The sequence below is a fragment of the Furipterus horrens genome, unplaced genomic scaffold (assembly GCF_987537825.1).
Source record: "Furipterus horrens unplaced genomic scaffold, mFurHor1.1.pri manual_scaffold_13, whole genome shotgun sequence".
NCBI classification, from domain to species: Eukaryota; Metazoa; Chordata; class Mammalia; order Chiroptera; family Furipteridae; genus Furipterus; species Furipterus horrens.
In genome coordinates, this window is record NW_028327183.1 from 3,577,225 (window position 1) to 3,630,000 (window position 52,776).

Genomic DNA, 52,776 nt, shown 5'->3' on the forward strand with positions numbered 1-52,776 from the left:
CCTGTCCACAGGAGGGATGGGAAATGGCTGGACCATGGGAGGCTGGGTGCACAGCTGGAAGTTGCCTTTTACTGAGACGGGTGGCAGAGGGCTGCAGTGGGCCGGGGAACGTCGGTAGTGCACTTGAGGCTGTGTGGCGTGGAGATGCTGAGTGGGCAGTGGGACACACACTGAATTTGGTGAGGCTGGAAGTGGGGGGTAGCCTGTGATACCCATTTGGGAAGCACGGGACAGGGTGTAATGAGTAGCCATGCTGCTGAGCTTGCTGAGTCCCCACTAGATGTTCCTCTGAGTCCTGTGTCCCTAGCAGGCTCTCAGGAGGCTTTGCACCCTCCCCTCTGTTCCCTGCCTCTCTCAGTTCCTTGAATGTGTCACCCGTATTCCCGCTCCCTGTGCCTAGTGGCTCCCTTCACCCTCAACTGCCAGTCACCTTTCCTACCTCATCTCAAAGGCGACTTCCTCAAACAGGCTTTCCCCGAGTGCTCAAGCCCTTTTCTGTGTGCTCAGAGCAGTTTGCCTTATGAGGCTCGCCCTAACCTCGGTGACTAAGTAAGTGGCGATGGAATGACCTACAGTACACCTCCCTGGCCAGAGGGCAGGGTGGCCTCTCCCTGGCGGGTGGCCTGTTTCCTGGTCACCATCGGTTGTGTGAACCCTGGATAGACAGAGCTGATCAGCAGGGCCTGGGGCCATCGGCAAAGACCCCTCGAAGATGGTGGACTTAGCTGGGCCTTAAACAAAGGGAGGACTTGGAAGGCAGAGAGGATGGCTATTTCAGCTGCAGAATTCATTTAAACAGAAGTGGGAAGAGCCCTGGCTTGAAATCAGGAGAAGCAGGGTCTCAGCTCATCTTCTAGGTGACTGGGAACAAGTTGTTTTCCCTCTTTGGACCTTAATCTTTCATCTGTAAAAGGACAGGCAGCTTGTCAAGGACTGCAAATAATAGCACCATAATAGTCCTCTCTGTCTCATCCCCGTGAGCCGGAATGCGGCTTCAGAATTGCTTTCAACTCCATGTTCCAGGCGGCATTACCAATTCCTAGGAGACGGTAACTGAGACGAGCCTGGCTGGGAAGAGGATCTCTCAGAGGAAGCCAGACCCTGACCCTGTGTGAGTCCGGGAGGACGGAGCCAGGGATCTGACCACTGCTGGTGGGGAAGAAAGCAGGACTGAAGCAGAGGGCCCAGCAGCACCAAGCCCCTCATCACAGAGGACGTCAGGAGGTCCCAGTCCAGGGGTGGCAAACTCAAAGCTTCAGGGCCCGCAGTCGATGTAAAGGAGAGAAATGTGCCAGGAGGAATAATAGGGGCTGATGAGGGGTGTGGCAAAGGGAGACAGGGAGTGTGCCGGCCTTGGCCTGTCTCAGAGGGCTCAATACCCTTGTCTCCCAATCCGCTTCCTCTCCCCCCACTTCCCCTCCTCCTCCTCATCATCACTGTATGCGTCAGGCAGAAAGAGCCTTCAGGCTGATTTTTTCTCCCAGACAGCCAGAGTGTGACATCTGACTCCTACCACGTCACTGGAGACTGCAGACCTGGAAGGAGAACGGTATCACCTAAGGCCACTCTGTGAGCCAGGCCTGCGGGTTCCCCGTGTGATTGCTTTCTATGCAGCGTGGTCATGAAGCCTGAGAAACAAGACAAGGGTGGAGCAGAGAGGGAGAAGCGTGGATTGAAGCTTCAGTTTTCAAAAGATTCCCCTTTCATTCTGGGTGCCTGTGGCGAGGGACATGGGTGGGTGGCCTGTTTACTGTACTGTTAGCAATCACTCATGTGACTTTTAAAAATGTACTCACTGGTTTAAATTCCCCAGATCTTCAGAGATATCAGTTTCCACTGGGGAAATTTCCCCCTCTCATGATTAAACAAACACACACACACACACACACACCTCTTCCTTCCTCACCATTAATCACCTTCTCCTATAATTGGTACTTAAAGTGTCAAAGGAGAAGGAATTAATTAACAGGAGTATCCAGTGCAGGAAAGCATGCTGCAAGGCTCTGGGACTGATTATAAAAAGCACTTCCTTAAATATTTTGAGCACTTTTGGGAATCACAAACCTCCCTTCTAATTGAAAGATCCTTAACTACACCCCTAGTCCTGGCTGGTGGCCAGGGGTGCAGAGCTGAGTGAGGCAGCCTACGGAAACCCCATCTTCGCCACCCTAGGGGGACCCCCCCCCCGGAGTTAGGTAGCTGCGGAGGCTCCGAAGCAGCAGGGGTCCCAGGCCGAATCCGAGGGAGAGGAGGGGCTCGCAGTGACGGAGCGGTTGCGCGGCAGGAGCTTTGTAGACGGTATTTCACAGCAGTGCTTGCAACACAGGTGATGGGATGGTCCCCGCTTTGCCCACGAGGACATCGAGCATCAGCGTGGTTGTGACGTGCCCCGTGCCGTGCGGCTCCTTATTGAAAGCACGGACAGCAGGCCTCACTTAGGTTTTGTTCTAAAGCTTTGCTTTCTCCCGGGACCCCGCAGTCCTGTTCCCCGCGCTGCTCTGGACTGCTCCCCAACGCAACCCCACACTCCAGGCTGCGCGTTCTGACAGCTAGATCTACAGACGGGAACGGGCATGGGAGGTGGAGCTAGGGAAGCACGATGTCCCGCCCCGGCTCTGGTGTTAGCCAATGGTGATGCGGTGTTCACAGTCTTCCGCCCAATCACCAGAGCGCCCCGCCCCCATCCTCCTCTGCATTGCCCCCCCCCTTCTCCGCTCTTCCTTTGGCTCCACCGAGCTTGACAGAGCGGAAAGTCCCTACCGTCCTCTCCAGGCCGGCAGCCATTGGACAAAGGTCTGTCACCGGACAACCCAATCAGAGCGCTCGCAAGAACGCAACTCTAGCTGTGATTGGCTGGAGTGGCGGTTGCCCCTCAGCCCCCGCGCTCTCCCTCCTCCTCGTGTGGTTCGGAGGCGGGGCAGGTGGGGGCGGGCCCAGGTAGCAGGTTTGGCTGCGCGTGGGCTGCGAGTCGGAGGTAAATATCGGGGCGGTGGGTTCGGGGCGCCGGCGCTGGTCAGGGACGCGGGGTGACTGGGAGGGGGAAGGGATGACGCCCCGCCGTCCGAGGTGAGTGAGAGAGCAGGCGAGCGTTCCCCGGGAGCAGTGGGCGGTCGCGCACCCTCGGGCGCCCCTCCCTGGCCTCAGGGCGCCTCCAGCCGCAGCCTTGGCCATCGGGCCCTCTGCGCTGCCCGTTAGGTGCCCCTGCCCGGGCCGATCAGGTCCGCGGGGAGCTGAGTCCGCTGACGTCAGCCCGGGGCTTCCCCGCCCTATGCACCCCCAGCCCCCGTCCCGGACCTTCCCGGGCCGGCTCCCGAGTGATGGGAGCTTGGTCGCCGCCATCGGGACCTCCGGAGAAGAGGGGACTTGGGGTGGGAGCAGGGCAGGGAACCCTCTCGCCCTCCGGCCCCGTATTCACAAATGGGGAAACCGAGGCACGGGCCGGCATCGGGAGCCCCAGGCTGTGCGCTCTCACCTGTGCGCGACGGGGCGCATCGATCCCTCGGTGCTCGGGTGTTCGCGGCTTCCGTCCAGGAAGAGCAGTCCGGGTTCAGGCCTCGCTCATGGCGTGTTCTGCTTTTTTCTTTCAGTTTCCACCGTTCTGCGTGAGGATGGTTGTGACCCAGCCCGCAGTTCTGTCGTGGAAGGGTGCGCTCCCCTGAAACAAGGTACGGTTCTCGTTTCCTTCCGTCTGCGCTTCTTCGTTATCGTACAAACGATCTGCGAGTTCGGTCCTCAGCTGGCTCAGCCGCCGGGTTATTCGCACCCTTGGCGTCCTTTCTGTTCCCTCCCACCCCCACCCCCACCCCTGGCGTTTGCATGTTTTAGGGTGGTTGTCATCTTCCAGCCACCGGGCCTTCTCAGCCCTGCGCGCTCCGCTCCCCAGGCTCCCTGGGAAGCAGGACCCTTAGCTGAGGTTTTTGAATCTGGGCTCATCGGGACCCTCATAAGATTGTCCCTTTTGCAGCCCTTGGCTCCAGGAGAAAAATCCGGGCCTCGAGAGAGCGGGTCCATTGGCGTTGTGGTCTCCTGCACACCGGCTCGTGTCCAGGTAGACTGCGTGGCCCTAAGAATGGCGCTGCCAGTGGCCCCCCTGGGGAAGTGGGTGGATTTGAACCAGAACAGTATTAGGAGAACATGATTTGCTGGAAATGCTTGTGGGAAGTGTATGTGCTGTGAATATTTTTAACACCTAGAACATTTCCTAATGTTCAGTTACAGATTTTGACCGTGTTCTCGGGAAGAAGCCTGCCTTCGGGTGGTTACCTTTGTGAAGAGCTGATAAGGCCAGGCCCCTGTTATATAAAATATCAAACACTCAGCGGCGCTGACGGCATTGTGATTTTGTTTGATTTGAGGACGTCTTTAATACAAGATGAGAGAAAGGAGTAATAATCCTATTCATCAGAGTATTAGTACTTTGTCACACCCTGATTTTAAATTTGTTGAGGTCTTTTCAGTGGTTTTACAGAATTTATAGGCACCAGGCACGCATGGTGTGAGAATCTAGGAAGCCAGTTTCAAATGAACCTCAGACAAGTTGTTTTTGTTCCTGAAATAGTTCTTAGTTCTTTTTTATATATGTAACAATGAAGAAGTGTCAAAATTGACCATGACTTAGTTATAAATTAGAATTACTATTTTCCAGAGAATTAGGTAAAAAGCATTGAAATACTCCCAACACTCAAGTCTTTTTCTCTTTTTTATTTTTCTTTTAATCTGGAAAAAGCTTTCATCACTTAAAAAGTGAAAATGAGGAAATGGAATTGTGGTTTGCACCGTTATCACTTGAGTTCACTGATTCATTCATTCATTTCATGTGTCCTGAATGCCTGCCAGGTGGTTGGCATAGGTTTGGGGATCGGAAATACAAAGATGAAGGCCCCGGGCTATTTACTGTCTGGAAGTATAGTGGCCACGTTCACGCTGGTGAGACAGCAGAAGTCCTTGTTTTTCTGCTCTGAGTGGGCAGGTGTGGGAGCCAGGCCTTCTGTTAACCCTTATAAAAATCACAAGTCAATCCATGAGCAAAATGAAAGCTGCCTGTCTCTCTTCTTACCATTGAATCTCTGTATTGCTGGTCTTCAGCTGTTTAGGAATATAACCTGTTCTTTTAGTGAGAGATGCTCTTTCTTAAAATGGTAATTATTTGGGCTGTCCGGAAGCATTTGGAATAGGTCCCACGGTCTTCTTCCTCTGGGTGTCCCACTGCCTTCCCTGCCTCTTCGCCGTTTATATTTGGGGCAGTATTTTTAGTATTGCAACTTTAATTTTGATTTACAGAGACTCCTGTGGGCCTAAGATCAAATCTGGAGAGCTCAGGAGTTGCAAACTGTTCTTACATCGGATCTGTCTGGGTTTTCTTGAGCGAAGGTCTTCGGACCACTACAGCCTGATAACTTGAGAATCAAAGTGACTGCAGCTTCTGGATTAGTCAGCCATGGTCAGTGTTAGTTGTAGTAAAAGACGAGTGTATTATCTTTCAGAATGTGGTAGTTCGGACCTTTCATATGTTTGTAGAAAACTTTTTGATCACCTTTTCATTGCATTGAAAGGAAACTGATAAATATTTGTGTCTTCCAACCCTCATCTTAGTATAATGACTTTGTTTTAATGCAATTACATTCTCCTTTACTGAGAATTCAGACTATCAACAAGCTCAGATAACCAGCTATGTTTTCAGATCGTTGTGACCCTGAACTGTTTCTCATCTCCAATGCTGTCAAAAGAGAGACCTTCTATTCAATATGGTTTTAGAGTTAAATACATTTTTGTATTCCAGTTCCTTGGTAATCTTCATTTAGTACTTAAAGTAATTATCGGGGTGTTCATAATCACTCAGTTTTCCAGCCTGAAGTAAGTACGATGATATCTAGATGAATCACTTGTGATATATTAATACTCAAAGTGAAGCGTATTATTAGAGGCAATTTTTAAACAATTAGACCTGGAAAGTGGTAAAAGAACACAAACGAAGGCAGTCGTACCTTACCGACTATGCTTTTCCGGCATCTATCACTGTGCTGAGTGCATAAACACACTCAACAAACCGACAGACCTTCTCGAGTGATAAAGAAACGCATTGCTAATGTGATTTAAATCTTTACCACATAGTCTTGACTCGGTTTTTACTGCTGGGTTTCGTAAGACTTAATTTAACTCTTCTGGACATCTCGGGAAAGAAGAGTGTTGGCATTATATTCTCTCTAAAGAGAAAGTAAGTCTCTTTATGAACATATTTCTGCTGCGAGGCTGCTTTGTTTAGATATGAAAGATCATTAAATGTGTCATCTTGTACAACTCTGGACTACAGCCGTGGAGTTCCCCACTCAGCTTGCCCTAATTATACTTATCAGTTGCATCGAAGGGAATCAGTTTTCAATGTGATAGTTTCTAACCTATTCTTTCTTAATGTATTCTTTCTGAAAGAGGAAAAACCACATCCTTTTTATTTTTGGATAATGCTTTTTAAGTATTTTATAACTCTTGCCTTGGCTGTTCTGGTTTTCTAACGTGGCCCATCATGTTACTGAACCTAAGCTTACCCCCCCCCCCCACCCCCGGTGCTAATGCGAGTTACAAAAAGTTGCTGCTCCTCCTGAGTTCACTGTAAAACGTGCTTCTTGGTTAAATCGCCCGCAACCTTTTTGTAAGCCGGAGCAGTTATCTCCCATTCTACCAGGGACTGGCTTTTACATAATTTCAGAAAACCCTTTTGTAGCCACATTTATGCAAAACATAGTGACCTAATGCAGCCATATAGTACAGCGGTCCCTCTCTGTATCGCGGGGTTTTTTTAAATATCATATTTAATTATTTATCGCGGCTTTTCCGCTATATTGTGGGATTTTGCGGTACTGTACAGTAAATACCAAAATAAATGTAAGGTTCCTCCTTGGCGGGTTTTCACCTATCGCGGGGGGTCCAGAACGTAACACCCGCAATAAGCGAGGGATCCCTGTAATTTAGTTTTGTCTTGGTAATAGTTTGTTAGCGCCAGTGGCTTTATTTTAAATGGGACATGAATTGTTAAGCTAGAGAACAACAGAGTAGGTATTGTTGGCATGCAATAATTATTAAGACTCAAGGAAGTTCTTAATTGTACTATTTGAAGGTATAATTTTTAGAAATTAAAAAATAATGTCTTTTCGAAATAGAATGCGGTACTTAAAACAATTTTTCTGGCTCAAAATATTTTACTACAAGGACAGAACCACCCCTCACTTTTTCAGAAGCTGCGTTTTGACCATCGCAGCCCCCCGGGCCCCCCCAGATGCCCACGCAGTATTATCAGGCACGTGTCCCTGCAGCGAAGCCTGTGAGTGCCGCGCCTGACGGGCCCGCGCAGAACGGCTTTGCTCGTGTTTGAAGCACACACACACCTTCCATCGCCTGGCTGCGCGAAGAGACTAGAAGCCGTGGGTTGGAAAGGAGCAGGGTGGTAGAAGAGGTCCAGTGCAGGGAACCCCAGAAAACGGCTGGTGGCCCGGGACAAGGCGTGTGCCCATCGCGGACGGCGGGCACGCGAGCGCGGGCACAAGCGAGGGCCGTTCCCAAAGGAGCAAACGCCTTTGCCGCTGAGAGCCACGGATACTCTTTATGTTCACGCGGACGATTCGGCCACCAAGGAGAACAGTGCCGTCCCCTTGTTGAAAAATTTAGAAGGACTTCTAGTGTGAAATAACGAACATTTCATTTTGGTGCTTCAGGGCTTGGACGGCTGTGCGGGTCTCCCGGAGGGGTTTTGTTTATGGGGCGCCAAGACCGGGGCGTTCACAGGTGCCTTACGTAAGTGGCAGATATGAATGGGCTCCGTCCCTGCCGAAGGAGACAGTGCCCTCAAGTGGAGCTAAGACAAACACCTGGTAAAAAGGAAAAACTGAAAAACACAAAGAGGGAGAGAAGCCCTGACCCAGCTCCGCCCTGTGCTTTCCCATCGTGCCCAGACGGTTCAGTGGTGCCGGTTGGAAGTTGGTTGGGGGCGCAGACGGCCCTGTCTTGGGCCACCTGCGTGGCGCGTCTGGTCTGTAGAGGGACAGGTTTTGAATGCTCACCGTTACGGAATCCTCATCGTCCTGTGACACATACCAAAGGAAGTGTCATCCTGTGTATAGATTTGCCAGATTACTCCATCATTAAGTTACGTGATCAAACAAAAAGTTTGGTTCTTTAGTTTTAGGAGTGTTTACTTTTTAATTCCAAGAACAAAGCAGGTAAATATGATAGTGCTATCAACTGCTGCTGTTTCCTGGAATAATGGAAATGGACACCTCTCAGAGAAGGATGGAATGAGAACCGCATTTAGAAACCAAATAGCCATATTCATGTGACAGAGAATGGATAGGAACTGTCATTTTCAGTAAGATAATTAAAATAATGAACGAAAGTCTTCATTTGAATTAATGAACTTGTATAGTTTTTAATTATCAAGTAAAGTGCGGTTGGGTAGGCCATTTTAATTGTGAAAGGTTAGTGTTCTTGAAAAATTTTAAATGAAAATTTGAAACTGAAAATCATCTTTCGTGTATTCCTTTCTAGTCAAAATTGTGGCATAAGAACATTTTATATTTGATACCATATGGCTATATTTCCTGTTATGTAATCCAAGTTTTGATAACTAAAGAGTTGATTTTTTCAGATATCTTTAATCAGATTTACCATAGCTGATATTTGCGATTGTGAGAAATTAAATGATAGCTGTAATTAATATGATTAACATTTGCCTATCTAAGGACGAAATGTACAAGTGTCAGGAAATGAAACAGTCAGAGGTAAAATGTTCCTTTATCAAAATATGGCACATAGATAAACGAATTATGGTTCAGAATGTGATTTTCTGATATTTTATTGATAAAAGATGTTTAAGATAATCGTTAACAATGGATAACTTTATTTAAACTAGGTGTACATACAGAAATAATAACCTTTTTGATATATGTGGTTTTAGTCCAAACACAACAGCTTATTCATTTAAGTTAGTCAGGATCTACTTAAAATGCTACTTTTTAAAATTTAAAACTATGTATAGGTTATCTTTTACTTAGAATTTGATGTTACAAACTTCAGTGCCTTGAAAACAAACATTATTATATTGTCTTTGAAGACACTTTCCAGTTGATCTCCTTAACTAAATGTGTAAAATTACAGTAGCTACAAGTAAGATATATCTTTCAGTCTTTTAAGGTATTTTGTGGAAGTATTTCATTTGCGTGTGTATTTTTACCAGGGGGCTGAGATGTCAAAGGCTCTCAGCTGAGTCTCAGCTCACGAGAATGAAGGGTCTCTCTGTGCTTCTCCTCCAGGCATCTGCTCTGCCGTCCCTTTACAGCATGGACATCAAATTGCTAAAAGCAGGCCTTGGGCCCCTCACTGGGTTTCCTTTCTGCGGCTTTCCCACGAGCACGCCAGTGCCCTTTTTTCTGAGTTAATACTCTGGACCTCATGTCACAATGAGCTCCGGCTTATGGAGCCAAGAAAAAGCTGCTGCGCCCTATTGGGAAGAGCGGGTCTTTTATTTGCTTCTCCAGGAATGCAGTGTCGCAGACAAACAGACGCAGAAGCTCCTGAAGGTGCCCAAGGGGAGCATAGGGCAGTACGTCCAAGACCGCGCCGTGGGTCACGCGCGGGGCCCCGCGGCCAAAGGCAAGAAAAGTCAGATTGGATTAAAGCTCCTAGAGCAGCCGCATGCAGTTCTCTTTGTGGATGAAAAGGATGTGGTAGAAATCAATGAGAAATACACAGAGCTGCTTTTGGCCATTACCAACTGCGAAGAGAGGCTAAGTCTGTTTAGAAATAGGAACAGACTAAGCCAAGGCCTCCAAATAGATGTGGGCTGCCACGTGAGAGTCCAGCTGAGGCCTGGGGAGGAGAAGTTCCGGGGAGTCGTGCGCTTCCGCGGGCCCCTCTTAGCAGAGAGGACAGTGTCGGGCATATTCTTCGGAGTAGAGTTGCTGGTAAGTTTGAGAGAGCACTTTAGTGGGCGCCACGTGTTGCATGCGTGCGTTTGTGTGCATGTGTGTGCATGCATGTACTTTCTTGCTCTTTAAGTACCAAATACTTTCCCATACACTTTCTGATAAACTGAGACGATGTAATCGATCCTGCAGTGAAAGCTTTAAGAACTAACCGCCCCCCCCGCATTAGGAAATACAAAGGGATCCTATAATTATTGAAGAACTTGAGTGTCTTAGAAATTGTAACATTGTCTGTGTTAAAAGGAACTCTACTGATGGTAAACTACTGAACTGAGTCACATCACCAGACTTCATTATCTTCCGGCGTTATCATCTGTAGCTTTCTCAGGTTTTCTTACTGTGAACTACTAAATGATGGGATTTGGATGTGAGATTTTTTTTCTTAATAAGTTGCAGCAATCTAAACTTGCTGATGATGGTTGTCCCTGTTAATACATGTGAAAGTCATCTTAAAATTTATTTTTACTGAAAAGAGAACCAAGAACTCGTGATAGGTTTTCAAAATTAGTATTAATTCCCGAGAACGTAAATGTCAGTTACGTTTTGACATTCATGCAAATCGAATTTCAGGCCTGATTTAATTTAATTTTCTAAAGCTGTGGTGGTAAAACAATTAGAGATTTGAATCCCGGCTGTGCCAGTTACTAGCTGGGTTACCAGGTTACTTAGCCGAGCTCCTTCCCTAACCCGGCTTCCTCGCCTATAGACCAGGATGCTGGTGCACAGCCTGCAGGGCTTTTGTGAGGCATCGGGTCAGGACTCAGCGGGTGGCGGGCACATAGCATGTGCTCAATAAATGGGGCTCGTGGTGCTGTTATTGCAGAGCCACGTTTTCTTTTCATGACAAAATTAGTGCTAAAACGAGAATGTAGAATACAGCCCGACTCTCGCAGTGGAATTACAATGATAAATTATCAAGTAGTTTTATTTCAGCACCAGAGACAACTTCTTCCTTTTTCTTAAAAAACCCTATAAGCCCAATAAGATAATAATTACATGGTATTTCTTATATGTGTCATTTAGATTTTCTTCAGTGATTTCCCTGAAACCCCCAGGGTGGATATCTTTTTCTTGTGGGTGATCTTTAGCTGTCTGGTTTTCTCTCTATCCATCTCTCTATCAATCCATCCTTTTTTTCTTCTTTCTTTAAAAAAACTAGGAGGAAGGTCGCGGCCAAGGCTTCACTGACGGGGTATATCAAGGGAAGCAGCTCTTCCAGTGCGATGAAGATTGCGGGGTGTTCGTGGCGCTGGACAAGCTAGAAGCCGTCGGCGACGAGGGCAGCGGGCTGGAGAGTGACTATGCGGGACCTGGGGACATGGCGCAGGCAGACCTCCCCCCTCTGGAGATAAACGCCAGGGTCTCTCTGAAGCTCGGGGAGACCGTGGAGTCCGGAACAGTTATATTCTGTGATGTTTTGCCCGGAAAGGAAAGCTTAGGATATTTTGTTGGCGTGGACATGGTAAGAAACTTTTGGATTATGTGATCTTTGTGATTATATCAATTAGTTCTATGACCGATTCAGGTACCCACTAAACACTTCGGACGCATTATTTCAGATGGATGAACTGGAAGTCATTGAAAGAGCACGTTCTGATTTACCTTTGCTAAAGGGACATTGCTATGGGCCAGGGGTCAAGATAGGGAACTCCAGTTATTCTTCCTCTCAGTATGAATAAACTGAAATAATGTTTTCCATCTTTAAATTTGCTGTGTGGTAGACAAAACCAATAGACAAAAAAAAACAACAACAACAAAAAACAACCCGAACACTGAAATATATTATGTAATACTTTATTTTTCTTTATTTTACAAAGGTTTGTTTTGTAATCTGTTTCTTTTTGTAATATTTTACAAGATTTTATTGGCCTATCTGATTTTAATGAAAATGCCTGAATGGAGGAAAAGCACATGGCTCTGGAGGAAGAGACAATTAGAATATTTCCTTAGAATTAACTCAAACAGCTTTTCTTGGTGTGGTGAAACATACCACATGGCATACGTGTGCCGCCTTCCGCCTTTGTATGTGCGCAGTTCAGTGGCAGTCGCACATTCACACGGGTGGGCACCCATCGCCCCGACGGTCTCCAGAACTTTCTTGTCACCCCAAACTGCAGCTCGGACCCTGCCGAACACTGAGTCCCTGCCACTCAGCCCGTGTCCTGTTGGTCCCTTCTGTTCTGTCTGCTGTCTCTGGGAATTTGCTGATCCTGGGTACCTCGGAGGAGTGGAATCATAGAGTCTTTGTCTTTTTTGTTTGCTTCGTTCATTTTTCACGATCCCTTACGATCCCTTTTGTTCGTAATGGGTACATTCCAATCTGGCGAGTTGAATGAGACCTGTGGGATTAAGAGAAAGAAAAGAAAAGGCCGAGGACATTTTTCTCACAGACTGAAAACACAGACAAGGATTTGTTAGGTCTAAAGAAGGGACTTCGGCCTCGGCTGGTTGGTCAGTTGGGTGGAGTGCCATCCTGGGCACCGAAAAGCTACGGGTTCGATCCCCGGTCGGGGCGTGTGCGGGAGTCAGCCGATTGATGTTTCTCTCTCACATCAATGTTTACCCCACCCCCACTTAATTTTTCTCTCAAATCAATAAACAGATTCCCAGGGAGGATTTTTCCCAAAGGAAATTCATACTGAATTATTAAACACTAGAATGAGTAAGGACAGGACACGAGAAATAGACCCTTGTCCTCGGGATGTGTGCAGTGACGGTTTTTATCTGTTCAGGTGCGCTTTTTGGTAGGGCATGAATGTTCGAGCCTATTTCTCTCGTCCCGTGCTTGGAAATTTGGGACGTTCTATTGATACTGTTAGTTAGGCAAACATCATCACCGTGTTGTTTAGGCAGACATTTGCTGGGTGTTTACCACGTGAGAAGTCCGAGCCAGAGTCGGACCTGTGTCCCTTGGGAGCGGGAGCGCTAACAGTTGGGTGCGCCTGCCCACCGTCCTTCCTGCCAGCTGAGCACGAACCCGGAGCACAGGGTGTGGCTGGCTGGAGGGGCGGCTGTGGGAGGAGGGCCCCTGGGTCAGCCCCCCTCGCCTCAGTCATTGGGCCTCCAGCCCGGCAGGAGCTGGTGAGGCCCCCCCTCCTTCGATGGTAGTCTAGGCCTTGCCTTGTGTATGGGCGCAGCTGCTTTGAGGTTTGCCCACCAGCGTCTCCCCCCGCCTGTGCAAGCATCCATTCCCGCCCCCTCTGGGGCATCCCTTGGAAGGAAAGTTCTGGCAAACGCAACAGCCTTTATGTCCTTCTCTTCCCAGTGGCGTTTAGTGTGTTGTACACATCGGTGCCCAGGACAGTTGTCCGGCCCCCAAACAGGTAGAAATTGCCAGTGTGAGACGTTGGGGCGAATCCTTTTATGGAAAACGCAGACTTGCAGATTGACCTTTTATTGGGGAGGATTTTCAAGTGGATCCCTTGCTTAATTTCTAGGACAACCCCATCGGCAACTGGGACGGCCGCTTTGACGGCGCGCAGCTCTGCAGCTTTGCGAGCGTCGAGAGCACGATCCTCCTGCACATCAACGACATCCTCCCAGGTATGCGTCCTCCGTGCGTCCCGTGCCCGGCCGGCGGCCTTGGCACGGCCGGTTTTGTTACGGGGGCGCGAGCAGAAGCTTCTAGATGCAGCCTGGGAACCTGACTTCTGTAAAATTTGGAATTGTTATTCCACAGACTGTCCTCTCTTACCCCCAAGTGAAAACCACACTTACCAATTTTTGTTTCCAGGAGTGTGTGAATGTGGGGTGGCCTTTCTACGTTGTTATACACGTTTTGGTCACCCGTCCATTCGAAGTGTGGGGGTGGAAAGCAGCCCTTTCTGATAACTGGAGGGGCAGGAAGCGTGACAAACTGCCACGTGTTTTGGGGAGAGCCTGGCCTGAGCGAGAAGCCAGGCAGCAGAGGCTGGTCGCGGACGGTAGCCTGACGTACAGTGGAGAGCGTTCTTGCTGGATGCCCTGTGAGTGAGGTCCCTGTACGTTTTGAGACGGTGCCACTGGGCAGGCGTCACGACTCTGTAGTCAGAAACAGATCACTCAGCTTTATATCTTAAAAAACTGTAAGCAATCTTTTATTTCACCCCGAATAAGCGGTACCTGACGGCCGCTGCCGACTAACTGACAGAGTCCTGCTGGCGGCCGCGCCAACAGCTCTTCCGCCGGCTCTTAGCGGAATTGCAGTTACAGGCTAGTCCATCGAGGGCATGATGCTCGTGGCCCAGCAGAGGCCGTCGGAGGGGAGATTCTCACTGAGCTTTGTGCCGCTTGTAATAAAACGTCAGCAAGGCTGCGTGCAGCGGCCGGAGTGTCTGAGCCCCTGAGTCAGATGCCTTGTACTTTCTTACATTCCCGGCAAACTTACACGGTAGGTCTGAAGTGTCCCCGTTTTGCTGCTGAAAACCTGGGCTCGGATCCGGCCGGAGAGGGCCACGACGGACGGGGATCAGTTTAGGGGGGTCAGACCCTTCAGCCCTGCTTACCACGGCCTCCTCGCCCCGGCCCTGTGCGTGCCCGTGGGTGTGAAGACCCGCATAGCAAAGCAGGCCTCTGCGCCGCACTTCTGTGCCTGGGAACACTGTTTCCGTGGCGATGGATGCTGTCTCTGGTTCTATAAAAGCTGAATTTTACTCGAACGAGGACGACAACCGAACAGGATGGTTTGTGGCCTCCAGAGTTTTTCCATTATTGCTCATTCTGATGCAGAACACGTGCGAGTTCCCCACTGGCGATCTCAGGTCCTCAGGTTCTTTTCTGGTAAAAACGAAGGGGCTAATATGAGATGATCTTTGAGCTTCTGTCCGGCCTGCACAGTTTGCCCTCCCATTTTCCTGTCGGCCTGACAAGTAATACGTGCCGCGCTGAGTTAGGAAATGCTCTCTACTTTAGATTTTAGCTTCCCAGCGAGGGTGCATTAAGTTAGTTGGAGGTGTGGCATTCAAGTGATACCTGCATTTCAGTTTTACTCTGGAAAAGTCCAACCTATTTGGCTTTCCTTGATTTTTTAAAAATCAGTTTTTACTTTCTTAAAATTGGATTTCTAGCCATTTCTTTGCTTCTCTTTGGAAGCATCATTTGCGCTCAGGGGAAAATATACGTATCTGCATATTTTATCTAATAATATTTAATCAGCCTTTGCAGGCCTGTTCGTGAAAATAACACAATTTATGACCTGCTAAGTCAAGATACTTTTTAATGTTATAATGAATGCTTGTGTTTAAAAGGCAGTTTTGTAGAAGGCCGTTCGTTCACTCAAGTACAAGAAACCCTTCCTCATGCTTCTTTTAGGCGTTGAGGCCAGAGCAGGAAGCGAGACACAAAATCGCTCCCCGCGTGGAGATTTCATGCGGGTTGTGAGCATTTCCTTCAGAAATGCTAGTGACACCTGCCCCTTTCTCTGCGTTTTTAGTCAGTGTGTAGTTCTCTGTCTTTCCTATTTATGTACATGTGCTTGCATACACATTCGTGTTATTAATATATGTATATTTTAAAAAACGGACACATGGTTTTAACTGGAGTTTTTCCAGACCATGTTCCATGAGTTACATTAAACTGAGGTCCTAGGAGACTGGTACAAACTATGGTATCACGTAAGTTACTACATCCCTGCTGGAGAGATTCAGAGTGCGCGTTAGCTTATTAAAGGCTCTGGGGTCACACAGCAGAGAAGCCTGTTTTCCTCAGCATCTTCTGGAAACGTTGGCATGCGGGCTGCTTCAGAGCCCACAGCGGTGCTCAGGGGCTGCTGGGTGGGGGGAGCCCTGCAGAGAACTGAGAGACCCGAGTAAGGTTTTCTTGGTGGTATGTTAACACGTCAAATAAAATTGACTAAAGGTGATTAGATTTTCCAGAAGTTAAAGCATTTAGCTGAACTGTATTTGAGCATAGTATCTTGCAGAAATTCTGTTTTGAAATACAGCATCGATTGCAATACTTCTCGTGGCCTTAAGAATTTGTAAAACGATTGTGAAAACACTGCTTTTTGTTGTTGTCATAGTCGTGATTTCTTGGTCGTCTTTCCCCTGTAAGGTTTGCTTTTCTCCTTCAGACAGCGTGACGCAGGAAAGGAGGCCTCCCAAACCCACCTTCGCGTCAAGAGGTGTTGGGGACAAAGGTCTGTCCAGTCACAATAAACCAAAGGTTACAGGTATGGACTGATAACATGCAGTTCTCAGGTGTGTGCCTGGCAGTGGGTTTCCCACAGTGTCCCGCCTCAGAGTGCGCGTGGGTTTTCTTCCGAGCAGTTTAGTAGCTGACTAAAATGTCCTGTGGGTGATGTTGGTCAGGCCAGGGGCTGCCAGCCCTTTTTGGTTGATGGAGGGGGTCAGGTGAGGGCCTGTGTCTTTGGCTGGTCCCTTTCACCTGGTGTTTGGAACTCCCCGCTCGCAACGTTAGTATCAGTTCAGAGCTGCAGCTGTACAAACGAGTCCCAAGGGTGGGCACAGGCAGGTGCACAGCTGTGAGCGTGTGGAACACGGAGTTCTTACTGGTGTTATTACTTATTAGTTATTGCACTCTTTTCCATACGAACAACTGTCAGCCCACTGTCACCCCACCCTGTACGGCTAACATCATATAGGAGAAAGGCTGCCAGAGACCATGTGGGTGTCACTGACTAGATACGGCACAAATGGGATTCCGAACTGCTAGGCAAAGGCTCTTGTCTCTCTTCCAGAAACGCCCCCAAATAGATGTGGTGTTCTGAGCTTTTTTTTGTTGTTGTTAGCTTGCACACATTTCATAGATCTATAGGGTGGTCGTTATATAAGCTGAACAGCTCAGTTAAAAAGCTGCGAGAGTTTTTGTCAGCTTGGGTGTGGGCTAGAGAAGCATATTTCCCCCCAGTCGTCTGGTGAACAAAGCTGTGTTAGCTCAGTTAAAAGGAAATTGTACTTGAGAAATATTCTATGTGACATTGGACCCTGGGGAACTTAGAATTAAATAGCATGTATCGGTAATATTATTTTTAATGCTAACCTACCGATCTATTGTAGATAGGGTAGCTCAAACACACTGCTCTCCCTTAAATAGAAATAGCCTAAATATTTTCTTAAGACATGTGTGTTACTTAGGTTTAGCAGATCTTAGTATAGGTATAAATTATAGCGCTACCTGTTTTAAATGGAAAGAAAAATCAGAGTTTTGTGTGGACTCTGGAGCCTCATTGCCTGTACCTACAGCGTGTCCCCTTAGCACTGAGTCAGGGCGACGCCTTGAAGGGTCTGTGACGTAGCAACACTAACTCTCTCTTACATTTAATGCATCTAAGATATAAGAAATAATACTGCTTCCCTTTCTCAGGACATGAAGAGATTAAGCAAGGAAGCTGATGGTCAGCAGTTCTAAAATGCTTACACCTTAAGTTTTTACAGCTGAATCTGTTCACTAATTCTGTACAACATTTGACAGCAACGCTTTTCAAAGAACAGGTTAAATTTGTGCATCTACTGGTTCATCATATGAAATTGGGAAACAGTGGTTTTGACATTTGGAAGTCAGCTATAGTACATGAAATGGTTTAGAAATTTTTTTAGTGAAAGTAGTTTGTTCAGCCCCGGCTGGTGTGGCTCCGTGGACTGAGCGCTGGCCTGCGGACTGAAAGGTCGCTGGTTCGACTCCCAGTCATGGCACATGCCTGGGTCGCGGGCCAGGTCCCCAGCTGGGGGTGTGCGAGAGGCAACCACACATGGATGTTTTGCTCTCTCTCCTACCCTCGCTTTGAAAAATGAATAAGTAAGATCTTTAAAAAAAGTAGTTTGTTTAAAAATATATATATGATTTTCTTTAAACTTACTCCTTTCCTCCTCCTGTATTGAGTCTTGGTTGAAAGAATCTTCTTGGCATTGCCAAAATGGTTACCAAAGTTGTAAAAGCTGAAGACACTAATAAGACACAGTGTATTTGTGTACATCTGTCGGGTGTGTGAAAGAACAGTTGTTAATACCATGTGCATGTTAACGTCCCTTATACAAAATCTTCCACATCATATCGACTTTATTTTTAAAAGGAACTTTTCCTGTTTCATAGGATCTACCTCAGACCCTGGAAGTAGAAACAGATCTGAAATATTTTATACCTTAAATGGGTCTTCTGTTGACTCCCAGCCACAATCCAAATCAAAAAGCCCGTGGTACACCGATGAAGGTAACCTATAGCCACAGTGCTCTTTATCGTGACCCTCTCTTTACTGCCTCAGAGAAACAAGGCTTTTCCATAAATACATGTAATTTTGGGAAACAGAATGAGTACACCATTCCTTATTAATATTGCTGAACTGAAATACAATTTGCATTGCACTGCCAAGATCAATAAAATATTTAGAAACCGTATTAGCAGCTTGTTCTCCCGGCCTGACTGCTCTGTTGGGAGGGTGCATCTCTAGAATCAATGAATCATTTAAAGACTTTGCTGGCTGGGCCTTTGTGTCTTTAAAACACTCACTCTGGAAAACTCTGCCTTCCTTTCATCCTGGGACATCATGTTCTTCTGGTTTATTCTTTCCTTTCTTCGTCTGTTCCGCACATATTTTTGGGTACTTCACTATGTGCCAGACATTCTTCTAGGCAGCGGGGTTCCGCGGTGAGAAAAGTAGACCTGGCCCGTGCCTTTCTGTGCTTGTGATCAAGTTGTTGAAACAGACATTAATCAAACGATCACAGAAACAGACGTGGAATCGTAATGTGACGTGTGCAAGAAGGTACTGGGTGCTGTGTCAGTGCATTAAAGGGCCATCTTACTTGGGTGGCTCTTGAGTGTTTCTCTGGAAAGTGACATAGCCTTGGGTGTGCCCGAGGAGTGGGACAGACGTGGAGGGGACAGGAGAACCTTCTGGGCAGAGGGAGGAGCAAATGGGAAGGCCTTGTGGGGCAGTGCAGCCCGGTGTTTTCAAGAACCAAGACGAGCCAGGGTAGCTAGACCAGAGAGGGGAGCGTAACGCTTTGTGAGAAAGTGGCCCTACTGAGGGGCAGGGGGAGCCCTGGAGGATTCTCAGCAGGGCGCGGCGTGAAAGGGCGTCCTTGCTACAGGGTGGGCAGCAGATTGGAGCCGGGAGTGTGGGGGCAAGGGCGCTGGTGAAGGCTGTGGGGGACTCAGTCCTGGGTGGCGGTGGCCGGGACCGGACTGCTGGGGTGGAGATGGAGAGGCCGGGGGGCTGGGCAGGACCTGGAGAGCGGGCCGACAGGACTCGCAGAGAGATGCAAAGCTGTGGATGCCAACTCCTCGGTTTCCGGCTCGCACACTGCAGTCCCGGGAAGGTGATGAGCTGCTTCTGAATACGTGGAGTGTGAGGGCTGTCTCTAGACTTCCTGGGGGTGATCTGTCAAGCAGGCAGCTGGAGATACAGATCTGGAGCTTAGAAGGGAGGCAAGAGCTGGAGCCATAAGTTTGTAGGTTGGCTTCATGTACGTGGCGAGTCAAGCCCCACGAGTAGTGTCACCTGCGTGGAGCGTGGGGGTGGACGGCGTGGATTAGGGCTGAGCCTGGGGGAGCTTGGCGGCTGGGAGTTGTCATTGTCTTCACTCTGAGCGTTTATCCTCTGATTTAGTGTTGATCACTCCCTTGGTTTTTGTTAGAGCTTTATAAGTTGGTATATGTAAATAGCATACTCTTAGTTCTGCGTAGTTTGAGCTTTATATACAAGGAATTAGACTATATGTATGCTGTGTAATTTCCCTGTCAACCGTATTTTCCTAAGTTCCATCCAAGTTCTAGTGGGTGATTATAATTTTCATTGCTGTATAGTATTTCACTCCATTGCATTCCATTGCTGTGGAATATATGAACATACCGCTCTGTAATTATCCATCTGACCACTGACAGACGTTTGAATTGGTTGCCTTTTCCTGCTGCTATGAACAGCTCTGAGCCTGGTGTTCTTACACACGTCTGGGTCTGTGAGCAGGAGGAGAGTCACTGGGTCATGGACATGCACACCTTTTCTTTACCGACTTCCCAGAGGAGTTTCAGCATCATGTAAGGGTATCACTTGTTCCTCATCCTCACCACCAGTCATGTTCTGAGACCTTTGACTTTTGAAATGATATCTCACGTTGGTTTTGACTTCTTTTTATCTGTTTACTAGTGAAGGCAGGACTCTTTTCATTGATTTGTCGGTGATTTAGGTTCTTCTTTTGTGAGCTGCCCTTTCAAGTCTTTTTTTACTACTTAAAAAAAATCTTTTTCTTAGTGATCTGTAGACCTTTTTCAAATTCTAATCCTCTGTCAGATACAAGGATTGAAGTCATTTCTCCTTGTTTGTGGCTCGTATTTTCACTCTTACTATGACGCCTCTTATTGAACGAGTGGCTCTTAATTTTAAAGGGATCATATCCATCAGTCTTTCCCTTTGTTGTTTGATTACTCATGTTTAAGAAATTTCTGTCTAAAGTCATAAAGAACATTCTTCTGTGTTGTCGCCCAAACATTCATAGTTTTGCCTTTCACATTTGTTTGGAAGCCACCTGGAAATGGCTTTTGTGTGGCGTGTGGGTGACCGATTATTTCCGCGCTATTGAAGACGTTCACTCCTGCCCCGGCGACCCGCAGGGCCTGCCCGGCAACGGTGCTGGTCATCGTCACGGAACGGGTTTCGGCTTCGCTTCTCTTTACTGTGTGTTTGGTTTCTCTTTCATTAATTTCTGTTCTTCTGCTTCTTCTTTCCTCTTGCCTGCTTTTTTGTTCATCTAACTGAAGTTGTATGCTGAGTTCATTAATATTTTCTTTTTTTTCTAAAATAAACTGTTAAATCGAGATATTCCCTTTACAGGTATTACCATCGCCATGTTCCACAAATGATTGTTTTTTCCCTCTCTTGTTTTCTTTATTTTAAAAATTTACATCACCATTTTTCTTTGATCCAGTTGTTATTTAGAAGCATCTTTCTTAACTTTTTTTGGTGTCTTTTGTGATGCTTTCTGACTTCATTTCATTATGGACCAAGAGTAGAACCTACACAATACTAATCAATAATTGATGCTTTTTGGTTTGGACAATTGGGTGCCATTTGCCGAGGCAGAAAGGGGGGGAGGGCAGGGGCGAGAATGAAGAACCGGGTTCGGAGACACCGAGGTCACGCCGCTCCTGCGGATCCTGCCAGAGAGGCAGGCGGGCCGTTGGGCTAGATGTGGATTTAATTCGTAGGGCTGTAGGGCGTATTCAGTAATCTTGACTACATCTCTCTAATTAAGAATAACTGTTCATAGTTGCCGAAGACCCCGCGAAGTCGCTCACGGAGCTGTCTCCGGAATTCGGACAGGCCTCGCCGCCCCCGCAGCCGCCGCCCGTGAGCTCGCTCTCCAGCGAGAACAGATTCCACTCTCTGCCCTTCAGCCTGACCAAGGCGCCCAGCGCCAACGGGAGCATCGGCCACAGCCCGCTGTCCCTGTCCGTCCAGTCCGTGATGGGCGAGCTGAACAACGCCCCTGTCCAGGACAGCCCGCCCGTGGCCGTGTCCCCCGGCGCCTCGCACGGCCTGGAGGTGGGCTCGCTGGCCGAAGTCAAAGAGAACCCCCCTTTCTACGGGGTGATCCGCTGGATCGGTCAGCCGCCGGGCCTCAACGACGTGCTGGCCGGGCTGGAGCTGGTAGGCCGTTCACCTCCACGTGGCCCTTCTGTGCTGTCTGGGGTCTTGTGCAGGTTTTCCCCGATTGTATGCTTTTTGGGGAGAGGTTGCATTGGTCAGAGAAGCCATCACTCGGGAACGATGTTATGACCAGCTTGCCTGGCCTCGTCTCTGCCGTGGAGCATCTGGTCATTGTTCCTAAACGGGAGCTGGTCAGCGTCCGGGGCGCGGAAATAGTTGTGGGTTCCGTGGCTCGGCTCCCGCGGTGACCAGAACCCGTCGGGAAGGCAGACCCGTTAGCAGCCTTTCCTGCTCCTTCCGCCTCCCTCCCGCTGGCGGTTCTCGTGCTTACGCCCCGGGCTTTAAGGTTGACCGCCCCTTTAAGGAACCTTCTGGGACCTTTGCTAGAGAGAGAGTTTCCCTTCGGAGCGTGAGAAGGTGTGTTGTTTGACATTTCGTGGTGAGGAGGGGCAAGTTTGAGGACACAGTTTCTAGTTAAGCATGTGCCCCGTTTATTTGTTTGCGTGCTCGCGACCTCGGTTTGGGGGGCTTGGGGAGGAGAGTGGCCTCTGCTGCGCGCCCCCCCGCCCCGCCCCCAGCGGCGGCACTTCGGGAAACAGAGCAGGAAAGTCCGTTAACCAGGGACGGGTCAAGCCTGGATTCCGGAGGGAAGCCCGCAGGGCGCTCCACGCGGGGGATTGAGGAGCTCACTCCCTAGGCCCCTGGCTGCGGCCCGAGGTGCTGCTCTGCCAGCCCCATTTTCCGACGGGGGCCGCTGTGCAGGGCGGCGCGGGAGCTCAGAGCCCGGGCCCCCGCCGGGGCCCCCACCGGGCCGGCCGCAGCCCTTCGCGCCCCTCTCTGCGGGAAGCGGAGTGACACGCGCGGACGCCTCTCTTTGCCAGGAGGACGAGTGCGCGGGCTGCACGGACGGGACCTTCCGGGGCACCCGGTACTTCACCTGCGCCCTGAAGAAGGCGCTCTTCGTCAAGCTGAAGAGCTGCAGGCCCGACTCGAGGTTCGCCTCCCTGCAGCCGGTGTCCAACCAGATCGAGCGCTGCAACTCGCTAGGTACTTGCGCGCCTTTGGCCCCCGGGCGTCTGGAGCGCGCGTGCTTCCTGCCCGGGCGCCGCAGGCTTTCAGTCCGACTGGCTGGTGTGTAAGAAAGTCGCAGTTACCCGAAGGGGGGACGTTTCTAAAAAGTCTTAGGAAGAACAGTGGGGTTTATTTTTGTCTTCCTGTTGGTGACATTTAAGTTTTAGCAGCACAGGAGGCTGACCTGAGGCCCTTCTGGGCACCGCCCCGCCCCAGTGTGGCGTTCGAGGGCGTTAGGGAGCACGTGCCGGCAGGAGGGCTGCCCTCTCCGGGCCAAGCGCACCCGCGCCATCAGGGGTGGGCATCGCTCCCAGCAGTAGTGTCGCCGGCCTGACGCAGGACGGACCTCGTCACTTGTAACGGGGGCAGTGCCCGGGTGCTGTCCTCTCCTTCTGGATAGGGTGGCAGAGCATTTCGAGGGTTAGACAGGTGTAGATACGAAAACCATCCTTACGGAAAACACTTTTCAGTACAGTTGAAATAGTACTTGGGAATTTTGTTTTTTTTTTTCCAATTTGAAAATGAAACTTCTTCAGACAACTAATAAAATATTTGGGGAAAAACATTTGACTTGGCCGGTGCTTTTTTACATTAATGACTCAGCATTCTGAAGTGTTTTCTCAGTTGTGGAGGAAGTGAGATCGAAAATGCACAGGAGCATGTTTTACGGGACACGCTGGATAACAATCAAAACCTGCCCTTCACTTAGCTTTACGTTGAGAAGCACATTTTGCATCAAAATGCAAAAAAAAAAAAAATGGGGAAGACGTATACAGGAATGCCTATCGTCGTAATTTGAAAGAATTACTTCTTGTATTTTTATTTTTTTCCCCTTTAGCCTTTGGAGGCTACTTAAGTGAAGTCGTGGAAGAAAACACCCCACCAAAGATGGAAAAGGAAGGGCTGGAGATAATGATTGGAAAGAAGAAAGGTATCCAGGGTCATTACAATTCTTGTTACCTGGACTCGACCTTATTCTGGTAAGTTTGACGCTAGTGCAGGGGGAACCGCAGTGCCCTGGGGACAGGGACGTGAGTGTGTGTGTGTGTGTGTGTGAGAGAGAGAGAGGGGGGGACAGCGGTTACCAGCTTCCTCTGAGTGGAGCAGCTGGGTGAGGGGTCAGGAAGGAGGGGAGGTGTGCATTGCGTCGCATGGATTGCTGCCCCATGAAGCTGTATCCAAAAAATTAGCATCAGACCGAACGCGGTGGGCGATGGCTCAGAGGGGAGTGACAGCGTCCCAAGCGGAGCAGCCACACTGAGGGGGCGTGGGAGGCCATGGGCCTGCTGGGAGGAAGCGCGGTGACTTTGTGCGCAGCCACCACAGCGCCACGCCCGCCGTCCCCCACCGGCTGGGGCACATGCGTTAGTGTCACTCGGCGGAGGCAGTTGTGACCAACCCTGCCTGAAAGAATGCTCGTCAGTGGGCGCTCAGTGGCCCTCGAGTGCGTAGTGTGCTCCCGAGAGGGACAACCTAACACGGCGAGGCTCTGCACCCTCTGGGGAGCGAACTGAGCGCTTTGCTGGTGACTCCCTACGGCCAGGACGTGGGGGGGGAGGGGAACCAGGAAGCTAGTGGGCTGTTGGAAATGGGAAGGTAGGAGGAAGAACCGAAACGCTGGGCCGTTCCGGGGCCGAATGCTGGTCTCTCAGGCGTTGACAGCAGCAACAGTTGTTAGAGTATTCTTTAGATTTCCTGATTGAAAACCCCCATCTGCCAAATGTTGTTTTCCTTTGAAACCAGCAAGTTAATGCAACCAATCACCAGAAATGTCGGCATTTAAAGAAATTTATATCTCTGCACAGGGGCGCGGGGGAGACTCAGGTCTGTGGCCCTCTTTCAGTTTTTGCAAAGAAGTTTTCCCAGTACACTGAGGGCATATATTTAGCCTCGAACACTCGGTCTGGAGTTTGGCTTTTTAGCAGTAGCGCTCTTTTTACCCTGGAAGGGCGTCCGGGCCCTGATGACGGAGCCATGGGGAGCTCAGCAGGGCTCTCGGGGTCCTTTCGTAATGGAAGACACGAATCTGTATGTTACTTGTTTTCCAGATGTGGTGTTTTCTCTCTTCGTGCTCTTTTTAGTATGTGTTCCTCAAAAGAAGAAGAAATCGATGGCACGGGAAAAGTATTCTTTTTCTTTTGCAGCTTGTTTGCATTCAGTTCTGTTCTGGACACGGTGTTACTTCGACCCAAAGAAAAGAATGACGTAGAATATTATAGTGAAACTCAGGAGCTACTGAGGACAGAAATCGTTAACCCTCTGAGGATGTGAGTAGAAGGCGTAGCGCGCGAGGGCTGGGCGCTCGGGGCATGCTGGCGCAGAGGGTTAGGGCGTGAGGGAGGGGTCCGTGGACAGATGGCCGTAAGGCCAGCCGGTTCTGGTGGCCCCTGGCGTCTCTTGGAAGCCATTGTTGGAGTAAGAGTTTGTCACGATGGACATTAAATGTATTGAATGTGCCCTGTATTCAGACAAAGACGAGAGACAGTGTCCTGACTGTGATGCCGCTTTGATTGCAGAGTTTAGATTCCCAGTTTCTTACCACTTCCCCGTCCTTCCGCCTGCGGGCTCGTGCGCCCTTTAATTCTGCAGTGAAAGGACTCCCCCTCTCTCAAAACTGTGTATTCTGTTCTGAAAAGTTAGTTTTAATTTCTTAAGCAAATAGCATTAAAGAACCAGTTATCATAAATTAAAAATATTCGTTCTTGTATTAGTATGTGATAGTTATTTTTAGGGTGTACTAGTGTCTGGGATAAGTCCGACTCTAGATTCTTAATTATTCAGACCTCAAGAAGAAGCCTATGATTGTATCTTTCAAAGTAAGTGTTTAGCCTATTGACTTAGGACATGCTAGAGTTACATGAGATGTGTGGATATCAGAATATGTTAACTTAGTGGATGTGTCGGTATTAATTCCTGTCTTTACTAACACAGATATGGGTATGTATGCGCAACGAAGATCATGAAGCTGAGGAAAATACTTGAAAAGGTGGAGGCCGCTTCAGGGTTTACCTCTGAGGAAAAAGGTGAGTGTCGTCCCCTTCAGGGTGTGCCCCGAATGGAGCTTGCGGGCCATGCTAAGGGGTCGGCTGAACTGTGAGCCTCTGGAGTTTGGGGAGTTTGTCTTCCAGCAGAAACGTCTGTGCGATGCACAGGTTCCTCCCACTTTGCTCAAACTGCTGTCTGTCTCCTCGGAGGGGGTGGCGGTGGGAATACTGAGCTCCGCACAGAAGCTGGCCGGCTCTGGTGCCCTAAGGGACCAGCAGGGGGGCCCTCCGTCCCTCCCGCAGTGACCGGCCTGGGCTCCCTCTGGTGGGAAGGCTGCGTGGCTGCCCCCACGCGGACCGCTTAGCTCCCCTTGTCACGGGGGGCTTACGTGCTATGTCAGCGTTTTAATCGATTCACAGCTGACGGGTGTACTCAGAGGCTCCGCTCCGGGCTCTGGAGGCGTTAACGGCGCATTGTGACTAGCCGTAATGTTGAGAGACTCGGTGATCATTTAAATGCCTGGAAAAGACGAGGGCGTGCTTCCGGTTTCACTCCACGTACCTTAAACCCCTCAAAATAAAAGTACTTCCCTCCACGTGAATTGTATCTTTTCAAACGCAGTAGAGTTATAACAAAATTAGAACTTAATACTTTATCATCTCCTCCGTATTTTTAGCTAGGAAAACTTGAGAACTGCGCTTTTAATTGAAATAAGATTGATTATGAATTTGAGTCCAGTGGAGGACTATGACTGGTATTAAAAAGTAGAATGATTAAAAGTCTTGTCAGTGACTGATTTTTTATTTTCTCCTAGATCCTGAAGAATTCTTGAATATCTTATTTCATCATATTTTAAGGGTAGAGCCGTTGTTAAAAATAAGGTAACTTTTAAATTTTGATAGAAGCATTGGGAAAGGGACAGCCCTCATTTCCACACCATCAGTCTGTAGAGATGAGTTCTTCAGTGATGACTCAATATTGCATTTGTTGTGGGGCCTTCGTGTGCTGGGTTTCCCCAGCGCAGGTCAGCCTTCATCAGCGGTCTTCTCTGCGGTATGAGACTTCTCTTGAGGGATGCATCCAATGTACATGTGCGCTTTTAGTTTTAACCCTAGTAATAAATGCCATTGCAAATCATTTTCTTATAAAACTATATATAAATGCTTTGTAATTTAAATTAGTAATCGTTTTTTTCAGAGAATCTTATTCTAACGTAATCAAACACAGTGAGAACACTGATTTTGAGTCCCTATCACAGAATTAATTTAGCCTCTAATTAGCGCACTTATTCCCAGCTTTGTAACTTGGTCTTTTTCTCTCCATCTGCAGTGAAAGCTTTGAGTTTCATACAGTAAAGTTCTTCGTGAGCTATTCTAAGTGAGCTTCCCAAATGGTTTGAATGCTAAACCTTTTTATATTTTAATTTGGGATTCTCTGTTGACACTCTTGCTAGCATGCTCTTTAGTTCCCTAAAAGCTGATCACAGACAGGAGCTCTTACTCGTTTCTGCCTGAAGTGACGGGGTCTGAAGCCCGTGCTGAATGGCTGGTTAAGGAGAATGGGGTGGGGGTGGGGGAGACGCAGTAGCAGCGATTATGTTTTGATATTGTTTTGGGTGTTCTAACTAATGAGCATCAAGAATACATGTTTATTATCTATTCAAAGGTGGTAATGGCTGTATGAGTACCTAGAAAATTCTGGAGAGTAGTTTGGAAACTACTAGTATTAATAAAAGAATTTGTAGTTTGACCACATAGGAAAAAGTCACGGAGAAATCAGTAGTATTTCTGTGTATCCTTTAGCAAATATGAAAGAGGGATAATTTTATACTTTATGAAAGTATATATTGCCAAGAAATCAATTTTATTGAGATAGGTTTTTAAAAGACTTGAACCAAATTGAAAGGTAATTTGATTAATTAGTGAGACGTTTTGTTCCAAGTAGGAAGATTAAATAACTTAAAGGTCTTAATGTTTTTACAAAATAATTTTCACAAAAGCAAGATCTTAAGTTTTTTTTTGAACTCAGTGAAGTGATTTTAGAGTTCTCTACAAGATAAAATGGGTGAAAGCCTTGAAGTTTTTATTTCTGAGAATTATTTTATAAGCTACGAAGGCAAAGCAGTAGACATTAAGACAGCAGGATACAGACATAAAACTAGAACTTTGGATCAACAGAGCTGAACAGAAAGCTCAGAAAGAGAATTAAGCATGTGTAGCACTTTAGCCTCGAACACAGCGAGGAACGAAAGGCCCCAGCCCAGCTCCCCTGCGGGGTGTCGCGCGTCCCAGTGACGACACAGGCTGCGAGCTGCCGTGGTCCTCGGGGCACCGGGGGGCACCAGGCGCAGGGACGCAGCTCGGCGTCTGAGGGCCTCACGGAGCTGAGGGGTGCATGCCTCCCCGCCCCTGTCCTCAGCCCCCTCATGCTGAGAACCCCTGGCTTAAACGCTGTAAAAAGATAGAAAAAGGTACTTTGAAAGTTACCCCTTTTCCCCACGTGTCATTCTTCCCTCCCCGAGCCCTTCGGAGGGGGAGTCAGCCGATGCCGCAGACAGGCCAGAGACTCCCTTGTAATAACCCGAAGCAGCCGTAGACACCATGGGATGTTCCTGAGCGATGGGAGAGGCGGAAGGAGGGCCAGCTACCCTTCGAGGGTGATGCAGGTGTGACAACAGCAAAATCAAGTCCACAGAAACGGAACTCGCAGACATAAATGGAATAGAATTCCATGTGCACATGACTGGGAAGGGGAGCCTCCCAGGGCATGGCGGGCACAGCTGGGGAGAGACCTGCCTACCTGGGAGGCAGGTCTGAGGAGAGGACCCAGAACGGAGCTCAAAGGCAGAAGGAGTTAAAAACAAGGCAGAGAGGAGAGGAGGCCCGGGAGATACAGACCATAGTCCTAGGAGGCGACACCAGAGAGAATGGGGACTTGCTGGGAAGTGACTCTTGTTCCCGAGATCTCAGGCCCTTCGTTTTAGAAGCGGCGGGTCTGGTCTGGTCTGGAAGGACTCTGAGGGTCTGTCCCGTTCAGGCGTGTAAGGACTTCCTTTCCTGTTTTGAGCATTCAGTGCAGTTTGCTGCTTCCCCGATCTGGACAATACCAATATAAGTGTTATTTTACCCGATTTAAAATTATACCGAAGCATATTATCCAAATATTTAAAAAATGTTTACAAAATAAATGCACAAAATAAATGCAGGTATATTGGTATTGTTAGGTTGAACCAAGTGATTTTAGCTTCTGGTGATGACACAGAGCTTCCTGACTGAGATATTATTCCATTCCTTCCCTCCTGAGCTTCTCAGTATGAAAACTAGAACAACCATGTTTAAGGCCTTAGGCCCAAAGGCATTTACTTATTTTGCCTGAGTTCCTGTCTGCGCCCCGTCGTTCTGTCTGAAGCTGCCCGTCAGCCGCATCGTTTCAGTTCTCAGACGCTGCCGGGCAGCTCCACACGCCCATCTCAGGGCGTCATAAAGAAATCATGTTATTTCTCTGCATTGTTTTAGGTCCGCGGGTCAAAAAGTACAAGATTGTTACTTCTATCAAATTTTTATTGGAAAAAATGAGAAAGTTGGAGTTCCTACAATTCAACAGTTGTTAGAATGGTCTTTTATCAACAGTAACCTGAAATTTGCCGAGGTTTGTGATCACTACTTGTATTTTATGTGAAAGTTCTTAGGGTTCTTAAGACTACTGGTAGATTCAATAACTGTTACTTGTAACCCACAGAGAATAGTTAGAAATGCAACTGTTAACAAAACACCAATTAAAAAAAATACAGTGTTTCAATTTTGTCCTTAGAGAAAATGCCTCAGAATTAAGATTGAATGTTTTGGAATTTTTGTGCCAAAGAAAACATTAAGCTAATTTGCAATTTGAAAACTTTTAAATAGTTTAAAGGGAAGACTTATGGTTTTAAAAAAAATGTTATTTTACCCAATTTAAAATTTTACCCAAGCACATTATCCAAATTTTCAAAAAAAAATGTTTATAAAATAAGAGACAAATGAACTCATTTACATCAATATTGTTAATGAACAAGTCATGTCAATTATTTTTCTTTAACTGTTTATTGAGCATCTTCATGATCTGAGTAGCCATGCTTGTAGCTTATTTGTATTGTATTCATTTCTGAAGGAGTTCTCATAAAACCTTAATAGCTACTGTTGTTTATTTGTTGAAATATCAGTAATGCCCTTCAGTGACAACAGTTTATTATACATGCAAAAGTAATTTTTCCAAAACATTTGTATACAACCCCAAAGTAGGATGTCACTCTAAATCGTCATCCTGTTGTTTGGGACCCAGGGTTGTTGGCCTGCCTGAGCTCTGTGTCCGTGTGTCCACGGGACGTGGGACTGGAGGACTCGGGGCTCATCGCTGCTCCTGCTGGACAGGCCATTGAATTGACGGTGAAGCCACTGCTTGGCTTGACAACCAGGACGATTTCAGTTTCGGAAGGAAACGTTTCTTCAGCACTCTGATTCTAAAAATGCATCTCTCTTATTTTTTTAGGCACCGTCATGTCTCATTATTCAGATGCCTCGGTTTGGAAAAGACTTTAAACTATTTAAAAAAATTTTTCCTTCCCTGGAATTAAATATAACAGATTTACTTGAAGACAGTAAGTATACGAGTTCTTAGTTTATTGTTTGTCCTTCAGATGTAGCCCGCTGGTCATTCCCATTGATTGTAAGAGTAACAGGATACGAGTCCTCGAGAGGCAGTTCAGTACCTGAAGAGCCTGGAAGTGCTTTGTCCAAGAGGAGCTACACACACACATGCACGCACGCACACACAGCTGTGTAAAAATGCAGATGGAAAAGTCACAGTGGTTACCTCTTGCTAACCGAGACTAGATGTTTTCAGGTTTCTTTATTCCGTCTTGTATATTTGAGTGTTTGTTGATAGACATTTTATAATTGGGGGAAAGTACCATAGAATATATTAATTTTAAAAGTGTCATTTGGTTGGAGAAAATGTCTTTCATGTTATCCTGATTCCAAGGAAATCCAATTTAAGGCTCATGGGGAGGGAGAGATGTTTTTGAGTCCATGAACATACCCTTTTCAAAGCTGAACTTTTTACTCTTTAATGAAAGAGCACATTTTTAAAGGCCCCTCCCCCTCCCTCTCCCCCGCCCCAGCCCCGCGACAGTGCCGGATCTGTGGGGGGCTGGCCACGTTCGAGTGCAGGGAATGCTACGAGGACGGGGACATCGCGGCCGGCAGCATCAAGCAGTTCTGTAAGACCTGCAACACTCAGGTGAGCGCCCCCGCGGGCCCGCGTACCGAGCGTCGGCGCGCTGTGGTTGCGCACGGAGCGCGGCTCTGGAAGGTTCTCGCGCTCACGGCTAACCTGTAAAAATTCACAATGAAGCGGCATTGGTCACGCCGCTTCTCTTCGTCTCCCGGGAAGTACGTGGTTGCTGGGAACAGGGCTGGATGCAGGTCCGGGGAGTGGATCCGCTCACGAGAAAGATGGAGTTTGGCTCAATCGTGTTCCATTTCAGGTCCACCTTCATCCCAAGAGACTGAATCATCAGTACAACCCCGTGTCGCTCCCCAAAGACCTGCCGGACTGGGACTGGAGGCAGGGCTGCATCCCCTGCCAGAAGATGGAGCTGTTCGCCGTCCTGTGCATAGAGACGAGCCACTACGTGGCCTTCGTGAAGTACGGCAAGGACGACGCCGCCTGGCTCTTCTTCGACAGCATGGCCGACCGCGACGGTAACGCGCGCCTCCGGGCCGCCCCTGCCGCACCTTTGCCCGCGGCGGGGCGCGCCCTGGTGGGGGGTGGGGGACGTCCCAGACGCGCGGTGCTGTGCGTGGACAGCCGTGGCCGAGGACCGTCTAACACCCTGAAGTGCATTCCCAGCCCCCTGCTCAGGGACTGCGATGTCGATGTGGTGGTGTGACCCGCGTGGGGTCTTCGTGAAAGAACGGCCCTGGAACTCTTGTTTCCGGGCCGAGAGCTCTCCTTTCCGGCGTTGTCTTCCTGAACGTTTGGGCCCCTCTCATTTTCTGTACGAGCCTGGTCCCCGTGTGCCCGGCGCCCACGAGCCGGGCTCGGCGAGTCCAGTCGGTCACCCCACCCAGATCTGTGCTGGAGGGGAGGCCCAGGGCGCCGCAGGTCACGCAGGTCTCAGCGATCGGGTGCCGAGGGCTTCTCGGTGACGCCGCTGAGGACAGGAGCGAGGACCGCCTTTGGAAGCAGGAGCCTGTCCTGCCTGCGAGCGTCTCTTCCTGCGGTGCCGTGCGCTGCCCTCCCGGCCCTGTGCCAGGAAGCCCGTGCCTACCAAACACCGGCAGAGCGCGCGAGGCGCCGGGGTGCTGCGGGTTTCGGGAAGGGAAGGGCTGTCGGAGCCGAGGTGGCCCCCTCGCAGGCAGGGCTGAGACGCCCTGGCTCCACGCTCCACCCTCCACAGCTCTGTGAGCTCAGGTCCCTGTCTCCTGGGTGGCCCGCGACAACCTGGGGCACGGCCTGTGGCCTTAGATGGAGGCTTGCCAGCCCCTTCTCACTCTCAGACACCTGGGGGTACAGCGCAGCCCCTTCTGTACATGTGCCCCCCGACCCCCCCCCCCCCCTTATATATTCATTTAAGCCCGACACTCAGGAGCGCAGAGGCTCAGACTTCGGGGGAAGCCGCTGGGAGGCTAAGCCCGCAGGGACTACGGGGACCCTGATCCCGCCCGCGGGGCCGCCCCGCTCAGTCTGCCCGTCTGTGCGGCAGAGCCTGCCCGAGCCGCGGGTGCGCGCTTCAGTGTAAGGGGAGCAAACAGTTCCCTTCCCCGGACCCCGGGCCTGCGCAGCCCGTGCTGGGGGGCCGGCCGCGGGAGCGGAGGCGCTGGGCGCTGCGCATTGACCTTGGGTACCCGCTGCCACTGGGTGCGGGGAGGAGCCGGGCTGTGGGCTCCCCGCCGCGTGCCTCGTTGGCCCTTTCCTTCACGCTTGGCCCCGAGAAGTGGGGAAACTGCAGGAGCAAACGGGGGCTTTAACGTCTAGAAATCAGAAGTGAAATCGGCCTTCCAGATCCTGACTGTTCGCCTCGGAGCGGGGGCGCCGCAGGATGGCGGGGGCGGGCCGGGAGCGGCGGGGTGGGGGACCGGCCTGAGCCGAGCTCTTCCTCTGCCCGCAGGTGGCCAGAACGGCTTCAACATCCCGCAGGTGACCCCGTGCCCGGAAGTGCGCGAGTACCTGAAGATGTCCCCAGAGGACCTGCACTCCCTGGACTCGAGGCGGATCCAGGGCTGCGCGCGCAGGCTGCTCTGTGACGCGTACATGTGCATGTACCAGAGCCCCACGATGAGCCTCTACAAGTAGCGCCCCGGCCGCGGCCTTGCCCGGCGTCCAGCGCCCGCAGTGGGCGTCCTGCTGGGGATGAGCCTTCCGGAGAGCATTCCTGGGTTGAAAACAAACTGCTTTTGTGTTACTGAAGTATTTAATAAGAAGCATTTTGCACTCTAGAAAGTATGTTTGTGTTGGTTTTCTAAGAAGTCTAAATGAAGTTATTAATAACTGAAGCTTTAAGTTAAGTGCATTGATCATATATTTTTGGAAGCATAAAATTTTAATTGTGACAGTTTTAACCTCTTTTAGTCCATTGAGAATGTAAATAAATGTGTCTTCTTTATGGACCAAGGATAAGAAATCATTTTTCCTGCGTAGCCAACGGCTGCCTTGAGGAAGAACTTTTGGTTTTACCAAGAGGCTACCTCCGATCCAGTTGTTAACGTCTTGCTGCGCTGGGTCGATAATCTTCCCTCCGCAGCGTCCCTCCTGCATGTCCGCCGTCTGCGGGGCTCTGGGCAGTGCTCAGCAGCGCACTTCAATTCCCTGATGCTCTTGTTTTCTCTCTGCTCTGGTGTTGAGATAAATGCGTGATCTGGTCATAAAACGTCCATTTCTGGTGTCATTTTCATGGGGGGGTTAGAGTGTGCAGCCGTGGACGCTCTTCATTCATGGTGACCGCCGGCCTGCAGCTACTGTTGCGGGTGTTTTTTGAGACTGTTTGATGGAGTGGAGCACAGTCAGTTTCACTCAAGTCTTAGGGTGCTGAGCGTCATGCTACCCAAATATGTGGCTCAGAGGAAATCAACATGGCGTGGAGAACGCCTCGCTGAAGGTTCCGGGGGGCGATGGACCGGACTTGTGAGACCGTCCAGTCGGTCAGCCCCTCCCGAGATTTGCTTTGATTTCGCTTGAAATAGCGACAGTTCCGAGTCCGATGTGTTGTCTGATTGGTGGCAGCAGCTTGATCCTCCTGCTGATCAAACGAGTAGAAAATGAGTGTTTTCTAGCCGACACCACAGTGTGTCTAGACCTGGGGGGCGCTGCAGACTAGACGTGTGGGTCCTGAATGTCCCTGTCCTCTGGGGGGGGGGGGTGGTTGCCAGCTTTCCGCAATGATTTCCTAACTGTGCAGACAGACAGCAAAGTTGTCATGTGTGTAAAGCTTATGACTTCAGAAACCAATGTCCGGAATTCATGGGGAGAATCTTTCCAAACCTGCAATTATTTTCTTATAAAGGCAGGTTTACCCTTTGGTTTCTCATTCCATTTGCTAATACTTATTAGCTTTATCAATCACAGTAAGGTATAAACATTCCTTTGTCTTGTGATTTTTTTTTTTTTTTTTCATTTTTGAAATGAAAGTGCATAATGTTTGCATGAGGTTCTGCTATGGGCTTGGGTGGGATGTTGAGCTGGACTCTGGATTGGGGTGCGGAGCAGCACCCTAGACAGCAGTGCTGGCCCTGCCTCCACCTCCCCCCGCCCCCTGGGTACACGAGGCCACAGGCGTGCGACGTCCAGGGCCCCTCCCAGCTGGACCACTGCCGAGTCCAGCCGCCCCCCAATAAACACGAGACTAAATAAATGGGTGCAGGAACGCGTTAGTTATCTGGAAGAACGCTTAGGACCCTCTAGGTGAGACTGGATTTAACCTTCAAAAAGAAAGAAGAAGGGAAGACAGTTATTTTTCCTGTAAAAATCCCGACAAAGTGCAAGTGGAGGACGGGCCACCCTGCTGGCTCCTTGCAGTGGGTGTGTTAGCCTTGGTCCAACGTCTTGACGTCTTTGGACCTTAGTGTCTTTCTCTGTATAACAAGGTGGCTGGAGTAGTGGATTTAATAGCAAAAACACACAACTACCTTTCTGGGCCCCAGGCCAGACCTGCTGGATCTGAATCTTTGTGAATAGGGCCTAGGAAGTTTGCTGGTAAAAAGCTCCCCCTGGTGACCCTGAGGATCAACCAGATTTAAAACTAAAAGATCTCTAAAAGTATTCTTTCAAAAATGTGATGGTGTGATCTTATGTTATTGTATTAATTGCATCAACGTGGGTAATTGAATTAACTGGATGTTCATCATGCTGTCTATCTGTGTTTCCATATGAATTGTCTAAGAAATGCATCTCCTTCCCCCGCCCTCAGCACCCCGTGTCCCAGCGGCTGTGGTGGTCTTCAGAACCAGCCAGTCCCAGAGGACATCAGGTGTTCTTTACCTGGACGTTTACCTTCCAGTTTATTTCTTCAGGGGAAACTGAGGCTCTTGGAACCAAAGAAATGGAAAAACAAAATTGTCATGCCAAGTTAAACAAAAAACTTAGATCATTTCTTACTCTGCTACTTTAGGGTGAAAAATTTTGATACTATAGGAGACCTTTCTTCTCTGGGGTGACAGGTCCTCTTATCAGAAAGTAAAATGTTCTTATGAAAGCAGGTGCGCCCTGAGTCCTGTCATTAAAAGTGAAACTACCTTCTCTTGGGTTTGTGTGGGTCCTTCAGTGAAGGTCACACTTGGACTACCCAAGGCAGGGGGCATGGCAGAGTGGGGAGAGGGTTAGGATGGAAACTTCTGGGGGTGAGAGAGAGGAGGGGGGGTGCAAACCCTTACAGCAGGTGTGGTGTGTGGCTCGTGGGGTCCCCATGAGTCCCGGGATGGTGCCACCTGTCAGGCATAGGAGTTCAGAGAGCAAGGCCTCCTGCAGGGGTGGGGGGAGCGTGGGGCTCGTCTCCTCTCCTTTCAGAAGTTTTCCTGGAGGAAAAAGAGAGAAAAATGACTCTTCTGAGTCAGGAAGCAGTGACGAAAAGCTAACCAGCAAGTCAGGCTAGCGAGGATGGAAACATGGGGAAGGGAGCTTTTCCTCACCTCCGATCACAGTAAGCGCCAGTCTGCAGCGCAGGCCACTCGAGAACCCTGTTTATGTCCTGGCCCCGGCTTGGCACGGGGGCCCTTTGGTTTGACCACACTTTTAAGTCTGTCATTGTATAACAGGTCTCATTTCGTGGCACTTTTAAACATGATCCACGTTTGCTTTTTATTTTTTGCTGGAGAAAAATTGTGTTGGAGACTCAACCGTCCTTGGCGTTATCTTCTAAAATGGCCTGTAGCACTGTGGAATTTCAACTGTAGAAAGTCTTAGCGTCCTGTCATTAACACTGACATTTTTAAAACAAAAATCCCACTTGCAGTTTCCCTGGGAGGGCCTGGCTATTGATAAATTGGTCTAAAGAAGCACATTTTGTATGGAGTTTCCCGGATCTGGTCTCTTGTCCAACATCTTCTTTTCCCTGAAGAACACCCTGTATTTATGAAGACCTATAAAAATAAAAAAAATAAAAATAAATAAATAAACTATCAGATTGCTCTGATTTAGCCTTAATTTTGTTAAATTTTTAAGAGATGAGTGAGGAGCTGCTGTGGAAAGAAATGTACTATCTACTCTTTCTGTATCATTAAAAATAAATTTTTATGGTTCTTTTTCCTGGATTCCTTTGGGGAAGGGTTTCGGGTTCTGGGGCCAGGAGAGAACATTGCACGTAGATCCACACCTTGTCCAGCCTCCCCTGTCCCTGCGGTTGCTGTAGGAAACCTCACGGCTCCTCTGGCTCCGGTAGGAGTAACTTGGCAGTTCTGAGTTCCGATCCCAAGTATTGCTCCTTCTGCCGGGCTCTAACCCACGCGACCTGGACTGGCTCCTGCTGTGGTTCACTGCAGCATCTCACTCCTGGGTGCAAGGCTACTTAGTGCAAACAGTGTCTCCCCGGTCCCCGACGGACTGACGCTTCTGTGTGCAACCCAGAGGAATGATTCCATGCTGCAAGGTGGGCTGGAACGGACAGAGCCACATGCCCTCAGAAATGACCCGGGGTTTGTCACTCACTCACTGTGCCGAGGCAGGAAAGCTAGAAGGGTCCAGACTGGAAATTCCGGTTTGAGTAGCCCATGTAAGAACGTTCCCATTTCCCGTTGCTGAGTGAAGATGAAACTTGGCCAGCCGGACCTCACTGGTTTGGTCAGACCCCATTCTGCCTGACTCCCGGTGGGTACGTTAGTGTGATGGGGCTCGTTCAAGTCCCCGTGGGTGTGGACTATAAGGCATGACTGGTCCTGGCTCCCTCCTCTTCCCCCTGACTGGCGGAGACACACTGTCCCTAAAACAAGCAATGTCCTAACAGCCTGGGACAGTGGTTCTCAGTCCCAGCTGCATGCTGAACTCAGGTCTGGACACTTTAAGAAACTAAATGATGCCTGTGCCCACCCAGCCCTGTAGAATTTGCAGTCCAGTCCAGGCTCTTGGTGTTTTTCAAGGTTCTTGACCTTGGTCCACCGCGCAACTGGGTTCGGGAGCCACCCGGCAAAAGCAGTGGAGTTTTGGAGGGAGACACAGTCCACTTGTCCTTCCCTGGTGGAACTTTCTGCTCTTCTGAGAGACAGAGGGCTGTGGACGTGGACAAGCTCCGAAGGGAAAGTGGAAAGTCTACTGTAAAGCTCCTGGCCCTGACTCTTGAGCAAGGACCTTGGAAACGGACGTACGCTGGATGGACGTGCTCTGGAGGCAGGAGGAAGGATGCGGAAGCATGGCGACGCCATTCTCGCTGCTCAGGAGATGTCCCAAGTGTGTATAGACTGAGATGACGTAACAAAGAAAGTCACCAGGCAGGTGAGGCAAGAAGGCAGAGGGCTCTTGGGCGGGACTCGTGTTTCGGTGCAGCCTCTGCGCTGCACGGGGGCACGCAGTTTGCGGGGCAGCCGTTTCCGTGGGTGGGGGGGGGGGTGTCCAGTATTTTCTGCAGTCTAATTAAGGTAATTAGGTGAGCAAAAATAGAGCCACCCATCACAAAAGCACAGCTGTAACAACACGCCGCAGCCTCTCCATTGCCTGCGCTGCTTTTCTAGATTTAGCAAAGCTCTTCGATCCATGCATCAGATTACTAATAATAACCCCCGGTCTGTGATTAATAGCACCTGTTCCAAAGCATGAGGGCACACTTGGGTTTGAAGAGTTGGGTGGGTGCCTTCCTGGGCCCTTGTCCTCTGTCCCTCCACGTTGTGCATGAGACGGGGAACGTGACGTCTGATGTCTTACGCGGCGGGTTCTGTTGGCGGCAGGCGGGGTCCCGCCAGCCTGTGGGATCCTGAGGCCAGGCTTTGGGGCGTGATGCATGGGGGCTTAGCTGAGCATTCTGCCTGGCTGAGGACAGGCCAGGCTGCCCGTGACATGTGGCATGGTAGAGCTATCCCACTGGAACCTATATATTTAACACAAATGTGTGTTTTACTCTTTCTGGCCATCTCTGCCCACTTGAGACTGTTTTGTGCAGATGTGTTTCCAAACCGTGCCCTGCAGGTAGGTGGCCCCTTGTGGGTGGGACGAGCAGCAGGAAGACGACAGTCACCTCCTCCAAGAGGCCTTCACAGAAGGGGGCTGGGAAGAGATCCCAGTAAGATCAGCACGCATTCCCCACCTTACAGGTCCTAGACACATAAATCCCTGAGCTCGGACCAGGGGCCAGTCAACGATGACCCGTGGCCAAACCCAGCCCACCGCCGGCTTTGAAATAACACTTGACTGGCACACCGTCAGGCTTTCACGCCACAACAGCAGAGTAGTTGGGACAGAAACCGTATGCCCTGCGCCGCCTAAAATATTCACTCTCTGGTCCTTTACAGAAAGTTTGCTTGCCCCTTGCATAGGTAATTGTAAAATGGAAAATAATTAGCAAGCGATGAGTTTTAAACATGACTTATTAATTGTAGCTTTTTGATATAACTTATTTCATTGTAAGTTGTTGTAATTTAACTTCCATAATGGACGGATTTAAGAGCTGGCTCCCAGCATTCCTGACAATTTCACGGTTGGCTCTGAGAATCCGGTGGGACTGTCTAAAACTCGCCTGAGGCAGCCTGGGGCCCTGCTCTTCAGCCTGATGGGGTCTCTCGCCCTGGACCCAGGGCTGTGGCCAGAATGACATCGCTGTCCCCATCTCTTGTAACAGGTGTCAGGTCAGGCTCTGGTTCCCCATGTCTCCTCTCAGAAATGGACGCATTGTAGATCTTGCCTCATAAGGCTGTATGAACTTGAAACCATGTTTGGGAAGTGCAAGGGTGACCAACCCCGTGTCTTCCCACGACCTTATTTTCAGGTCATACGCTCAGCCTTTAGGTCGCTTTTTTACCTTCAGTTTTTCCTTTTTCTTTTTTAAATGCCTCCCGTGCTTCTGGCGCAGCACCCCCATCTTGTGGCCATGCCAGGTTATGGCAACGTGCTGGATCGCTCGCAGCTGCTCCCCGCAGCCGGATCCCATGTCTGGGAGGGAGCAGGTGATTTTTGATAGCAACTGTGGCAATTAGCCAGGGCCACACAGCCAATGACAAAGTATACCCAGGAGGTTTTAAGCCTCCTCTGTGTCATTTCAGGACAGCTGGTCAGCGTTGCGCAGCTCCGCCTGTGAGTGTCGCTTCTGTCGTCTCGGGGGACCTGTCCTGCCTCTGCACCCCCCTTGCGCTTCAGGCGCCTGTGACAAACGGTACCTGAGACGAGTTAGCGCCATCTACTGGGAGGATGCCGTCAGGTCGGATGTGCCGTCGGTCTCTCGGGGACACGCCTGGGAACGGATTACAAACCCACAGCTCTTGGGAAGAAAGCAGGCGAACAATCGGATCCTGCGTCAAGCCCCTTCATGGGAAATCTTCTGTGGGGTGCGGGGGACGACTGCCAGCGTGGGCCTCGCAGCTGCCGCCGCAGCTTCCGCAGCTGAGATGATCCCCTCATTCTCCTGGGCTCGCGCCCCGGCTTCAACAGCCTGCCCTTAGCTCCGAGGTAACTGCGCCTCCAAGTGCACCAAGACTCCTTGGATGCCGGAAAGGCTTCATACGCATCTGCTGGCTCTGCGAGCGGGGCCACCAGAAGGCCAAAGCCATGTCACGCCTGTCTCCTCTACAGCGAGGGGCATTCCATTGTCATCGGAAGGATAAACAGTTGACATGAGACCATTTTTCGTGAGCATTCCCAAGCCGAATGTTCTTCTGGGCCCATGAGCCTCTGGTTGTCAGGGCTTCTCTCCTTGGTCCGCGTGCCTCAGAGGGCCCATGTGGGGGTAGGGAAGAATGCCCCCTGCCCCCTGCCTTTTCCAGCCCAACCTGAAGATGAGGGTTTAGCAGGACATCCGAGCGGCGGTGTTGGTCCATCCTCACCCCGCATTTCAGGACCTGGGAGCCTCTAGTGTTGGCTCACCCACAGGCTCTTCTCCCTAACCCTCACCCAGTCTATAGAGGGGGAGTGCCCACTCATGGGAGGGCCGCCCCCACCCTGCGCCCCCAGGTCTGCCTAGATTCTCTGTGGGACCAGCCACCCCCGGGCTTCCTGGACCCTGGTCCTGTGACTGTCTCTCTCTGGGCCTCCATTTGCCCACCTGTGAACTGAGGAGGCCTCCCAGGCCATGGCTCCCCAAGTCACATGCCAGGCAGGTAACAGAAGGAGAGGAGAAGGCTCGGGGCGCTACGGGCGGTGGGAGAGGCAGGCCCTGTGCGTTGTGGCTTTTCAAAGCCCGAAATCTCCAGGAGAAAGTGACATTCCTGAACTTGTAAAATTCTGGCAAAAATGGAGTTTTCTTTGTTTGTTTCTTGTTTATCGCTGTGTGGGTCACCCATCTGTGAGCTCCGTCCAACCTAGACATCTGTCCCGGCCCCTGTAGTCCTTCCGGACGGGGCACCAGCTGGTGGTGGCAGGGTGGGAAACCCGGAAACGGTCACGGCTGGAATGCTGACGTCACCGCGCCCCTCCCCAGCCACCAGCTGTCACCGCCGAGGCCCCCTTTGTCGTGCGACCGCCTTGCGTTCAGGACGCCGGAGCTGGCGTATGAATTTTTGATCAGGTTGCCTTTTGAATGAGTTGGCTGTCATGAATAATAGGGCAAAGGGCGCCAGCATTGTGTCTTTAACTAGAACTGTTCCAATTAATTATGGGTTTAATTAGCATACATTGAGAGCAGCTCTGGAAAATAATACTTCACGGGTTACAGATGCCCTGGTAGCTGTTACATGGAGTGTGATACTGGGCTGGGGTAGAGATAGTTATTAATAAATTACTCCCATTGTCAGAAACCCTTATTTATACAAATTAGCAGGGGATACATAATCAACTTTAACTGTATAATTTATAATAATTGATTTCATTTTGACTGACCACTAGTCGCTTCTCAAATACCCTCGGAAGAAAAATTGCCCTATTAGGGTAAGTTTAATCCTAAACATAGCTAATGAATCCTATTACTTTAAGGTCATATTTGAAGCTTTTGTTAATTGTCAGAACCATTTTAAATTGATTAGAGTTAAATTAAATCAATGTAATGTTTAGAAAAACAATATTTCTAATGGATGAGGCCGGGCTGACCTCAAATAAACATATTTATCAACCGATTCCCAGTGACGAGAAGGAGAACAGCTGGGCCCATACTTCACATTTGTCTATAATATGGGAAATGTCACCAGGCAATTAGTTATGTCAGGTAATGAATAGGGAGCATGGGACTCCCCGCTGGCAGCAGGGGTGGGTAGGGGTAGAACGTTCCAGACCAGACTGCTCACCTCCTGATGGCTTGCTTTCCCCCAGCCTCAGCTTGGGGGTTCCCAGCATCTCCTGGGCACGTTCCCCAGAGCTCACCTGGCCCCCAGGGCCCCTGTCTCGGGCACCTGGCTTCCTCCAGGAGCTGGGGTGCTGCCCCTTGGCCTGGGCTGCACCTCCTCACCCCTCCTCACCCCTGGGGTGTTGCATCACTGCCTCCAGGAAGCCTTCCCTGACCCCCCGCCCCCCAGCGACTCCATCAATTCCCCCAAGTATCGGATCTTTGAACAACATGGGTACCTGTCCCAGCTGTCGTTTTACATCATGTGACTCTGGTGGCTGTCTGGCTCCTGCACCAGGTGACAAGCTCTATGTGAGCAGTCTTGTTGCTTTAGTTAGGTCTGGGGGGCGGTGTGCTGCTGCTGGGATGCCCCAAGGCTGGTTGGGTTGGCCTGACTACAGCCAGTTCCCGAGCGTGGGCCACGGAGTCTGGAATGTCACTGCTAAAGTTACTTGGAAGAGCTGGGAGGGGCACATCCTCCTGTGGTTACAATTCAGCCTCCTCTTCCGTTTATAAATCACGTCCACGACATGTGGCTGCTCTTCCCAAGGGACAGTGAGACCTTAAAGACACCGTCAGGCCACCTGAATGTCTGGAATGTCTGTTTATGTCCCTGGGGCTTTTTTGAGGGCCGCACTCAAATGTAATATTTAAGATTTTAAAAATTTCCTCAAGAACCGGTTTGTGCTCTCTCGAGAGCAGCTGCTCCACGGACGACGCGCCCCTTCAGCACGTGTGTTCTGCAGCGATCTGCTCCCCACCTGCGGCGCATCAGTTCCTTAACGATGTCTTTTCAGGAGCAGTTTTCAAATTTTACGAGATCCGATTGTATTTATTCTGGTGTAAGCTTTTTGTTTTCTAGCTAAAGATCTTGTCTAAACCCAGATAGCAAACATGCCTCTTGTTTTCTTGTAGAAGTTTTATGTGTTTACCTCTTACATTTAGGTTCGCGATCCACTTAAATTACCTTTTGCATATGGCACAAAATAAGGATTGAGGTTCCTTCTCTTTTGAAACGAATGTCCAATTTTCTAGACCCTTGTTGAAAAGACTAGTATTTCCCCACTCAATTACCTTGGCACCTTGGCAAAAATAAATTGATCCTTATGTGAGGATCTGTTTCCGAAGTCTTCGTTCTGTTCCATTGATCTACCTGATAACCTTTATGCAGATATCACTTTACTGTGGTTATAGTAGATGCTTTATAGTAAGTCTGAAATTCATGTGATTCCTCCACAATTTGCTCCTCTTTGTCAAAATTATTTTGGCTATTCTAGGTCCTTCATTTTCCATACAGATTTAGCTTATTTAGAATCAGCTCGACAATTCCCACAGAACGTCTGCTGGAATTTCGATTGGAATTGAATCGACCATATAAAGATAAGTGGGGAGAATTGACGTTATAATGGTACTGAGTCTTCTGGTCTATGGACAGGGTTTGTCTCTGTCTTTATTTTGATCTTAAAATTTTTTTTTCTTTCAGCAATGTTTTATATTTATAGTTTTCAGCATGTAAATTCTGCACATGTTGCTAGATTTGTCCCTAACTACGTATTTGGTACTTTTCTTTTTTTTGAAGCAATTGTTAATGGTATTTTAAAATTTCAATTTACAATTGTTTATTTCCAGCACATAGAAATAGAATTGATTTTTCTATATTGATCTTGCATCCTGGGACTATGTTAAACTCACATATTAGTTCTAATTGCTTTTGGTAGATCCTATGGCAGAAAAAAAAAAATCTATGGTAGATTTTTTCTTAAGTAAATGATCGTAGTGACTGTGAACACAGGCAGTTTTATTTTTTCCTTTCATATATATATATATTATATATATACATATATATAATATATATATATTTCTTATTTCTATTTTTTTCTTATTTGTATTGCATTTCTTGTTATACTGGCTGGGACCCCCGTACAGTAACTTTGATGACTAATGTAATTACTAATCTTATGATTCAAGATTTGTTTTAATCTTTTAACAACATCACCCAGGCATTTATTAAAAGGCGATAGCAGTGCTAGAGCATGTGTTCACACACACACACACACACAGCCCTGAACACCAGTAACCCTGGGCTAGAGAATGGAGGGATCCAGTCATTTTGAAGAAGACCAAGCCACCACCATGATGGGCTGATGTGGCTGAAAAAATTCACTGTCATTATCAAGTTGTGCATTCCAGGAATACAATGCCTACCCCGCCTTCCATGGAACACCTGGCCTTGCATTATGCTGGCTTTGGATTCTAGGGGGTCTGCAGGGTGCTGCTGTCCCCTCCGAGAACCCTGTCAGGACCCCAGCAGCTGGCAGTAGGCTGGTAATAGTCCCCAGCTGCCCCTCCTCTGGAGAATAGACTTGGCCCTGGAAGTTCTACCCCGGGACACAGCAAGGGCCGCCCGCAGCCAGTGGCCGGCGGGTGAGGGATAGAAAAGGCTCCGGCGTTGGGGGGACGGCTCCAGCACGCCATGCCCTCGCCACGGCGCAGGCTGGACTTGACCGAGGTTACCCCCTCGCCCCACTCTTTCCCCTCTCTTACCCGGCTTAATTCCTTCCCTTCCACACTTTTCCCCCCTGAAGAGAACCCTCTCTCATGGCATAGTCCCAACTCCTTTCCTCAGACCCTGCCTCCGGGCAGCCTGAGCCAGAAGACTCTGTCCTGGGAAACAGACTCTAAGCGATGGGATTCTGAAGTCGTTGGCGGGCCAGAAGGGTGCCCCCACCCCCCGTGGTAGTGGAGAGTGCCCGTGGCACGTGCAGCCGCGGAGACCCCCACGTGTGGCGCGCCTGCGGTATAGGATGCAGGTGGGCGGGTTTTACTGCCCCGTGCAAGAACCCTGAGGCTTGCGAGGTACGGGCCACAAGGGGCTTAGGAAGGCCACGGAGCTGGTGTCTGTTGGACACGGGAGCCTCAGGGTGACCGGTCACACGGTGACACACGTCGAGGGCCTGACAGCCCCTGCCCTCCTGCAGCTGGGGACAGAGAGCTGAGGCCCAGGAACAGAGCGGCAGAGCGGTCTCAGGTCTGAGCCTGGGCCGCGACAAGGAAGGGGCAGGACTCTGAGACGTGGCGCACGGTCACCTGAGCACAGGATGCCTGCGAACTCTGAGCCCTCTGGGTCTGCAGAGGCGGCGGCCCACCGCCCTCGGGAGAAGCTGCTCCAAGAAGCCGCTAAGGAGGCTTGGAAGACGGTGCTGGCCCCTTCCACAGGGTCTCAGGGGTGACGCGGCAGTGACAGCAGACGGTAGGTCCTCGTCTTCACCAGCTAAAGTGGCATCGCCGCGTTGTGTGCTGTGCTGGTAGGAAAACCATCTCAGCTCACTTGGGAAATGACACAGTTCTTCGTTTTAAACCCTCACCCGAGGGTATGTTTTTATTGGTTTTGGGGAGAGCGAGAGAGAGAAGAAGGGGGGGAAACATTGGTTACTTCCTGTACACACCCCGACCAGGGATCGAACCCTCGACCTTTCGGTGTATGGGACGACGCTCTAACCAAATGAGCCACCCAGCCAGGGCTGATGCTGTTCTTACGGAGTTGTTTTACTTGGGGACAGCGGGATTTCAAAGTCTGTATGTAACACAGTCATTATTTTTATACGACGTGATTTCAAAGTCACATCATTCCAATACTTGTGAAACGTAACATGTCGTATCTTCTAATACTTTTCTAGATGCATCGGTGGTATTGAGCTTCTTAGTCCCATAGGAATTTATTTTTCTTCATGATGTGAGGTAGGGATCTGATTTTTTCCCCGCACATGGAGAGACAGGTGTGACAATCTCATGTATGGAAAACTCTATCATGCCCCTGATTTTCTCTATTTTCTCTCTATACTCATCTATTTCTGGACTTTCTATTATGCTTCTTTGGTTGCCTAATCCCATCTGCTCCATGTTTTTAAGAATACTTCATGGTCTGTTTTAATATTTGGTAAAACAAATGCCCAAACAATCGCTTTTCTCTTCCAGATGTTTCTTGGTTAGTCTCTTGCATTTTTCTCTTTCAAAGGCGGCTTAGCTTTGGCTTGTTCTGTTGCACGTGAACACCTGTAGGGGCAGCGGCTGGGATGGTGGGGAATTTATAGTTTAATCTGCGGCGATGTGACATCTTTATGGGGTCGAGGGCTTCCACCCAGGCCTGTGGCTGTGCCTTTCCATTTATCCAGGCCTTTTACACCCACAGTAAATGTTTATAGTTTTCGTCTCATGGGTCCTGAGCATTTCTTTTATTCCCTGGCATTTTCTCTCTCCTTTGTTTTCCTTGTGAACGGCCCCGAGGGTGTCTGGGACTGTGCTTCCGTCAGGACAGACCCCTGTAGGCGTGGAAAGAAAGAAAGGAGGACAGTTCCTAGTTTCTCAGCGAAGGTGTCCTTACCGGCACTTGGCAACTCGGAAGGCCCAGCTGGACACAGAAGTGGGCCCCCTCTTCAGCAGGCAGCCCTTGGCCTTGGACCTGAGGAGATGCTGCAGCCTTCTGCCTGGTGTGCGGGGCAGGAGGGCTCCAGCATTAAATGAAGACCGATCGGAATACCTTTAATTTACTAAATTCTCTGTCGATTGCCACGCCAGCCCCGCTCCGCGCCCCAGATTTGTGTGCTCTGAACACAGGTCGCTTTGGGCCTCCCTTTCTCGGTAGCTCTGGCTCCGGTGGTTTTCAGCACAGCTTCCTCCGCTCCTCCCAATCCCATCCTGTCTTCCAGGAATCGTGGGCGAGTTCCTGGGTGTGTGGATTCACTATTTCTCTTTAAAATACGGCTTTTCTTTTCCGGGAGGGGGAGGAGGGCAGGGAGAGGAAGTGGCCTCGGTTGTCCTCCGGTCCCGGTGTTTGTGGGTCTGTTTTTCTTACGTCAGGGGAACCTCAGCTGTGTTCCCATGGTGACACAGGGGCCACCAGAGTGGGGGGAGTTGAAGATACAGGGAAGAGGTGGTAAGTGATGCAGTGTGGTCCCTGGGGGCAGGGACACGAGAGGCCGGGCGCAGGTGGGGCTGGCCTCAGGCAGGCAGCCAGCTGGAGGGCAGGCGCACGTGTGTGCACAGGTTTGGTTGTGAGCATGAACTGTGTTCTCTTGTTTCCTCCGTGTTCCCTGTGATATGGACCGTGAGGTTATCATGGCCTGAGGGGGTTGAAAGGAGGAGCCGAGGAGTCCTGCGGGGGATGAATATTTGAAGTCATCACTGCAGAGAGGGTGGGGGGGAGTTGGTGAGGAGCCTGCCTCCTGGGTCCTGCTGGGGACCCGCTGTCACACCGGGTATCCAGCCCACAGGGTCCGGTCCTCAGCCGCTGTGAGGAGGGAGCTGGTTTGGAAGCTGGAGAGCTGGGGCAGGCTCGGGGTAACCCTTCCCCCCTGTGATTCTGTTCACGGGCCCAGCTGGACTGGGCTCGAGACCTCAGCTACCACGTGGCGGCTGCGGGCCGTGGGGAAGCGTCTTCCCCACCTGAACCTTGCATTCTCTCCTCTTTAAAGGTAACAGTGACGTCAGCCTCCCAGGGTGGCTGTGAACAACACAGGGTGGGCGTGGCATGATGTGTTCAAAAACTCGGGGGGCACTGAATGGTACTGATGGCTGTAGTGTTCCTTTCTGCCAGAGGACACATCGCTGAGGCCCAATCCGGGGACAGAGAGAGAGATTAGAAGGGTAATAATGTCACCCTGGGGTTAAACTGTGACACTGACCCTTATTTTCACCCCGCTTTGAGGCTCTAACCCCCAAATCATGGGGTCCCCTTCACTCAGTTGTGCGATTTCTTGGAGAAAATGTCCAATTTCTTTTCTTTCCTCTGCTTGTAGATAAGGTCTGATATCAGTCATCTACACCTTAGGGACAGGTTCTTAGACAGTTGGGTCTGGAAGGGACACAGAGGGTCTTCCTACAGGCGCTCTAACCGGTCTCCGGTCCCCGTGGCTTCTGGCTTCAGCAGGAGCCTCTTGCGGTCGGTTCCTTTGGAAGGTGATCGCAGCAGGTTGAAGCCAAGCTGCAGACCAGGCCTGGTAAACGGCGCTTCTGTCAAGGCAGAGCAGGTCCCCCCCACGGGCTCACCAGGCAGCCACCACTCGTCAGGTGCCTGTGGAGGTTCCCAGCGCTGCCCCTGTGCGCCCGCCGGGCAGGATCTAGCTGAGCCGTGGAGACAGGGCCTCGTCTGCTTTGGGCATAACCAGCCTTATCCCTACAAACGTTCTCTCACCGCCGGTTTAAATCTGGAGAGGGCCCCGGAATGAGCTCTCTGGCTACGTCCCGAGCGCTCCTTGCTGGCTGCGTCTGCGCCTCGCTTCTAGAAAGTAGAAGCTGCTCAAAGAGAATTTGGTGTCACTGGCCCAGAGGCAGGTCATTGATGGTACAGTCTGCGCTTCCCGCTGCCGTTGGGGAGCCGGGCCCCAAGCCGGCCTCGGAGGGGCTGCCCTCCGCCCAGGAGGGGGGGCCTGTGCTCAGTGCTGGGCGACTTGGAGAACTCCAGTGGGTGCCTCCTTCTTCCCCCCAATTCCTCTTTTCTCCCATTTTTATTTTTTTCAGAAAACGTGCAGTTTTATATGCTTTTCTCTGCATGCATTAAACAAATCGCACAGCTGAATAGCTTTTCTTAAAACCTGGACATTCACCAAGAAGAAGTTTACCCGCACGAACAATGGCGCTTTCTTCTCGGAACAATGGCGTGACTGACTGGCACATTTGAAATGCGGGCGTGTTTTTTTTTTTTTTATTCTGCTGTTCATCCTTCAAGCCGATAAACAGCAACAATGGCAAACAGCTGGGACAGGAAAACATCGAGTTTGTATTTTCAAAGCAAGCGAGAAAGAAACCCGTCAGTGCGGGCCAGGTCCCGTCTGCCGCCGGAGGGCGTGCTGGCTTTTGGGGAGGGAAAAATGCTATACATATTTCTAATCAAACATTACATATTTATTAATGTGCAGCTGGTGCATTGTATTCTGAGGGTTGGCGGGTGGGGGGGTGTGTCCCCCGCACCCCCACGCCACCCGCCTTTCCGCTAATGTGTCTTGTCTAGCAGGCTGGTATTGTTCTCCCTGTGACATTACTTGAGAAGGATTTGGAGCTCCACACATTTAATAGGACTCCTGGAGACTATTGTTCTCGGAGCGGGTGGGGTCTCTGTGATTTGGGTGCCATCTGAACCTCTGTTTCTGCTCGGGGAGCAGGTTGGGTGGACAATGGAGGTCTTGTTCAGCAGGTGCAGCGGGGATGCTGTCTGTGGGGTAGCCCGCACCTTCGCTGGGCCCCCACCCCACACACGTGGGGCCCTTCTGTGAAGGCCACACCCCCCACCCACGTGTCCGCATCCTTCCTAATCTCGGGAGCAAATTTATTTTGATGCTTATTGAGATTAAACTCGCCGTGCTTTTCATTGGGAGCAAGGGTTGCATCTGTTCATTAGGTGGGGAGGCTCACCTTGTCAATTTCCATCGAGCGTGGGCGCAAGCGGTCACTTTATCATCATTTGTCAGCAGCCTGGACAGGTTTTACTCAGCTCTGATTCCTCCCGGGCCCCGCTGTCATAACTTCATTGGCTTTATGGTAGCAGCCGGGTTCCCTGGTGTAATTGTCTAATAGAAGTACTTTGCCTTAACAGTGGGAATACGTTACGTGCGAAAGCACGTGGGAGGGAGGCTAAAGCGTTCAAGCCAGACAAGCGGCGCATTCCTGCCTCAACCCAGCCCCGCCCTAAACCAGATCTCCGTTCCTCTTTGCAAATCCAGTTAGCCTGAGTCTTAGAGCTTGGAAAAACTGGAGCTGAGACTTCACCCTCCCTCTGGTCTCCTGGCCCCCCCCACCCCCAAAATTTAGTAGGGGTTGGGAAAAAGGTTCTGAGCTTCTGGGACCCAGCCAAGGCTTTAGTCTTCCCATCTCTTTACCGAGGGGAGTGAGTAGGATGCCTAGGTGCTCACGCTCAGATTCACACTGGGGCCAGACAGTGGCAGAAGGAAGCAAATGGGCTGGGTGGGGACTTCGGCAAGCTGGAGGGCTCCACCCCCACTGCCCTGCAGCTGAACGTGGCCATGAGTGAGTGCAGGTCTGCAGACCCAGGGAGGTTTGCATGTTTGAAGAGAAACTGGGATCCTGAGTTTTTATGTAAACTGTTTTAATTTTCAGTCTTGGCACTGAATTTAAAACATTAAAAAACCCCATTCTGATGATAGCATAAATGCAGGCCAGCTTTGATCAGTGACGATGATGATGATGATTAATGACAGCTAACATTATTGTGTGCTTGTCACACACCGGGGACTGTTCTGGACAGGTTTTATCCTCACAGCGATGCTGTGAGACAGGCACTGATGTTTTCGTGGTTTACAGGTGAGGATGTGGAAGTGCAGCAGGTAACCTCTCTCAGGTCGCTCTCCTTCCTGTTTCGGCCATGTGCCCCCAAGGCACTCTGGGCCGCTGTGGGAAACATGGCTTGTGTCTCAGGATAAATTTCCTTGCAAAGGACAGCTTATTTCTATGTTCCATTTAGAAAATAATCAATGCTGCCCCCCACTAAAAAACACCTGATTTCTGGAATATTCCACCTCTCTGGTGGAAATGTTGGAGTTTCCTTAAGTATCAGGAAATGACCATGTTAATTTCTGAGTTGCGGGGCAGAAGTGTGTGACTGGGCCCGGGGTTTCCTGGCTTTATGGAACCGTCCTTCCACTCGGGGTCCCGAGCTGTGTCCCAGGGGTGCGGAACTGGTGAAGACTGCAGCTGCCTGGCCTTGTCCTGGGCCTCAGCCCCTGGGCCTCCTGACGGACACTGAGCTGACACTTATTAGGCCCTCAGTAAGCATTTGTGGGTAAAAGTTCGGTGAATTAAAAATTTGAATGTAGGGTATTTGAACAAGGATTTTTCTTATCTGTTTTGAGGTTCCACTGACTGCTTAATTTCTTTCTTTCATGGTCTCTGGTTGTTACTTTTGGACATACGCTCACAGACAAACCTACACCTGTGCATACAGTTACCTGTGGTTCAACATACACCTGAGCATGTGGACTAACATACATGTGCACAAACCTATATGTAACCTAGCACATGCATGTGTTAATGTAATACTCATGTGTGGTTTGGTATACAGGTGTGCACATGCATACAGTTCAGTACACAGATGTGTACACACATTTGGGTCATCATAACGTGTGTACATGCTTGGAGGGGTTCAGGTACACTTGTGGAGTGAGGGTCTTGCTGTACCCATGAGTGACCCCAAATCCTGCCTAGGCTTTAAAATGATCTGACAAGTTCCTTTTGTGCTAGCAAGGGAGAGGGGGCTGCGGGCGATTACTGCTGGGAATGGTCTTTTCCTCACCTGAGCCAGGATCCGCAGCTGCCCCAGCGAGTGTGTGACCTTGGCTGACACCCAGCACTCCCCGGAGCTGGAGGATGGTGGCCACTGGTTAGTGTAGCATTCCCAGCAGGGCCCTTTGGCTGTGCAGGCCCACCCGTGAGGCCCTCGGGGAAGGCCTGGCCCAGCCTTGCAGGTGTGATGTGGAGTTCGAGCACACAGTGTGTGTTCTTTGTGCATGAGCATGCATGCACACACGTGCACATGCATGCAACGTGGTGGGCGCTCACAGATGGGGGCTGCGGAAGGAAGGGTTCCGGTGGCGCACCTGGCCAGGTGCAATGCGCCCTCTGCTGGCCTGAGCAGGGACGAGCAACAGCCTGGTTCTGACCGGCCCGCAAGGTTCCTGGAAGCCCCAGTGGAGCGGGCTGCCTGGAAGAAAGGTCTTATCTTCCCAGGGGAGAAGTGAGGGTAGACTGAGGACCATTAACCTTTCACCCGGACTCGCCTTTCGCTCCAGGGACTTCATGGAGTCCCTGCCCTTTTGTAAAGAAGTGGCGATATTCACGCAGGTGGTAGGCGGTTCTGTTAGCCCTGGCTGTGGAAGTGGTGGGAGGGGTTTGGGGGACCCCTGTCCGCCTCAACGCACCTCAAATACAAGGCTGGAGGAAGGGAAGGAGGGGTGCGTGAGGAGGGGCGAATGGTCAGCAGGGTGATAACTGAGGATGGTGATCGTCAATAGTGCAGTCTGAGCTCTTCCCCCACACCCGTGTCTGTGCTCGGTGCTTCTCACAGGTAATTTCTAACCTCTGCGAGCCGGTCTCTTCAACATCCAAGTCCATTTTCCAGGTGAGGGGATGTAACTGAGGCTCAGGAATGCTAGGGCAACCCAGGCCCACCGACACGCGGACAGGAGCGTCCCGTCCCCGGAGGAACGCAGCCTCCCATGCTCCCCAACCCCGAGTCATCCTTCCGGGGGAGGCCTGTTCTCTCCTCCTAAGGCCCGAGGAAAAGAACCCCACAAGCCAGCGCTATTCCCCCTCTATTTGGAGAGGGCGAGAGCAGCCTTTTTCAAGACTTAGTTGTTTCCGGGAGGAGAGAAGTTGGGAGCGCCTTCTGCTTGCTGTCCTGCGTTCAAGGTCATCCCGATAGCGCGCGGCCTCATTTGCATGGCAGTGCGGCTGGAACGGGCCGGGGGCGCGCAGATAAGGTCCGGGGGCCCAAGTTTCGGGCTGTCCTCGCATTATCACGGGCTTCCTGAAGCTGGGAGGGATATGCAAATCTCCTTCCTGCTCCACAGCAGCGGGGGCCTCCGCCGCCGCTGCAATTCCGAGGGTAAAATTGATTAATATTTGTTTTCAAAATGACACGCGGTGATGTATGGGCCCTTTTACAACTTAAATTAATACTTTAAAGAGATGAATGTTCTCTACAGAGGGTGTTAAAGTTCAAGCCCAGGGAATTTGCATATTTATATTGCAGTCAACTGATAGTAATTGTGGGAATGGTCTGTAAGGCTGTCCGTTTGTCATTTTCAGCGGGGTGCGCTCCCGCCCGGGACCTCATTAACTGCGGAGCGGCAGCCCCGCTGGACACGGGCTGGCGGCAGGGCACTCAGGGCCTGGGGTCACCGCCGCAGTCCCACCTCCTGGACCTCAGGAGGCTGACCCAGCTCAGGTCCCGGCACCTGTTTTGGGGCGCAAAGATACACCAGGCAGGGGTGAAGGCAGGTGCCTTGCGCCTATAGCCGCCGCCTCCTGTTTGCCTTCAATCCCTCGGCAGTGTTGCCAGAATTGGAGCCCTTCGTACCATCCATGAGGGCGCCCCCAGCCATCTCCCATCTGCTGGTTCTCGCCAGCCCTCCGTCTCAGGGACGGGTCTCCCAGAAGCACATCTGGGACAGGGGTTTGAGGGAGGGGTGTCTTTGGGAGGCGATCCCTGGAAGCAACGGCAGAGAAGGGAAGGAGGCATT

The 52,776-nt window shown here is 50.1% G+C and overlaps 1 protein-coding gene across 4 annotated transcripts; it reads left to right on the forward strand.

The window, feature by feature from the left end:
• Positions 1-2,916: 2,916 nt before the first annotated feature.
• On the forward strand, positions 2,917-32,950 carry CYLD (CYLD lysine 63 deubiquitinase). 4 transcript variants are annotated; one of them, XM_090259403.1, is made up of 18 exons: positions 2,917-2,974; positions 3,588-3,665; positions 9,300-9,950; positions 11,131-11,433; positions 13,409-13,514; positions 16,021-16,119; positions 18,000-18,116; positions 21,173-21,552; positions 22,434-22,599; positions 23,462-23,603; positions 24,768-24,890; positions 25,555-25,646; positions 26,423-26,489; positions 29,124-29,256; positions 30,133-30,241; positions 30,764-30,882; positions 31,130-31,346; positions 32,756-32,950. In XM_090259403.1, exons 3-18 carry the CDS (start codon positions 9,447-9,449, stop codon positions 32,938-32,940), a joined length of 2,862 nt encoding a protein of 953 aa, XP_090115529.1. In that variant the 5' UTR covers positions 2,917-2,974; positions 3,588-3,665; positions 9,300-9,446; the 3' UTR covers positions 32,941-32,950. The 4 variants fall into 4 exon arrangements, with proteins under 4 accessions (XP_090115529.1, XP_090115531.1, XP_090115532.1 ...); XM_090259404.1 differs by lacking the exon at positions 2,917-2,974 and adding an exon at positions 3,005-3,066; XM_090259405.1 differs by lacking the exon at positions 18,000-18,116.
• The last annotated feature ends 19,826 nt before the right edge of the window (positions 32,951-52,776 follow it).

Coding starts and splice junctions, on each gene's coding strand:
- CYLD (XM_090259403.1), top strand. CDS start 9,447: ATGAGCTCCGGCTTATGGAGCCAAGAAAAAGCTGCTGCGCCCTATTGG. Junction 18,117..21,172: donor CCCGTGGTACACCGATGAAG/GTAACCTATAGC, acceptor AACTGTTCATAG/TTGCCGAAGACCCCGCGAAG. Junction 23,604..24,767: donor CTGGACTCGACCTTATTCTG/GTAAGTTTGACG, acceptor TTTCTTTTGCAG/CTTGTTTGCATTCAGTTCTG.